This window comes from Gopherus flavomarginatus, chromosome 3, assembly GCF_025201925.1.
Source record: "Gopherus flavomarginatus isolate rGopFla2 chromosome 3, rGopFla2.mat.asm, whole genome shotgun sequence".
Classification (NCBI taxonomy): Eukaryota; Metazoa; Chordata; order Testudines; family Testudinidae; genus Gopherus; species Gopherus flavomarginatus.
The window spans coordinates 243,046,545-243,118,633 of NC_066619.1; positions in this window are offsets into that span (position 1 = coordinate 243,046,545).

Consider the following 72,089-nt stretch of genomic DNA (forward strand, 5'->3'; position numbering starts at 1 on the left):
TTGTTTATACTGTTGTACAGTACACTGAAATGTAAATACAATATTTAGATTTCAATTGATTTATAACTGTATGGTTAAAATGAAAGTAAGCAATTTTTCAGTTATAGTGTGCTGAGACACTTTTTTGTATTTTTCTTGCTCATTTTGTAAGCAAGTAGTTTAAGTGAGGTGTAAAAGACGGTTACTCACCTTTGTAACTGTTGTTCTTCGAGATGTGTTGCTCATATCCATTCCAGTTAGGTGTGCACGCGCCGCGTGCATGTTCGTCGGAGAAACTTTTACCCTAGCAACCCAGACGGGTCGGCTGGGCGCCCCCTGGAGTGGCGCCGCCATGGCGCCCAATATATACCCCAGCTGACCCGGCCACCCTTCAGTTCCTTCTTGCCGGCTACCCCGACAGTGGGGAAGGAGAGTGGGTTTGGAATGGATATGAACAACACATCTCGAAGAACAACAGTTACAAAGGTGAGTAACCATCTTTTCTTCTTCGAGTGATTGCTCATATCCATTCCAGTTAGGTGATTCCCAATCCTTACCTAGGCGGTGGGGTCGGAGTGAGATGTGGCGGTATTTAGAACTGCTACGCCAAAGGCCGCATCATCTCTTGATTGTCTGACTAGCGCATAGTGTGCGGTGAATGTGTGGACCGATGACCAGGTCGCTGCACGCCATATCTCCTGGATAGGCACGTGCGCCAGGAAGGCTGCCGACGACGCCTGAGCCCTCGTGGAATGTGCCGTGAGATGGCCAGAGGGGACACGAGCTAGGTCGTAGCATGCGTGAATGCATGCAGTCACCCAGGAGGAAATCCTCTGAGAGGAGATTGGTTGACCCCTCATCCGTTCTGCAACCGCCACAAACAGCTGAGGGGACTTCCGGAATGGCTTTGTTTGCTCCATGTAGAAAGCGAGCGCTCTGCATACATCTAAGGAGTATAGCTGCCGTTCTCTCCGAGAAGAGTGTGGCTTCGGGAAGAAGACCGGGAGGAAGATGTCCTGGTTGGTATGGAAGGCAGACACAACCTTAGGGAGGAACGCCGGGTGGGGTCGTAGGTGCACTTTGTCCTTATGGAAGACGGTGTAGGGTGGGTCCACTGTGAGAGCTCTCAGCTCGGAGACCCGTCTGGCCGATGTAATGGCCACCAAGAAGGCCTTCTTCCAAGACAGGTACGTGAGCGAGCAAGTCGCTAGTGGTTCAAATGGCGGGAGCGTGAGCCTGTTTAGGACCAAGTTAAGGTTCCAGGTAGGGGCAGGGCAGTGTGCGGGGGGTAGAGACGCTCCAGGCCCTTAACAAATCTGGCGATTAGGGGGTGGGAGAATACGGAGCGGCCACCTTCTCCTGGTCGAAAGGCGGATATGGCCACCAAGTGCACCTTTAAGGAGGATGATGCCAGGCCCTGCTGCTTAAGGTACCAGAGGTAGTCCAGGACCGTGGGAATCGGGGTCTGCGTGGGGTTCACCCCCTGAGTAGCACACTAGCAGGAGAAGCGCTTCCACTTGGCCCTGTACATTGAGTGAGTGGAAGGCTTCCTGCTGTTAAGGAGGATATGCTGGACCGGTGCGGAGCAGTTGAGCTCCGCCGCGTTCAGCCATGCAGGAGCCACGCCGTGAGGTGTAGGGCTCGTAGGTCCGGGTGACAGAGTCTGCCTTGATCCTGCATGATCAGGCCTGGGTGGAGAGGAAGGGGGATTGGAGGGTCCACAGACAGGTCCAGCAAGGTGGTGAACCAGTGCTGTCTGGGCCACGCGGGTGCGATCAGGATTAGATGTGCTTTGTCCCTGCGTAGTTTCAACAGGACCTTGTGCACCAAAGGGAATGGAGGGAAGGCATACAGTAGGTTGTGGGACCATGGCAGGAGGAATGCATCCGAGATCGACTCGGGAGAGAGGCCCTGAAAGGAGCAAAACTCCTGGCACTTCCTGTTGGACTTGGTCGCGAAGAGGTCTATGCGGGGAAATCCCCACCTCTGGAAGATGGAATGGATGACATCCGGTCTGATCGACCATTCGTGGCATAGGAAGGATTGGCTGAGTCTGTCCGCCAGTGTGTTCTTGACTGCTGGGAGGAAGGATGCCACCAGATCTATCGACTTGGCTATACAGAAGTCCCAGAGTCGAATGGCTTCCTGACATAGGGGAGACGAACGGGTTCCCCCCTGTTTGTTGATATAGTACATGGCCGTTGTGTTGTCCATGAGTACGGAAACACAACAGCCATGCAGATGTCGTTGAAACACTGGCAGGCGAGGCGGACTGCCCTCAACTCCCGGACATTTATGTGGAGTGACAGCTCTTGGGACGACCAGAGGCCCTGGGTACGCAGGCGCCCTAGGTGGGCCCCCCACCCCAGGGATGATGCATCGGTTGTTAGAGTCATCAACGGTGGCTGTGGATGGAATGGCATCCCGCGCATACTAGGGATGGGGTCATCCACCAGTCGAGCAGAGAGGGTCGGGGGGGACCGTCACCAATACATCTAGGTGGTCCCTGCCCAGGCAGAATACGGAATGAAGCCACTTTTGGAAGGGCCTCATTCGGAGCCTGGCATACTTCGTCACGTAAGTGCATGCGGCCATATGTTCTAGTAGTGTGAGGCACGTGCGAGCCGAGGTGATTGGGGAGGCCTGCAAGCTCCGTATGATTAAGACGATAGTCTGGAAGCGGGGCTGAGGTAAGTAAGCCCTGGCCTGAGTCGAGTCCAGGGTCGCGCCTATGAAGTCCAATCTCTGTGTGGGGACCAGGCTGGATTTTTCTGCATTGAGAAGCAGGCCTAGCTGGGAAAAGAGGTCCGTAACTACCTCGACATGTCGCCGTACCTGCGACTGGGAGGACCCCTTTAGCAGCCAGTCGTCGAGGTACGGGAACACGTGGATTTTCTGCCGACAGAGGTGGGCGGCCACAACGGCCATGCACTTGGTAAACACCCTCGGGGCCGTGGAGAGGCCGAAGGGTAGGACTGCGAACTGGAAGTGCTGATGTCTGACCGCGAAGCGAAGGTACTTCCTGTGCGGTGGAAAGATGGCGATATGGAAGTACGTGTCCTTTATGTTGAGGGCGGCATACCAGTCTCCAGGATCCAGGGATGGGATAATGGTTCCCAGGGAGATCATGCGGAACTTCAACTTGAGCATCCATCTGTTGAGGCCCCGCAGGTCTAGGATGGGCCTGAGACCTCCCTTGGACTTGGGGATCAGAAAATATCGGGAGTAGAACCCCTTGCCTCTCTCGCCTAGAGGTACCTCCTCTATCGCTCCTGCTGCGAGGAGAGAACAAACCTCCTGCAGAAGGGTTTGCTCGTGAGAGGGGTCCCTGAAGAGGGACCGGGAAGGGGGTGAGGAAGCAAATTGCAGATGGTATCCTTGCTTCACTGTACGCAGCACCCAACTGTCTGAAGTTAACCGGGACCATGCCGGGAGGAAGTTGGAGAGGCGGTTGGAGAAGGTAGGGGAAGGATCCTGTCTTGCGTCTGGTACGCTGTCCCCGGGCGCACCTTCAAAAGCCAGACTTGGAGCCCGGTGGTGCCTTGGAGGGCCCTTGGCTTTGCCCTCCCTGGGAGCCGGATTGGAGTCTGAGGCCCCCCCGACCATGCCGTCTACTGAGGTCCTGCCTCTGACGGGGTGGGAAGTATGGGCGTCGTGCTTGGGGCCTGAAGGGTCTACGCTGGGTGGAAGGTGTATGCATCCCCAGCGAGCGTATGATGACTCGATTGTCCTTCAGGTTTTGCAATTTGGAGTCTGTCTTGTCCGAGAACAACCCTTTCCCATCAAAGGGTAAGTCCTGGACGGTATATTGGAGTTCTGGAGGCAGGGTGGAGGCCTGAAGCCAGGAAATGCGCCTCATGGTTATTCCCGAGGCCAAGGTTCTGGCTGCCGAGTCAGCCACGTCGAGGGAGGCCTGGAGAGAGGTCCTGGCCACCTTCTTACCCTCCTCCAGGAACGCATTAAACTCCGGGCGGGAGTCCTGGGGTAGAAGCTCGGAGAACTACCCATCTCCGCCCAGATATTATAGTTATAACGGCCCAGTAGGGCCTGTTGGTTGGCCACACGGAGTTGCAATGCCCCAGCTGAATACACCTTGCGCCCCATGAGGTCCATTCGTCTAGCTTCCTTGGCCTTGGGGGCCGGAGCCTGTTGGCCGTGCCGTTCCCTGTCGTTAACAGATTGGACAACTAGGGAGGAAGGAGGAGGGTGAACGTATAGGTACTCGTACCCCCGAGAGGGTACCATGTACTTCCTCTCCACTCCCTTAGCTGTCGGTGGGATGGAGGCTGGTGACTGCCACAGGTTATCGGCGGTGGACTGGATAGTCTTTATGAATGGGAGGGCTACCCGGGTAGGTGCATCGGCAGAGAGGATGCTCACTACCGGGTCCTCAACCTCTGGGACCTCCTCTACCGGTAGGTTGATATTAAGGGCCACTCTACGGAGGAGGTCCTGGTGGGCCCTGAGGTCTATCGATGGGGGTCCTGATGCTGAAGACCCAGCCACAGCCTCATCTGGCGAGGAGGAGGAGGAGGATACTCCGGGAATGAGGGCATCCTGTGCAGCCTCCTGCTCCTGGACTGGTTCCTGCTCGAGTTGACCCGGGGAGTCTGGTGGCGGCTGTTTATCCGACTCAACCACGGAGGGGCGGGAAACAGTGGCCTCTGGCACTTGATGTTCTGAGGTGGTAGAACGTGTCCGGGGCACGGGGCCACCCTGGGTCTGATGATATGCCCAGGGTGTCCAAAAACCCCACTGTTGGGCACCTGGGTCCTGCGGGCAGGGGTCCTGGAATACTCCCAGCGGTACTTCGGGATCCTGGTCCCGTTCATAGTGGCTACCCGCCTGGGAGGATGCCGACGTGCCTCTAGACGGCCAAGGTGGAGCGGCAAAAGCTGGCACCGAGGTACTGACAGACCTTACACCTCTGGGTTGTGGTGACTGGTGTCTGTATTGGTGACAGTGTTGAGAGCGAGACCGGGACCTGCGACCGGCTCGGTGCCGGGAGGTCGACCGGGATCTCGAGTCCCTTTGTCTCGATCTGCTCCTGGAGGTGCGGCGCCCACCGCGGTGCCGTGAGCTGGAGCAGTACCGCGAGTACCGGGTTGACGCTCGAGACGTCGACCGGTGCCGGGATCCTGACCGGTGCCGGGATCTTGACCGGTACCAAGGTGATCGGTGCCGGGAGCCTGACCGGTGCCGGGAAGGTGATCGGTGCCGGGAGCCTGACCGGTGCCGAGACCGAGATCGACGTCGAGAGCCTGAGCGACGCCTCGATGCTGAACGTCCGCGGGACCGCGATGTGGAGCGGTGCCGGTCTGCTATGCTGACCGAAGCTGGTCTGGTCAGGGTCGGTTTGCCCATGGAGTGTAGTACCCACACCGGAGGTGCCGGGGGTAAGGGCAGCGGTGCCTCTGTGATCGCAATGAGATCCCTCGCTGCGGCAAATGTCTCCGGGGTAGAAGGCGAAGCAGGCTCTACCACGGTGTGCACCGGGGAGCCACCAGGTGCCGGACTCGACGGCCCTCGTGGGGTCGGAGTCAACGGTACCGGCTTAGACAGTGCCGCGGCAGGTATCGGTGCCGGGCGGTCCGTCTTTGGCGCAGGCTCTAACTGTGAGGCAGTTGATGTCGGGGTGATCTGCGCCTTCGCCGCCTTCGGCCTCGGGGAGAGGGAGCGGCTCGGAGTCGGTTTCGGTGCCGGCGGCGGTCGGTGCCGTGAGTCTTTGCTGGCAGCGCTCGGTGCGGTGGCGGTGCCCTTGCTTACCGGCTGACTTGTGCTCGGTGCTGAGGGCGAAGGTGTCAGGGCCCCTTCCATAAGGAGCTGCCTTAATCTAATGTCCCGCTCCTTCTTGGTTCTCGGTTTGAAGGACTTGCAAATCGAGCACTTAGCCGATAAGTGCGACTCCCCGAGGCACTTCAAGCAGGAGTCATGCGGGTCTCCAACTGGCATGGGCTTGTGACAAGCAGAGCACTGCTTGAAACCCGATGAGCCAGGCATGAGCTCCGGCTCCCGGTGCGGGGAAGGGTGGGGGTCCCCGACCCCCTCAAACTACAACTAATAACTACACTAATAACACTAGTTAACTAACTGACTAATAATATATATATATATATATATATATATATATATATATATATATATATATATATATATATATAAAATGTACAATAATAAACTATAACTAGTATATACAACGATAACGAAATGAGCTGCTAGGGAGTGTGGAGGTCAGCGAAGCCGTGCTCCAAAGTTCCAACGACCGACACGGGCGGTAAGAAGGAACTGAAGGGTGGCCGGGTCGGCTGGGGTATATATGGTGGCGCCACTCCAGGGGGCGCCCAGCCGACCCGTCTGGGTTGCTAGGGTAAAAATTTCTCCGACGAACGTGCACGCGGCGCGCGCACACCTAACTGGAATGGATATGAGCAATCACTTGAAGAAGAACTTGGGGGTATGCAAGACAAATCAGACTCCTGAAAGGAGTAGAGTAGTCTGGAAAGGTTGAGAATCACCGAGAGGGGGACACTGTTAAAAATGGAGCACAACACCATGAAAGGTATATTTTATTTTAAAACGTTTCCTTCAGACTATTAGTTCCAAAATGTTTATGAATTTGTGCAAGCTCTGAATCAGGAATGATCAGAAGGATGAGGGAGAACATCACCCTTTAATTCCTATTTGTGTGTTTTTATTTTTCTTTTAAATTTGTAGAGGAGGGAAGAGATACTAATTTCTCTTACAGAAATGTTTAGATTTTAGAATCTGAAAACTAGATTTGAAGTTGGAAAGTAAAACACTCTCAAAGTTCTCTGCCAACTGTCTTTTTACAGAAACATGCACCACAATCACCACAAACATCTATGGAATATTGAGAGCCAGAAACTCCTCTCCATGAAATGCCTAATAAAAGTGGAGACAGGATTATTTCCTATTTATGATAGCAGCTAGCTTCTGCAGCTTCTTTCAGTAGACCAGGGGAATTTCTAGTGGTTGCTGAGAATTACGGTTAGAAGTGCCATAGTTTGGAGTATACAAAAACAGATGTTGGCAATACTCAGCCAAGTCCCAATTTGTTATATTTTAAAAATCATGTTGGCAGTTCTTGTTCCTTCCTCAAGTCTCATCAAATTGCTTCATTTATTTCTCAGAGAATATTTTCATTGCTGCTGTTTCAGGCAAGGACTAAAACTGGGGAAAAATCTGACAGAGGACTGGCGACTTTAACTATTTAGCACATTTGTACTGTAAGGAAGGTCTATGTTAACTTGGAAATAAAGCCTTCAGTGCTTCACAGAATTGTGTTAATGATGGAGCTGAACAAAACAGATCCATTTATTGATACTGATATACTGCAGTAAAATACTACGCTGAAGATATAGTGAGTGAAAGCATGTCTTAACTTAAATCAGTGGGTCAAGATTTCATCTGGAGAACTGAAATTCAATCACATGCCCTTTAATGTTGTCATTTAATTCCAGTTCCCTATGTACTGATGTAAGAGCATGGAGTCAGGTTTATATGGCTCTGTTTGTTTCTGCCTCTACCTTCCTGTCAGATCTTGAGAACTCATTAACCTTTCTGTGTCCCAGTTTTCCCAAACTGTAAAACAGGTTTTATAATACATGCCTCGCTGGGGTTAGAAAGGAAGTATTTCAGTTGTTTTTCCAAAATATAACTAAACTTTATTTGCTACTGATACATCAGATGTTTCCATGCTAGGTTCCTTTATTAGTGTCAAATTAACAATCAAGCTTCCAGGCTATTTGTTCTTCAAAAACATACTTAAAATAAAACCTCAACTTTGTATCTTCTTCAGTCAACATGATTTAATAGGACATTTTGCCAGATTGTAGTCAAAATTCTTCTGAACTATTATCTCAGCTTGCATGAGGGCCTATTTCTGTTCCCATCATACCTCATGAGCAACCTAATCCAAGATCCATCTCAGCAGGAAATAGAACATGTGTATTATTAAGAACCTGTGCCAATGAAAAGGATCTGAAGATGAATTAGATAGGAATGTCTCTTCTATGGCAGTACTTATTTGTAATTAAACTAGAAAGCGAAAAGTAAATTGCACATGGTCAGATATTAGCTGCTTAGTATTTTTGTGAGATCATTGGCCTTTTGGGGAAAAATGTAGTATTGCCTCAGGGATGTTCTCTTGGCAAAATGAGAATTGATTTGCTTAGTTGTATTCATTTCTATGTGCAGTAATAGGTTAGCAGGGAAGCTTCAGGATGGTAAAATGGCTCTATTTTTTATTTTGCTATCCTATAATAGAAGCTTTGATGGAGAAAAGTAAGCTTATAGAAAAGGACACGCAGAGGGCAGTTGGCAACTGCCAGGGCAATTATCACTAGGTTCAAATTCATGAAATCACTAGGTTCAAATTCATGAAAAAGGCAAAGAGCTGCTGGGCAACATCCATTCTATGAATGACCACGTGTTTGGGTTTTGGCATGCTATGTACCTCCTGGGTTCATTAAGACAACTGCCTTTGAAACCATTTCTAAACTGCATGTAGAGACTTGGATACAAAATACATCCTGAAACAGATTTTCACCACCATTCCCCCTCACCCTCACATGCTAGAAGCATGGAAAATATGTATGCCCTTTTGTTTTCTTGTTTGCTCTGAGTATGTGAATGAAATCAGATTTGGTTTCATCCATCTAGGTTTCTTGTGATCCACTTATGAATGTGAACATTTGCAAGTAAATCCTATCATTCAAGGAGAAGTGATCAAGCTTTTTAGTCAGGCCAGAGGAACAGTTCTTAGCATACCATTTTCTGACTACTTCCACAAATCCCTGATTTATTCCACCCTGCTGACAGTTCTCTTCTTCCTAACTGCCGTGACATAGATCATTATGTCAGCCTGCCAGTTCCCAGAAGCTATTCCTTCTGTGAAACAATGGCAACTGAAAATGACAACATGCATTGGCCTGCAGCAATGCAATCATGTTATCTTGCAGTGAGTCAGAACATACCTTTCTACCTCCCAATGACACTTGTTTAATCTCTTAGAGCTTAAATTATAAAGGCTGGGATGTACGTAACCAGAGGAGTAAAAAACAAAAATGTCCATGACACAGTTCGATGCTTAATATACATTTAAGTGGGGAGGATTCCTTCTGTCACATCTGTCTCCTTTGGTTTAGCATCCTGGATCAATTTTAAGTTTTATCTTGATAAGAGGTATTAGGTCTCCTAGCTGGTAGATAAGAATAGACTTGATTAATTGCCCCCATACAGTGGTTGTCTTCACTGTGTGTGGCCATCCTATTCATGATGATAGCAGAAACTCAAATCAGAGCTTTTGTAGCCCATGTAGGCTAAAACTGAGCTTCTCTTAGCTGATTCAGTAAATGTCATGCTAAGGTTGCTTCATTGGGAGGCCACTTTTCATACCTTACAGCCCATTTATGATAAGTTTTCTGCATAGAAGTATTTGACCAAATGGTGGCTGATCCATGCTACCATAACAATCCCTGACTCTCTCAATTTTTTTTGTAGGACTCCAAAATTGACTTCTTAGATTGCCCATACACTTCTTTTAACAGCAGTATGTTTTGGTAACCCCAGAACCATCCTCTTAACTTCAATTTTCCCATTATGTGACTAGTTAGTCTTACCACTATGCATTGAGGTAACAGCCTTATTGAAGGTGTAGGAATAAAGAATCCTGATATGCAGAAAGAATAGCAAATATGACAGGTGACCAGGTTGGCTTAACAGAGAAATTTTCATTGAGCTTAAACACAAAAAGGAAGCTTACGAGAAGTGGAAACTTGGACAGCTATGTAGGGAGGAGTATAAAAATATTACTTGAGCATGCAGAGGTGTAATCAGGAAGGCCAAAGCACAATTGGAATTGCTGCTAGCAAGGGATGTGAAGGGGTAACAAGAAGGGTTTCTACAGGTATGTTAGCAACCAGAAGGTGGTCAGGGAAAGTGTGGTACCCTTACTGAATGGGGAAGGTGGCCTAGTGACAGATGTGGGAAAAATACTTTTTTTTTTTTTTTTTTTTTTTTTTTGCCTCTGTCTTCACAGACACGGTCAGCTCCCAGACTGCTGCACTGGGCAGCACAGTATGGGGAGGAGGTGAGCAGCCCTCAGTGGTGAAAGAACAGGTTAAGGACTATTTTGAAAAGCTGGACACGCACAAGTCCATGGGGCTGGATCTAAGGTGGTTGAGGGAGTTGGCTGTGATTGCAGAGCGATTGGCCATTATCTTTGAAAACTCATGGCAACTGGGGGAGATCCCAGATGATTGGAAAAAGACAAATATAGTGCCCATCTTTAAAAAAGGGAAGAAGGAGAATTCAGGGAACTACAGACCAGTCAGCCTCGCCTCTCTTCCTGGGAAAAATCATGGAGCAGGTCTTCAAGGAATCCATTCTGAAGCACTTGGGGGTGAGGGGTGGGGTAGGTAGGGGGGGAAAGGAAGGTGATCAGGAACAGTCAGCATGGATTCATCAAGGGCAAGTCATGCCTGACCAACCTGATTGCCTTCTATGATGACATAACTGGCTCTGTGGAATGGGGAAAGTGGTGGACATGATATACCTTTGGCAAAGCTTTTGATATGGTGTCCCACAGTATACTTGCCAGCAAGTTAAAGTATGGATTGGATGAATGGACTATAAGCTGGATAGATCGGGCTCAATGGGTAGTGATCAATGGCTTGATGTCTAGTTGGCAGCCGGTATCAAGCGGAGTGCCCCAAAGGTCTGTCCTGGGGCTGAATTTGTTCAACACCTTCATTAATGATCTGGATGATGGGATGGATTGAACCCTCAGCAAGTTCGTGGATGACATTAAGCTGAGGGGAGAGGAAGATATGCTGGAGGATAGGGATAGGGTCCACAGTGACCTAGACAAACTGGAGGATTGGGACAAAATAAATCTTAGGTTTAACAAGGACAAGTACAGAGTCGTACACTTAGGATGGCAGAATCCCATGCACTGCTACAGGCTGGGGACCGACTGGCTAAGTGGCAGTTCTGCAGAAGTGGACCTGGGGATTCTAGTGGATGAGAAGCTGGATATAAGTCAACAGTGTGCCCTTGTTGCCAAGAAGGCTAATATTGAGCCGTATTAGTAGGAGCATTGCCAGCAGATCGAGGGAAGTGATTATTCCCCTCTATTTGGCATGGGTGAGGCCACATCTGGAGCAGTGTGTCCAGTTTGGGCCCCCCACTACAGAAGGAATGTGGACAAATAGGAGAGAGTCCAGTGGAGAGCAACAAAAATGATTAGGGGTTTGGGGCACATGACTTATGAGAAGAGGCTGAGGGAACTGGGCTTGTTTAGTCTGCAGAAGAGAAGAGTGAGGAGGGATTTGAAAGCAGCCTTCAACTACCTGAAGGAGGGGGTTCCAAAGAGGATGGAGCTCAGCTGTTCTCAATGGGGGCAGGTAACAGAACAAGAAGCAATGGTCTCAAGTTGCAGTTGGGGAAGTCTAGGTTGGATATTAAGAAACTTTTTCACTAGGAGGGTGGAGAAGCACCTAGGGAGGTGGTGCAATCTTCATCCTTAGAGGTTTTTAAAGACAGGCTTGACAAAGCCCTCGCTGGGATGATTTAGTTGGGGTTGGTCCTGCTTTGAGCAGGGGGTTGGACTAGATGACCTCCTGCGGTCTCTTCCAACCCTAATCTTATATGATTCTATATACTCTGACAATGCTCCTTTTGACACCTTGAGACCCTTAGTTGTTAATTTAAGAGAGACACTTCATATAAATAGGGCCCTACCAAATTTATGGATATGGAAAACATGTCATGGACCATGAAATCTGGTCTCCTTCTCCATCCTCTCTACCCCCTCCTGAAATCTGGTCTTTGGTGTGCTTTTACCCTACACAATACCTATGGCTGTGCCAAATTCACAGTCCATTTTGGTCAATTTTAGTCATATGAATTAAATTGTAAATGTCATGATTTCAGCTATTTAATTCTGAAATTTCATGGTGGTGTAACTGTATGGTTCCTGACCCAAAAAGGAGAGGGGTATGTGTGTGTGTGTGGGAGGGGTTTACAAAAATTATTGTAAGGGGTGGGGGATTGTGGTACTACTACCCTTACTTCTGCACTGCTGCTGGTGTTGGCACTGCCTGCAGAGGTAGGTGGCCAGAGCAGTAAGGACGGCATGGTATGGTATTGCCACCCTTACTTCTGTGCCTGGAGATTGGGGCCCACAATCAGCAGCTGCCAATCTCCGGCTGACCAGCTCTGATTGATTAAGGTATAAGACCTCACTGAACAATGAGGAGAGAACAAAATAATAGTTAGTTTCTCATTAAGTGAGCATCATCTATCCTGTATGAGGCAGGAATCATTGTATCAGCATATTTGCACATGGGGATGAATAAAAGTTGCACAGACAACTTTAAATCTGGCATTTCCTAACTTCTGAGTGCTTTGTTTTGTAACCTTACTATCTTTTAACATACTTTTTTGTGTATAATATAAATAGTCAATATTAACTAATCTTATAGATAACATTTTATAATCTACTGATATTTATTTTTAAACATTTGTAAGGGACCTTTCTTAAATATCAGGATACCAAACATGTAGAATATTTGCTTTTGATTATATACAGTCATCAAATGATTATGCATGCATAATCTACTGAGGGTTGCTGCTCCAGACCAAGTGCCCATGGTTGATGGCAATGGCATCACAGCAGGCATTGTGTGGTGACGTTCCTGGATCTGGCTCCATCCTGCAAATGCACAAATCTCTGGGGCAGCCCCATGGGTGATGCCAGAGAAGGTCTAAGTGTGCATCCCTTCAAGTGTTGATGGAGAGTTCTAGAGCATGACATGCAGGATGTTTCTGTCCATTATGGTGACATGGCTGAAGAGCATGCGCTGCTGCTTTTGAATATAATGAATGACTGAAGAAAGGCTAAAACTATGTGGAAATTATGACCTTTTACACAAAGTCAAACCACTTTATGCTCAGGATTTGGAGTTGACAGTTTATATGGAACCCCTGTTGCCACCCCAAATCTGCCTCTAAGAGGATTCAGGCTTCTGACACATACAGTAATACAGGTAGGACACAGACACCATAGATCCTGAACTTTGTCGCAGCACAAATAAGTTTGAGTCCATAATCAACCACATCATCTTGCTGGAGATGGTGAGATGTATTCATCAAAGAATGTCCAGTCTGCTACAATTATTTGAATACTGCTTTTGCCCAAGGTAGGTGAAGTCAACGGTCTCCACGGTACTTGACTCCATCTGCACTATGGCTGCTGCTGCTGGCCCAGCTCTGAGGTTCTGGACCTTGGTCTTCTGCCATGAGATGTTCAACCCCATAGTGCAGGTAGCATGTTGGAGACTTTGGAGGATGGGGGTTGAAATTCTGACTTCTCCACAAGCAAGGCAGTATTGTCATTGTAGTCCTGACCAGTGAACATTTCTTGACCAGCCTTGATTGCGACGTGTGGAGCAGCCAGTCAATAACGTGACAGAATAGTGTCCGAGAATGCATCCCTGAGGTAGGGCAAAAATGACACTGAGATCTACAACAACTCCCTGTGTGACAAAGCATAGGAAGGCCTAAAGTGCAACAATTTGCATCCTTCCTACAGAGGCATCATGTTCCTGGCTGGCAGTCATAAATACCCATCACAAAACCAGATGGCTTTCCCTGCTCATTGGCAGATGAGGTCCTGGACAGATGGAAAACACATTATGAAAGCACACTGAATCACACACCAGCTGACCATAGTTCAGAGCTTATATAACCTGTATGGCAGCAGAACCTGATTTTCTGTTACTCAAGGAAGTATGAAAGGCCATCCAAAAGTTCTGGACATGATGTTGGGCCTGACGATATGATGCCTGAGCCTTGGAAACAACAGTGTGCATTGTCCTGTGTCAGTTGTTCTTTAAAGTGGGGACATCAGGCAAAAGTACCATCAGAATGGAAAGAAGGCATGACAGTGTCCACATACAAAGGCAAAGGATCCTGCATCAAATGTGACAACTTCAGGCCAGTCTCATTGGTATTAGTCCTTGAAAAGATCTTTGCTCATGTTTATGCTTAGTAGCATGCAGCTACCCTTTAACAGACTTTGTTGTCTACAGCAATAAGGCTTTACTGTTGGGCAGTTGACAATGGGCACTGACCTTTACCCTCTGGCTTGTGGCTGAGCTGCGCTGAGAATTTAATGCCTGCTTCATGCAGCATATATTGACATCAAAATGGCTCTTGACTCAGTCAACAGCTCAGCATTTTGGATTGTAGTGAAGGGAGTTGGCATTTCAGATGTCTTGCTAAATATATTGCTTGATCTTCAGACTAGTACCGAGTAACAGATTGGAAAGTGTGTGGGTTCATGGCTTCTTCCACATTCTAATGTACATGGAGTATAAAAATCACAATACTAGACAGCTCAGTACCAGAATAATTCTGCTTTGTGCTGGAGACCACAGTTTGCAACCTAGTCCCACTGTCTCAGTCCCTGGTCCATTTATATAAAAGCAGTGAAAAACTCCAAAGGGAATTATAGCCAACGTTCCTTGGCCAGATGTGAGCCCTACAGGGTGAGGGGAACCCCACATGTTCAACTCGTCATAAACCTTTTTGAGGATTCTCCAAATGGGGATGCTTATTGATAATAAGATAATATAATATGAGCAGCACTTTCTCCTTGCCACTGTTACAGACAGCCAAGTCAGGTAAAATAGCCAAAAGGATTTCCCAGTGAGACATTGGGATAGATATTAGGCTGGTTACAAAGTCCTTAGAGAGAATACAGGAGAGAGATTCAGAAATCTGAGGTTCATAAGTATATTGCTGAATTTAGGCATGTTTGGGGCATATTCCTTTGGTACCTAAGACATTTAAAAATCAGAAATTCTAATCTCATCCCTTTGGACTTTTTCATCCCTTCATTGGACTTTAGGCTAATACTTTAAAATGACTCTGACTCTGTTTAGACTGTGAATTGCTCATGGGAGTGTGTGTGTGGGGGGGTCATTGTGTTTAAAGCATACTGTTGGCACCTGACAAATAAAATTCTTAATAAATAAAAGTAATGGTAGTGTAAGTACAGGCTAGTGTCTTTTCAGTGGAGTCATTACAGCATAAGGGATTAAAGTAATAAGTACAGGAGTGAACTCAAGTTTTTTGTATGATATTATCACTTAGCATGATATAAAATCAACAGCCACTGATATTGCAAAGAGGAAGTTAAATCTGAGCACCAGACACACTCAGGTGATCCATTCAAGTATTAAATGAGTACAAGGTCACTTTTTAAAAATCACATGAGATCAGATACATTAAGCCTGGAATGGCCATCTTTTTTTTTTTTTTTTCCAAGAATCTAGCCACTGCCCCTTTATGTCTCTTACTGTAGCACTGATAAATTATTCATTCAAGGATGCCTACATCTGTCATGTCATTTAAGTTGCTCCATTATTTAATTGTAAATATCTATGAACTCTTGTACAGGTGACAAGTGGGAAAGTTAAGGGTATTGTGGCAGGAAAGGGACCTTTACTCCTCCAGAATAAAAGATCTAGAGTACTCAGAAAACACTTATGTTCAGCATATTTAAATAATAAAGCACAAATTAACCATTCAAGCCCTAAATACAGTGTCCAAGCGTCATGGGGACTGGCCCTTTCAAGGGAGTCAGGGAGCAGCCTACCTGTGACAGGCTCTGCCAAGGAGAATGAGCCAACTCAGATCCACTTGTGAGTCGTTAATTGCCTAGGTGGCTGGGCAGCAATTAATTAGGGCCCAATAAAGGCTTATGAAAGTTCAATCAGAAGGCCCAGAATGGAGGAAGCTCCTGAGGAGTGAGGCTCCCTGGAGAGCAGAGGCTTACAGACAGAAGGAATGGCCCAGAGAGTGCTCCCAGATAAGGACTCCTTCAGCCCAGGAGAATGAAGTGAGTACCCTGCTGAGCCAGTCCCTAGTGGCCCCCCCAAAGACTGACTCGCTGTCAGGGGAAGACAGGTGTATGGCTGAACGCCCAAGAATCAGACAGGGAATTCAGCCTAAAAATACTCTGGGAGTAGGGTTACCAGATAGAAACTGTGGAAAAAAATGGGATGGGAGTGGAGGGTAATAGGCACCTATATAAGAGAGAGTCCTCAAAAAGGACTATCCCTTTAAAAATGGAACACCTGGTCAACCTATCTGGGACTAGAGTTAAGACAGATTAGCAGAGGCAGAGACTTTCCAGTGGAGTAGCTGACTGAAGCTTTTGTTTGTCCTTTTTCTGTTAAATAAATGAGACCCTCCAATGGGCCACGGCTACAATAATACTGAGAATGACAATGGAAGATATTGAACTTTGCTATCTGAAATGGAAACTCCACAACATGAAGGAAGCAAAACTCAACAACTCAGCAACTACTTCCTGAGCAAATGCAAGAAACAACTTCCTCAGAGGACTCGCTATCTATAACCCTCTGACAACTACATACAACTCTAAATATGGTGAACAGGTCTGCAGAATGACTTCAGGAAAATTGAGAAACCATCTCATATACTCCAGAAAGGACCATCTCAAACAAATCGTCACATGCTCCCATACACCAGAAGAGAGAAATCAGGAACCCTACCTGGAGATTTTGCAAAAAACTCAAAACTACTATCAAAAAACTCTGATGGTAGCCATCCAACACAAAAACAAAAAGTGGAACCAACTAGAACAGCTCCACAATCAACAAGAAGTTGGCCCAATAAAAGATATTACCTCACCCACCTTGTCATCCTCCTTTTAATACTAAAAAGGCCTTCTTGGACTTGTTTATACCTCTGGGTGGGGGAAACAGAGGCAGGGCTGTGCCTGACCACAGGGGGTGCACTGTGGTCACTTACTGTCATTTCACCAAGTTCCCGCCCCCCATAAACCATTAACTGATGAACCATAAGAAATTTAGTGACAAATTTAGCTCTTGTGACTAACTCAGAAATATTTGTCCTGATGTTTTTTGAAGCTGTTTTATCACTTGAATCAGTATGTGCTAAACAACCTAGTTCTAGATGTGTTTTAGCCAGGGGGTGGGGGAGTCTAAGGTGAAGGTGTGAATCCTGGAGAATACGTGATACACAACCAATACCCTCATTACAAACATAAGAAATGGATCTTTATGGCTTTTTAGAGAGAATTCCTTTTTCATCTAATGGGTGTGTATCCTGCTGAGCCCATTAGGGCCAGTTCAAGCTCTGGATGTCTGGGGTCATTGAAAAGTGTCTCAGCTGCTTCCTCTCCTCTGCTTTCTCCCCTGCACTGATCCAGAAAGTGAGAGGGACTGGTGAACCCCTGAATTTAGATCCTCACACAGATACAGACATCTCCCTTTTCAAATGCAAACAGATGGACATCGTATTGAAAGGACTGAAGGTAAAAAAATCCATTTCAGTCTACATACCACACAGACTATGCTGAGAGATTGTGCCACACACTCTCAAACTGCGGCCATCCTGATTATCACTACAAAAGGTTTTTTCTCCTGCTAATAGCCCCCCTTAATTGATTAGTCTCATTAGAGTTGGTATGGCAACCCCCATCTTTTTTTTGTGTGTGTGTGTGTGTGTGTGTGTGTGTGTGTGTGTATATATATATATACATTATCTTCCTACTGTATTTTCCACTCCATGCATCTGATGAAGCGGATTTCAGCTCACGAAAGCTTATGCCCAAATAAATTTGTTAGTCTCTAAGGTGCCACAAGTACTTCTCGTTCTTTTTGCTGATACAGACTAACGCAGCTACCACTCTGAAACCTGTCACCAGTATAGCTGAGAGTATAATTTAGCCCTAAAACAGGAAAAACTCTGCTTCTTTTCACTTGAAAGAACTGTTACATTTTCCTTTGTAAGTGCTCAAACTTTTTGTGATGTTATTGAATATTTCTTCCTGAGGCCTCAATAAATCTGTCATTCCTTCCTAATGGTCCATCCCTTCCAAATGAGTCATGCCTGTTACATAGCAGCAGAAAGCCAGCAGGGGCCACGTTTCAAAAACCTATTTTATCTTTATTGCTTTGACACTTTTCCACAACAGTAAAACAGTCTGAAAGCATGCAAAGTTTTAGCAGAGGAAAAAATGTGTCCAGTACTGATTATCCTGAACTGATTGTAATTACTTTTTTTTATCAAGGGTTTGGTACCCTGAAGTTATGTGATTTCTGACTAGTTGCACATTATTTAGGTAGTGGGTTGGGCATGACTATCAGAAAGATGCCACTGTGGTTAGTGCTACTGATTGAATAATCATTGCTTCAGGTCAAGTATCTGCTTTAATGTGCAGTGATATATGGTTTATATACCGTGCATTGAAGATAGTGAATGTGAAGCCATAATGTGTAAAATGGAAATAGTGAATTACCAGTGAGAATGTACATGCTGTTAGAGAGATGATGGCATTATATGTACCTCTGAGGATTTTCTCCAGATGAAGGTGCTGTTGATTATTTCACAATGTCTCAGAAAGCAAACCCAGAGTAAATAGACGAGAAGGATACCACTGAATTAAATTCCCCTGCTGTGCTCAAGCACAAAAAAGCACATGCCAGTTGTAGCTCTGATTCCTTAATCCTGGTCACCTGGAAGTCTAGGGTCTCTCACTCTTGTCAATCACTAGAGCATTGAGTCAGCCTGAGACAGACAGACAACCTTAACAGGAAAACTTCTGTTACCCGGTCACTATTTAATAGCTCAGGCCTCGATCCTGCAAACACATGCTTAACTTTACACCAGTGGGTTCAGCGAGACCACTCTCACACATAATATAAGCGTTTTGCATGAGTGGAAACTAAGTGCAGTAAACTTGTTTCCCTTCCTCCCCCCCTTCTTAAATTACATTATATTTGAAATATGGAAACTGGAAGGTTTTCCTGGTTTGAGGAAATCCTCTTTCCTCTTCCCTTTTTCCCTCTTCCCCTCTCTCATTCTCATGGCACTGTCCCTTGCTATTGTACATTTTCTACCATTTCCCCCACATTTTCCATTCTACTTTATCTTCCTCCTGTGGTGTGTTTTGTCTAGTTTGTGTGAAGTTTTACTGTGCTGTACAAAGAGCTTACAATATATAGTTTGTTAAATTCATATTTCAAACTATGTATTGCAAGCTTTTTGGAGCACAGACTCCTTTTCTATTCTATGTATGTACTGTATAATATATAACAAAGTGGGCCCCTGATCTCCGACTGGGGTGAAATACAAACACATTAATAATAATTAATAGCAAACTATAAGATTTTACAATAACTTAATCTGTGGCTACAGTTTTAAATATAGTACATAGGATTCTAATTATATTGATCTGAAAAGTCTTAAAGGGATCAATAGGGTGAAACTATTTCCACATATTATTGGAAATTAATTTTAACCTCTGTTTCATGGAACTCAGAGATGGAAATACCAGAGATTGACCTAGTTTCCTCAATTAGAGGTGAAAGATCAAAAACAAGCCTAAAGTAAGTTAAGACTAGTGAAGAAAAACAGTTGCTGGGCCTTTAAACACTCTTCAGTCTCATAATCTTGGAAGATGTGGCATGTGAAACTACTTAGACACAGTTTCCTGTGATTATAGGTAGTATTTGGAGTGTGAAAAGGCTAATTTATGCTCCTTTAGTTTCCTGTGTGTACAAGCAGTAGGATTCACATTGGAGCTCAGAAATCACTGCTTTGTGCACGCATGCGCGCGCACACACACACACATCTTCCCTCCCCTGCCCCATGGAGAGTTACTGCTTTGAACCTTTCCATCCCCTTCCTGACTGGCTTCTTGCTACAAATGTGAAGAAACAACTTACATACTGTCACATCAGTTTTTTTCCAACTGCCAATTTTCAGGTTTTGATTTTTTTTTACCCCCTTGCTGTAGACCAGGTAATTTGCATTGGATAGTGTCCTTTTAAGGTTTGACCATAAATTACAGAAAACACTGTTTATTGACCTTGATAGATGAAAAGCTGAGATGAACCTATTCTGGATTTAAGGAACTAAATTCCCTCCTAGCATTTCTGGAATTATTCTTGTCTTATAACTTGCATATTGTCACTTAGTGAAAATAAAACAAGTGAATTTCAGCAGAAATACTAATTACCATGCTTAGAAGTTAACACTGAACTGAATCACTCAAACCTGTATCTGTTATAGACATACCTCTTGTTTTTCTTGAGCTATCAAAAGATCTAATTCATCTAAAATATGTCAGTAAAATGCTGCAATCTGCAGTTTCACATTTCCTGTGGTGGTACCAGGATATGAGAGACAAGGTTAGTGAGGTAATATCTTTCATTGGATCAACTGCTGTTGGTGAAAGACAAAGTTTTGAGATCCACTGGTCTCCAGACCTGAACAAGTTCTGTGGAACTCAAAACTTTCTCTTTTTCCAACAGAAGTTGATTCAGTAGAAGATATTACTTTGTCTTTCCATGTTTTACTTAACATACAAGGCTATTTTATCTCATGTATCTCACTCTTTCCAAATCCATAAATATTGCTTCTTAATATGTGGCTTTCACTTGTAAGAATTTGATGATTTTCTTGCTACTGTTTTTGGTTTGGCTGCCCTTCTCATGTCCTTTGTGATGATCACATGAAAAGTTAGTGATGGCAGATTATAGGCTAGATATGTCTCAGTGAAATGCTTTTTTTAATGCTTTAGTTCTGATTTTTCTGCTGATACTTATTGCTAAGGTTTGGCAAACCAAGCCTAAGCACTACCATTTGGGTGCTGCACAAAAGTGCAGTAATCTTGAAATTCCTTAATGTACCACTTGTCTCTAAGCACAAAAATGAGAACTAATTTTATTACAAATTATAAAAGCCCATTTTAACCATGTGACGGATGTGGGGCTGCTTTAATCTAATTTAGGACTACTGCCTGTTCTATGTTAGGTGGTGGAACGGGGTTTACTTTATGAAAATGGGATTAAATCAAGAAGAGACAGACAGACTCCTTGTAGACAGGGAAGAGTGTAATTTTTCAGCCTCTCATTTGCCAACACTTAAGAAAATGCAAGACCCATCTGCTGTGATGTCCTACCTTGGATCACCTGATTTGCTCATCAGACTAGCTTGTCAAGTGTGTGTGTGTGAGAGATACCTGTTTGTATATACAGGAGCCCCCCAAATCCCAGAACCGTGAGACAAAAGGCTTTTGAGAGTGATGCTCTTGAGGGAGAGAGAGTGAAGTTAGACCTACCTCAGCTCTCTGCCATGCCTTTAGGTCAAATAGACATGCATGTAGACCTTTTTGGTTTTTAAAATCCTTTTTCTCGGTTTGTTCCTACTGATAGGACTAAACAATACTTTGGTTCAAGGAGGTTCTCTGGTCACACTATTTCTGGTCACTAGCTCCTGAGGGGAAGAACCTCAGGTACTGAGTCTAGTCAGACCTGCTGGGGAAGCATAGTTGATAGACTGTGTCCTAGGCTACATTGTCCTGTATAAGGGTGGGAGAATCATGGGATTTCATCTTCAGATCACAAATTCAGTTAAAGTAATTGTATCCAGTCTTGTCTAAGGTATCTTATGCCACCGATATTTACTCTTTGAAGGATAAATATGCCCTCTGACAGTACATTAGGTATGTTAAAAGATGTGGGGGTGGTTATGGGTATAATCATAAATAATTCCCATACATATCATTTTCAATATTTCTTGTAAATTTCCTTTGTGCCTTGATATAATCTGACTTTTTTTTTGTTATACTGGATTATTTATTGAAAATCATCTAAATTTCCTAATCTTAGTCCTTTAGTTTGATTGTTACTATGAATTTTAGGTATGATGATTTCCATTTAGAAGACAACACTTACCAACAGCTATTGCACAGAGGTACTTCCTAGTCTAGTACTTCCAAGTATCTCCTAGTCCATTGAGTGGTGACTTTTGGCAAATTCTCTGTTCTATCTTAGTCAAGTTATTATACTGTCCTCATCACCATGCCATGTGAGCAGCTTCCAGAAGTGAAAACATTTAACATGCGAGTCTCTTTCTCACCTTTTAGGTTTCCCCTTGGATTTTTTAATACTTTTTGAAAATTTTAAGTCTGCTGTGCTGTGTGTATGTTCTTGAAGGCAATGCCAAATAAATGTGCCTTGCACTTGTAATGGAACATGGTTCTTCGATCTGTGACAGCTTGCTCTGCTGACTTGGACTGTCCCCAGAGAAAGCTGTCTCCTGCATAAAGGTGTTTTGTCCTTGCTGACCTTTTAATTGGGGACCACTCTGCTGTTAAACATATCAGGTACCTATATATCCTAACATTACGCTGATTACCTGGATTTCTGCTATGCTGCAGTGAAACAAGAAAAATCTATTAATAGTAAAAACATTAACTCTGATTCTGGTTTTGTGTATGTCCCCCCCCCCCGTTTCTTTTTTAAAAAAATATTCACGTTCAAGCAACCTATGTAATAGCTGATGTTAATGTAACATAATTGCTATAAAACTGGAAGGAAGCAGTATTTTTAAACTGAAGTTAAACTTGCAAACTTGAGAGAAACTTGTTTGTATGTGAATTCTTTTTCTAAAGATGGATGACTGTAGAAGACCAGTTCTTGTGATGCTGCCATATTAAACTTTATATCTTTCATTTTAGTTCTTAAGTATCTAACAGTCAAGAAGTTTGTCTATTTGACAATTAATTTAAAAATAACTGCTTTTGCACAAGATGTTCCTAAACTTCCTCGTGAGTTATGTGCCCAAACTTATTTGAAGAGCATTTGCAATGTTAATTTGATAAAGACACCCTAATGTATATTTACATGCAAAATGTGGGCAGCAGAAGGCGAAAAAGCAGCCTGTGTATGCAGTCTCCTAATTTTAACTACAGCAAAAATGTCAAATTAAATGTTTTTATTGTACTTGAAAATATAGCTTATAAAAGATTTCTAATTAACACTATCTATTTAAAGTTCATGGACAAATTAAACATTCATTGTTTTTTTCCCTCTTTTTAAATGGCAATATAATTCTGTTACCAAGAAAATTAGTTTGAGATTACAATATATGTATAGCCACATTGAGAGAATGCAAACAGTACTTATTGCTAGCCTTTGCTCTTTGTTTCTATAGTGCCTCGCTCAATGGATCCATGAATGGACTACCTAGGTGTTAACACAATATAAATAACTAAATGTATATTCAAAGACTTAGAGACTTTGAGAGCGTTAAGTGTCTGTTACTGTGGCAGAGGTACTAGTGGCCATTGGACAAAAATCAAATAGAGCTGCTTCCTTGTGGCTGAATACGTTTCCCTTTCATCCAGGGTCTCTTGTAGCTGCAACATTGGCAGTCTTTTTCTCAACTGACCTCACAAGGGAATGTTCCTGCTTCCTGGAGGCAGAACTCTCGTCCCCATTGGAAACACATGAACTGATATGCTACTTCTGAAGATACAGAATACTTCCTGCTCTGTAGATCAATATGGAAAAAGGGCATGGCTAAAGGTGAAGATGCTACAACAGGAGAAATAGTATGACGAGAGTGTCAAATAGTTACCCCCTTGAAATGGGAGAGAATGTTGCATTACAAAGTGGCAAGCAAGCTACCAAAGTACCAGGCATACTATTTATGTCATGGTCAGGTGTTGTAGACACCAAGGAGAGAGATACAAAAGGCATTTGTGCAAAAGCCAAATGACTGGCTCTCTGGGCCTTGAGGATGTTCAAAATACTACTGACAGAAATAACACTCGTCTCCTCCTTGTCTCTGACAATGGAACATGCCAGAAATCACAAACATGGGTTCCAGGTTGAGACTCAGTTTCAGTGGCTGAACAGAGTCTTGCAGAAGGAACTGTTTTTCTCCAGCTGAAGCTGTTCCACTGTGAATAAATCATTGGGCTAGAGAGAGTGAGCAGAAGTACGAGAAGGACTCTGTATCCTAGTGATTAGAGCACTCATTTGGGCTGAGGGAGACCTAATATCAAATTCTTCTTCGAGTGATTGCTCACATCCATTCCAGTTAGGTGTGCGCGCCGCGCGTGCACGCTCGTCTGAAACTTTTTTTACCCTAGCAACTCCAGTGGGCCGGCAGGTCGCCCCCTAGAGTGGCGCCGCCATGGCGCTCGATATATACCCCTGCCGGCCCACCCGCTCCTCAGTTCCTTCTTACCGCCGTGTCGGTTGTTGGAACTGTGGAGCGCAGCATTGCTGTCCTCCACGTCCCTAGCTCTCCTTGTTACTACCGTTGTTACTACAGTTGTTAGTTAGTCGTTAAATATAGTTAGTTAATTAGTTGTAGTGTAAATAGTATTTGTATATAGTTGTTCACCGGTCTGGGCTGTAGCCCTTCCCGGCACCCGGCACCGGGCTCATGCCTGGTTCGCCGGGCTTTAAGCAATGTGCGGCCTGTAAAAAGCCTATGCCAACCAGCGACCCTCACGACGCGTGTCTAAAGTGCCTGGGGGAATTGCACAGGTCAGACAAGTGCCGCATTTGCAAGGCTTTTAAGCCCAGAACAAAGAAGGAGAGAGACCAGAGACTCAGGACTCTCCCAATGGAAGCGGCACTTGACCCAGCAGCTTCGCAGGCCGTGATCTCGACGCCGGCACCGGATCGCACCGGCACCGGAAAGACTCCCCGGCACCGACCTTCCCCGGCACCGGGTGCAGAAACGAGACCATCAACGTCTGCTACTCCAGCCAGGCAGACTCGAATGGAGCGCCCGGCATCGACATCGGCCGCGGCACTACCGGCACCGTAGACTCCGGGCCCGGTGGGTCCGTCGAGTCCGGTACCGCCAAGCTCCCCCATAAGATCTGGGGTTGAGCTATTGGTCCCATCCACTCCGGAGACCTTCGCCTCAGCACGGGACCTTATCGCCCTGACTGAGTCGACTCAGCCGCCACCCCCGGTACCTCCAGTGCAGGTAGCATCTAGGGGCAAGCCCATGATGACGGCACCGTCTCGGGACTCACGCTCGCGATTGAGGTCCCGACGCCACGGTCGCTCGAGATCCCGCCGCCGCTCGCAGTCCCGGCACCGCTCCCCTCGGCGGTACCGGTCGCACTCGCGGCACCGATCGACCTCCAGACGGTCACGGTCTGACTCCAGCCGTCGATACCGGCACCGTGACTCTAGGAGCCAGTCTCGCCGTCATTCACCGCGCCGGTCGACCTCCCGGAACCGAGCTGGTGGCAGGTCCCGGTCCCGGTCGACCTCCCGGCACCACGTCGGTGGCAGGTCCCGGTCCCGATTCCGGCACCGAAGCAGCGGCCGGTACCGGTCCAGATCCCGGCACCGAGACAGAACCCGGTCCCGATCCCGGTGCCGCTATGACTCCCGGTACCGATCCCCGGCACCGAGAAGATCTTCGGTGCCGAACCGCGCAGACTCTTATCAGCCGCGGTCGGCCCCGCCATGGCCTTCTAGACAGCCGTCGGTGTCATCTCAAGCGGACAGCGTATATGCGCTGGGCACCGACAGACAGGCGGCATTATTCCAGGACCCTCCGCAACAGGACCAGGGTCCGCAGCAGTGGGGGTTTTGGACACCCTGGGCGTACCATCAAGCCCAGGGCCCCCAACAGCTTCCTGCTAGGCCTGCAACGGCGGAGCACAGGGTGCCAGAGGCTTCGTTGTCTCGCCCCCCTCCCTCCCCTGATGGAGAGGAAGGATCGAAGCAGCAAGACCCTGGTCTTGCTCCTGAGACAGAGGGGAGGGCTGAGGGGGACCCCCCACTGGACACTTTCTTGCCAGGGGTCTCCTCATCCTCCTCCCCCGACGAAGCGGTGGCTGGCACTTCCTCCAGTAGCCCTCCTCCACTAGATCTCAGGGCACACCAAGACCTCCTTAGGCGAGTAGCACAGAATCTGAGCTTGCAAGCCGAGGAGGTCTCTGAGATCGAGGACCCCATCGTCACCATCCTCTCATCCGATGCTCCCACCAGGGTCGCCCTACCCTTCATTAGGACGATCCAGGCCAACGCCAATACAATCTGGCAGTCACCAGCCTCCATCCCCCCTACGGCGAGGGGCGTCGAGAGGAAGTACATGGCCCCCTCCAAGGGCTACGAGTATCTCCACGTTCACCCGACACCGTGTTCCCTGGTGGTGCAGTCAGTGAACGAGAGGGAGCGCCACGGGCAGGAAGCCCCAGCCCCCAAATCCAAGGAGGCCAGGCGTATGGACCTCCTCGGCCACAATGTCTATTCGGCTGGGGCCCTTCAGCTCAGGGTTTCAAATCAGCAAGCCCTTCTTAGCAGATATGCTTTTAACTCATGGGTGGCAGCGGACAAGTTCAAAGAGCTGCTGCCACAGGAGGCCCGTCAAGAATTTGCGGCCATTCTGGACGAGGGCAAGAAGGTTGCACGAACCTCGTTACAGGCCTCTTTGGACGCTGCAGACTCGGCTCCCCGCACCCTCGCCTCGGGGGTAACGATGCGCCGCATCTCCTGGCTTCAGGTTTCTGGCCTTCCACCGGAGCTCCAATACACCATCCAGGACCTCCCGTTCGAAGGCCAGGGCCTGTTTTCAGAAAAGACAGACCCCAGACTGAAAAGTCTTAAAGACAATCGGGTCATTATGCGCTCCCTCGGGATGCACACGCCAGGAACGCAGCGCATACCCTTCCGGCCACAGCAGCAACAGCAGCGTAGGCCATACCCCCAGTTCCGCCAACGGCAGGACCTTAATAGGTGCCGCAGCAGGAATGGAAGGCGTAGACATTCGGGGAACCAAGGGGGGCAGAATCAAAGCTCCTCCAAGCCCCCGCCTGGGCCCAAGCCTTCGTTTTGAAGGTGCGCTTGAGGGCGCAATAACAGTTTCCCCCACGGATCCTTCCCCCCCCGTTTTCCAACCGCCTTTCGTTTTTCCTCCCGGCGTGGACCCAAATAACATCGGACCGCTGGGTCTTACGCACGGTGCAGACGGGATACCGCCTGCAGTTTATATCATTTCCTCCCTCCCGCCCCCCTTCCTCGTCCCTCTTCAGGGACCCCTCTCACGAGCAATTCCTTCGACAGGTGGTACAGACGCTCCTCAACAAAGGAGCTATAGAGGCAGTTCCGGAAAACGAGAAAGGCAAGGGGTTTTATTCCCGCTACTTTCTGATCCCCAAGGCCAAGGGAGGCCTCAGCCCTATCCTCGACCTGCGAGAGCTCAACAAGTACCTAGTGAAGTTGAAGTTCCGCATGGTATCCCTGGGGACCATTATCCCATCCCTGGATCCGGGAGACTGGTATGCCACCCTCGACATGCAGGACGCTTATTTTCACATTGCCATTTGGCCACACCACAGACGTTTCCTTCGATTCGTGGTGGGCCGCCTTCACTACCAATTTGCAGTTCTCCCATTTGGCCTTTCTACGGCTCCGAGGGTATTCACAAAATGCATGGCCGTCGTTGTGGCACATCTTCGGCGCAGACGTATCCACGTGTTCCCTTACCTAGACGATTGGTTAATTCGGGGCACGTCGGAGCTACAGGTTTGCAGCCACGTCCGCAGGGTCACCGGCCTGTTTGCTACCTTGGGCCTCATGATCAATGTAGACAAGTCCACCCTGCTCCCCACGCAGAGGGTGGAGTTCATCGGGGCCGTCCTGGACTCCACCGTGGCCAAGGCTCTTCAGCCGTTACCAAGGTTCCAGGCGTTGTCGGCGATCGTTCAGCGATTGCGGGCAGCCCCCTTAACTTCAATACGGACATGTCTAACCCTGTTAGGCCACATGGCAGCATGCACATTTGTGACCGGTTACGCTCGGCTCCGCATGAGGCCCCTCCAGTCGTTGCTCATCGCACATTACCGGCCGGCATGGCAACCACTAGACATGCTGATCACAATTCCCCAGGGGGTGTTGGATTCTCTCAGCTGGTGGCTAGACCAGTCCGTAGTGTGTGCGGGGCTCCCATTCCACCCACCCCAGCCCTCGGTGTCCCTAACGACGGATGCCTCAGATCTTGGCTGGGGGGCCCACCTGGGATCCCTGAGAACACAGGGCCTGTGGTCCCCGCAGGAGGTGAAGCTGCACATCAACATGCGGGAGTTGAGAGCGGTCCGCCTTGCTTGTCAAACGTTCTGTCACCAGCTTCGGGGTCGTTGTGTCGCGATGTTTACCGACAACACGACGACCATGTACTATATCAACAAGCAGGGCGGCACCAGATCCTCTCCCCTATGTCACGAGGCGATGCAACTCTGGGACATTTGTGTAGCCCACTCCATTCACCTCACGGCTTCCTTTCTCCCCGGAGTACGGAACACGCTGGCGGACCGCCTGAGCAGATCCTTCCTCTCACATGAGTGGTCCCTTCGCCCGGACGTCGCCCTCTCGATCTTCCAGAGGTGGGGTTATCCCCGTGTGGACCTCTTCGCGTCCGGGGGGAACAGGAAATGCCAGGCGTTCTGCTCTTTTCAGGGCAGGGAACCCGGGTCTATAGCGGATGCCTACCTTATTCCGTGGACGACCCACTTGTACTACGCGTTTCCCCCGTTCCTGCTGGTCCACAGGGTCCTTCTGAAGGTGCGCAGGGACAGGGCCAGCGTGATCATGGTAGCCCCGGCGTGGCCCAGGCAACATTGGTACCCCATGTTGCTGGACCTGGCCATAGCCGACCCAGTTCCCCTGCCCCTTCACCCGGACCTGATCACCCAGGAACACGGGACTCTCTGTCACCCGGACCTGCAGTCGCTGCACCTAGCGGCGTGGCTCCTGCGTGGCTGACCAGTTCTGAACTGGGCTGCTCCACCCCGGTACGGGAGGTACTCTTGGGCAGCAGGAAGCCTTCCACTAGAGCGACATACTCGGCCAAGTGGAAGCGTTTCTCCTGTTGGTGCGTGGAGAAAGGTTTCCGCCCTATGGAAGTTTCGGTGGCCAATATTTTAGACTATATTTGGTCCCTCAAACAACAGGACCTGGCGATATCGTCCTTGCGGGTCCACCTGGCGGCTATCTCCACCTTTCACCCGGGTGGGGATGGCCGCTCCGTTTTTTCTCACCCGACAGTGACTAGATTCCTGAAGAGGCTGGAACGTTTGTACCCTAACGTCCGACTCCCTGCTCCAACCTGGGATCTTAACCTGGTGTTGTCTCGGCTCATGGGGCCCCCCTTCGAGCCGTTAGCTACTTGCTCCCTACTCTATCTCTCTTGGAAGACTGCCTTTTTAGTAGCTGTCACCTCAGCTAGACGGGTGTCGGAACTCCGGGCTCTCACGGTAGACCCCCCGTATACAGTCTTCCATAAAGATAAGGTGCAGCTGAGGCCACACCCTGCCTTTCTCCCCAAGGTGGTCTCAGCCTTCCACATCAACCAAGAGATATTCCTCCCGGTTTTTTTCCCGAAACCTCACTCTTCAGGCAGGGAGCAACAGCTCCACTCGCTTGATGTCAGAACGCGAGAGCCCTACGATGTGGAGAGGACCAAACCGTTCCGCAAATCCCCCCAGCTTTTCGTGGCAGTAGCGGACCGCATGAAGGGGCTTCCCATTTCTTCGCAGAGGTTATCCTCGTGGGTAACGTCCTGTATCAGGACCTGCTATGACTTGGCCCACGTCCCTACGGGCCGTGTGACTGCGCATTCTACCAGGGCGCAGGCGTCGTCGCTGGCTTTCCTCGCCCGTGTGCCCATCCAGGAAATCTGTCGGGCAGCGACCTGGTCATCGGTCCACACCTTTGCTTCCCACTACGCCCTGGTCCAGCAGTCAAGAGAGGATGCGGCCTTCGGATCTGCAGTGCTCCGTGCCGCTACTTCTCACTCCGACCCCACCGCCTAGGTATGGCTTGGGATTCACCTAACTGGAATGGATGTGAGCAATCACTCGAAGAAGAAAAGACGGTTACTCACCTTTGTAACTGTTGTTCTTCGAGATGTGTTGCTCACATCCATTCCACACCCGCCCTCCTTCCCCACTGTCGGAGTAGCCGGCAAGAAGGAACTGAGGAGCGGGTGGGCCGGCAGGGGTATATATCGAGCGCCATGGCGGCGCCACTCTAGGGGGCGACCTGCCGGCCCACTGGAGTTGCTAGGGTAAAAAAAGTTTCCGACGAGTGTGCACGCGCAGCCCGCACACCTAACTGGAATGGATGTGAGCAACACATCTCGAAGAACAACAGTTACAAAGGTGAGTAACCGTCTTTTCTCCCTCCTCCCATGATGACTTAAAACTATTTACCCACAGTGAAACAGCTTTCACAGGAGACAGTGAGGAGCCCCACACCAGAATGTTCCATTTCCCAGTGGTTAGGGCACTCATCTGCGAGGTGGCAGGTCCCTGTTCAGATTTCAGGTTACAAAGCTCTCCCAATTCTTTCCACAGCCAGTTACGCATATGTGGACATGTCTGTCGCATACAGGATGTGGAATAGGGCCACAGAGTTGGATTTGTCCTAAATTTTGGGAGAAGATACCATGTAAAATTTTCAAAACCACCTCAGCAAGTTGAGTCTGTCCTATTTTCAAAAGTGACTTAGGCACTTAGCCTATGTCTCATGGGATGTGGGTTCCCAAGTCACTTAGGCTTAGTCTATGCTTAAAGTTAGGTCGAGCCAGTTACGTCACTCAGGGGTATGAAAAATCCACATAACCCCTAAAGTAGACAGTTTTACCGCCGTTCTGGGAAGTAGATTACCTACGATGACAGGAGAAACATAGATGGTAGCTACACTGAAGCAGTACAGCTGCAGCATGGTAGCTGTGCTGCTGTGGCATTTGAACTGTAGACAAGCCCTTAGACACTTTGAAAATTTTACCCATTATTGTTTCCCTGGGTAGGAAAATAAAAATATCTTCATTACAAGCAAGTTTTTGTTGGGAGTTTCTAAATAGTCCACTTTTTAAAGTATTCACTCCAATGTGGTTCCGATGGGGGAGCATTTTAACTGTCAAACCACCTGCATTGTTCTGTAAGAACAGACTAGTATTTGCACAGTTCAGTGATTCCAGAGTAGTTATACCATGCTTAAAAATGCTCTGTGTTGGTATGGTTTATCTTATTTGATTTCATTAAAACCTGATGTTGGGCCAGCAAATCTTCTCTTAAAATTTATTCCATGCTCTTGTATTTCTTTTCCCTTGATGAATTTTGCTGTAGCATACTCTTTCTACTGCAACTGCCAGCTTCTGTAGAAGTCAATGACATAGCATATGGCAGTAAGCCATTCAGTGACTATTTCTCTGCACTAGTTTTCTAGCTCTTTGTTAATAGATTCTCCATCAACTGTCTTATTTGATGTAAGGTGACCATGTTTTTTACTGCAGGTATTTTCTGAATATTTGCAGCTGTTTTAAAAATAATACTTTTCTGTCATTTATAGCTGCTCATTAAAACTTTCCCTGTAAAGGACACGTTTCACTCGTCTATCTTATCTGGCACTGGTTCAGTGAATGCTTAGTGGAAGAAACAGAGGACAACATTCTGCTCTTAGTTACAACTGCATCCAGAGCATATTCTCTGAAATCAGTAGGTTTCACTTAATTGGATTTGCATGGGGTGTAAGTGAGATCAGAATAGCCTTGGTTGGCTCAGTAAAACTGATTCTGTGAAACTCCATCACAGATACAAATTACTATGTGATCTCAATAGAGTATCTCCATTGAATTCACTGATATTACTTTAGATTTAAACTTGTATAAACGACAGTGAAATTTGACCATTTCTGAAAGAAATTGACCATGTTGACATTTGCCGTGTCACCTGTTTTTCTCTCTCTCTCTCAAACATTCACCTTAAATTAAAACATACAGAAGTAACATGGCCTAGTAATTGTTGCTGTAGAAAAGCAAGTTGAAAACTTATTGACTCCTTTTGGCTTAAATATGCAATTCTAGAGTTTCATTTACATATTTTAATGATTAACTACTGCTATTTGCAGGTCCATTGACTCCCATGAAGTTCATTGTGAACTGTGGGAGCCCAGGGAATGCAGGAGCAGGCCGTAAGGTCTCCATTCTGCAAAGACTTGCACGTGCTTCAGTTTACACACTGACTATTCCTATTCAAACCGGTGAGGGACTTACAGTGAAGAAAGTTAGCTACATGTGTAAGTCTTTGAAGGGTTGGGGACTTAATCTGTAATTGTATCTACTTCTGTGGAAGTATATGGAACTGTGAAATAATGTTTGTGTGTTATTACAGACTATAACACACAATTGCATGCAGCTCTATAAACTCAGCTGCTACCATATAAACTTATTTATTAATACAAGAGCAGATGTCCCTGCCACTGCCCACCATTAACACTTTGACAAGGACAGCTCATGGGGCAAGAATGAAATTAAAACGCTCTGAATAATTGATTGGAAGGTCAAATCATTCTTCAAACTTGTCAGTGAACAACAATATAAAATAATTAATGTCAGAAGGTGGCCATTTTCTAGAAAGTTGTTAATCCTAGACTGTTGCTTTGAAGATTTTAAAAGTTCTACTCTAGGAGTTAGGAAATGGTTTAGGCATTTTTTCCAGTCTAGTTGAGAACACATACTGGATAGGTTTGAATCTGGTAAACCAAGGTCAGCATAATAAAAAATGCTTTAGTCCTAGCAAATTATCCTTGCATGGCTCAACAGACCCTGATAACTAATCACAGTTGCAATCTTTTATGGTTGTTTTGAGCAAAACTTCTCATAGAATGATTGATTTTTTTTTAAACGTCTGCTTTTGATGAGCAAGCCAGGTTAGCAATTATTCCTTGTGGAAACTCTCATGTCAATCCGTTACCAAGCAATTAATATAATTAGAAGTAGAATGAATTGACCGAATGAGTCTAGGCAATTTCTAGAAGAACCATAACAGAAGCACTGTGAACAATAAATTGCTATATATTGTTTGTTGGATTATGATTATAGACGTGGTGCCAGCGTCTTACAAGCTGGGCTGATGGATTTTTCACAAATTCAGTTACAATAAATATGACAGCTTGAACTTAAGAGTTGAAATTCCAACTTTGTTCCTTTTTTTTACTCCACTGTTTGCTTCCTTCCCTGTATTTGCTTAATTTATATTAAGACTTTCCCCTTCACTAGTAATGACTCTTTTCTTGTATTTCCTCTGTAAATGACGCATGCCTCTTGAGGTACCAAACAGGATTTTGAGGACCTGGGTTGCTCATCAATTGCAGGTTTATGCCAAATTACTGGGCTTTATTATGTCAAACTGAGCTTTATTAGTAGATTGTAATGGGATATAGCTTCACACCAGCCACAGTGGTTGTTTTTTTGCAGTGGCTGTGAATTGTTTGTTTTTAATTCTATTCTTGCCACTACTGCCTGTGGGCATCCTGAGCAAAGTGAAGAAACTGACAATGCTCCTCCATTCATCAGTTACTTAGGCTGCTCATGCAGCAGTGTAACCAGCCTTCCCTGATTCCCTGAGGATACCAAACCTTTGGGTTAACAATATAAATATGCCGCTGCTGAGGTCTGACCTGTGCACTTAGTCTGAAGTTCTCTGAATGGTATCTACAGCTCTAATCTTATAAAAAATGCTGGGCTGCAGAATGCTTGATCATGCCAGTCTGAAACAAGCGCTCTGCAGATTCAAGTACAATATTTCATAGTGTATCCTAATTAACAATATATCTATATTATACTAATGAACAGCCTCATCCAAAGAAGGTGTATTTCTCTACTCACTTGTTTCTCTATGGCTGTAAGAGAGGCATCTTATATTGCTAGTTTAATTTAGCACTTTGTATACAGAGGCAGCTTTAAAGATTAAGCTTTAAGTGGACAAATCCATTGGAAGAAGGAGGCAATGGTAGGCCCGAATGTGGAGTTTAGAAGGATCATTTTTGTTTTGTATTACATTTAATTAATTAATATCTAGAGGTTCCCCTGTGGTAGGCTCTACACTATCACATAGGAAGAGACAGTCCTTGCCCTCCAGACCTTTATAATCTAACTAGATGACAAAGGGTGGGTAGAAAGAAGAAAATATTATTCTATTTGGAGATGCTAATGCACAACTTAATCAACTTGCTCAGGATCTCACAGGAAGTGTGTGGCACAGCTAGCCTGCGAACTGAACCTACATCACCCAAATGTTAGACTAGTGGCCTAACCATAACACCAGCCTTCCCACCCCCAGGGCACTGTTTGAGGAGAAGAGGTGTAGAGAGAAGTTAAAAATCATCATGAGTCAAAGACTGGTAAGAGTGTGTTTGGTGTAGTGGTGTTGGTTCAGGGGTACAAACTGGGTAACTGGTTTCTTGAACTACCATACTCAATCTGTCCTCTTTTTATATACTAGGATGTGTTGTGTATATATATAATCTAATATATTTTGACATTAGGCTTTCTATTAAAAAAATAAAAAAACTTACTATGTCTCCCTTAACAATGAGGAGTCCTTGTGTCACCTTAAAGTGCCATTACCCTCTGATCCAACTGAGGGTTACCAAAAGAAACTATACCATCTGCTCAAGAAACTCCCTGAAGAAGCACAGACACACCCTAGAGTGCTGACCAGGGGTATTCATCTTCTACCCAAGATCCATAAACCTGGGAATCCTGGATGCCCCATCATCTCAGGCATTGGCACCCTGACAACAGGATTGTCTGGCTATGTAGACTCTCTCCTCAGGCCCTATGCTACCAGCACTCCCAGCTTTCTTCGAGACACCACTGACTTCCTGAGGAAACTACAATCCATTGGTGATATTCCAAAAACACCATCCTAGCCACTATGGATGTAGAAGCTCTCTACACCAACATTCCACACAAAGATGGACTAGAAGCCATCAGGAACAGAAACCCCAATAATGTCACGGCAAACCTGATGGCTGAACTTTGACTTTGTCTTCTCCCACAACTATTTCATATTTGGGGACAATGTATACCTTCAAATCAGCAGGACTGCTATGGGTACCTGCATGGTTCCACAGTGTGCCAACATTTTTATGGCTGACTTAGGACAAGAGCTGAGGAAGTGTTGTTCTGACACCCCTACTCTACTTGCACTACATTGATGACATTTTCATCATCTGAACACATGGGAAGGAGGCCCTTGGAGAATTCCACCAGGATTTCAACAATTTCCACCCCACCATCAATCTCAGCCTGGACCAGTCCACACAAGAGATCCACTTCCTGGACACTACAGTGCAAATAAGCATTGGTCACAACCACCCTATACCAGAAACCTACTGACCACTATATTTGCCTCCAGCTTTCATCCAGACCACATCACACAATCCATTGTCTACCACCAAGCTCTAAGATACAACAGCGTTTGCACCAGTCCCTCAGACTGAGACAAACTCCTATAGGATCTCTATCAAGCGTTCTTAAAACTACAGTACCCACCTGGTGAAGTGAAGAAACAGACTGATAGAACCAGAAGGGTACCAAGAAGTCACCTACTACAGGACAGGCCCAGCAAAGAGTAACAGAATGCTACTAGCCGTCACCTACAGTCCCCAACTAAAACCTCTCTAGCGCATCATCAAGGATCTACGTAGGTGTGCTGGGTGTGCCCAGGCACACCCTAATGCCTATGGGCCGAATCCAGCTCCTCAGGGTTTTGGATCTGGCCTGCGGGATTTGCCCCTGGTGGTGCTGCAGGCCCCGCGCAGCTCTCAGTATCAGCTGGCACGGCACCACGTTCCTGGGGCCCCGGGGGGCGTGGGGGCAGAGGGCTCTGTGTATTGCTCGAGGCACTGCCCCCAGCAGCTCCCATTGGTTGGGAACAGGGAAACAATGGGAGATTCGGGGGAGGTACCTGGAGGCGTTGCAAGGGCAGGGTGCGGAGCCCTGTCTGTCTTCCCACACCACCACCCTCCAGGGCCGTGCAGGGACATGGTGAGTGGTGTGGCATGGGACCAGGGCGGGCAGGCAGGCAGGGAGCATGCTGCTGCAGGTAAGCGGCACTGGGCTGGAGCCCGAACCCCTCTTGTACCCCACCCCCCAACTCACTGTCCTGAGCCTCCTGTCGCATGCCTCCTGCATCCCAACCCCCTGCTCTGAGCCCCTTCCTGCACATTGTACTCCACTGTACACCCTCCACACTCCCTCCCATACGCCAACCTTTATGATGTTCACCTTTTTTAAAAAAAAAATCCCTGGGTGCACACCCTAATGAAATGTGCTGCGCACGCCTATGATCTACAACCTATCCTGAAGGATGATCCCTCACACTCACAGACTTTGGGAGACAGGCCAGTCTTCACTTACGACAAATACTCGCCAGCAGCTACATACCACACAACAAAAACCCTAACCCAGGAACCAACCCCTGTAACAAACCCCGTTGCCAACTCTGTCTGCATATCTATTCAAGGGACACCATCATAGGACCTAACCACATCATCCATGCCATCAGGGGCTTGTTCACCTGCACATCTACTAATGTGATATGCCATCATGTGCCAGCAACACCCCTCTGCCATATACATTGGCTAAACAGGACAGTCTTTATGCAAAAGAATAAATGGACACAAATCTGACATCAAGAATTGTAACATTCAGAAACCAGTAGAAGAGCACGTCAATCTCCCTGGACACTCAATAACAGATTTAAGTAGCAATTCTTCAATAATAAAAAAAACCTTCAAAAACAGACTCCAATGAGAAACTGCAGAACTGGAATTAATTTGCAAACTGGACACCATCAATTTAGGCCTGAATAAAGACTGGGAGTGGATGGGTCACTACAAAAACTAATTTTCCCTTGGCTGATACTCTCACCTTCTTGTCAACTGTTTGAAATGGGCCACCTTGATTGCATTGGCCTCATTAGCAGGAGAAGTGATTTTTTCCCTCCTTTAGTATTCACCCCTTCTCAGCTGTTGAGTATAGGCCACTTCCACCTTAATTGTATTGGCTCATTAGCACTGACCCCCCCCACACACTTGGTAAAGCAACACCCATCTTCTCCTGTGCTGTGTATTTTTATCTACCTACTGTATTTTCCACTCCATGCATCTGATGAAGTGGGTTTTAGCCTACAAAAACTTATGCTTTGAACTTTAGGGTACAAAAAGTGGGGACCTGCCTGAACACTTTTAAGCTTAATTACTAGCTTAAATCTGGTACGCTGCCACTAGCCAGAAGTCTGTGTCTGGCACACTTCTGTTCCCCCAAAACCTTCCCTGGGGAACCCAAGACCCAAACTCCTTGGATCTTAAAACAAAGAGGAATTAACCATCCCCCTTTCTTCCCCCCACCAATCCCTGGTGAGTTTAGACGCAATCCCTTGGATTCTAAAACAAGGAAAAATCAATCAGGTTCTTAAAAAGAGAGCTTTTAATTAATTTTTACCTTTTCTTTCTTTATCTTTGTAAAATCAGGATGGAAAATGCTTTACAGGGTACTCAAATTCATATAGACTAGAGGGACCCCCCCATCTTAGCTTGAGATTCAAAGTTACAGCAAACAGAGGTAAAAATCCTTCCAGCAAAAAGACACATTTACAAGTTAAGAAAACAAACATAAGACTGATCTGCCTTGCCTGGCTATTACTTACTGTTTTGAAACATGAGAGACTGATTCAGAAAGATTGGAGAACCTGGAATAATGTCCTGTTCCTCTCAGTCCCAAGAGCGAACAACGAACCAAACAAACAGCACAAACAAAGACTTCCCTCCACCAAGATTTGAAAGTATCTTGTCCCCCTATTGGTCCTCTGGTCAGGTGTCAGCCAGGTTTACTGAGCTTCTTAACTCTTTACAGGTAAATGAGACATTAACCCTTAACGGTCTGTTTATGACAATGCCCAAATAAATTTGTTAGTCTCTAAGGTGCCACAAGGACTCCTCATTTTTGCTGATACAGACTAACACGGCTACCACTCTGAAATGTCTCCCTTGTTCAGTCTCTGCTTTTAAAATTTTACTTTTTCACTTACCTCATATTTTTAGAATCTTTTCCTCTTCTGTTTTATGTAGTTTACATATGCTGACTTAATGCTCAATTATAGTGACTTATGTTTTTGTATAACCATTTTATTGTTCCAGTAGTTTTTAATATTTTTAAAAAGCTTGCAATAAAAACAAATTTTGTAACCAGCATTAGTTTCAGCAAAGCTGCAGGTGGTTTCCAGATGGCACTGTTCTTTCCTATACGTAATTTGGTTTCATCTGAATACCGCATTGTAATAAGATGGTCTGTCCTTTTGAGGCCCTGGGGCCAGCCTGTTCTGGTCTGGAAGGGAGGCAGGTTATGCCTATAAAGGGCTGAAAAATGTCACTTGGAAGGAGAGCTGCAGATGGAGGGTTGGGGGTGTAAAGCAAGAGATGCAAAGGGGAAGGACTCTGCAGTCTCTGTTGGTCAGGAGAATAGTTTTTCTTTCAATTAATAAACCATGCCCTGATGAAAGGGTTAGGAAAAACTTGGGCATGATGTTAATCCTTCCTGGGCTAGGGGAGACAGTAGCCCTACAAGCATATAGAGATATTGCAGGAGTGGCAGTTTCAAGATAGCACAGATTTTATTCTTGTATTGTCTGTTTTATTTGTATTGTGGAACACCTTTCCTAATTTATTTCTAATATCTTATTAGCACAGATTTTATTCTTGTATTGTCTGTTTTATTTGTATTGTGGAACACCTTTCCTAATTTATTTCTAATATCTTATTAGCACAGATTTTATTCTTGTATTGTCTGTTTTATTTGTATTGTGGAACACCTTTCCTAATTTATTTCTAATATCTTATTAGCACAGATTTTATTCTTGTATTGTCTGTTTTATTTGTATAGTGGAACACCTTTCCTAATTTATTTCTAATATCTTATTAGACAAAGTAACTTGTTAACAATATAAGGTATAGATTGTACTTTCTATATTTGTAAACTGTTTCCAAACCCTTATGCTTGCATTCATCTGAATCTGTCTCAAGCTCTGTTAAACTTTAATTTGATGCTCTTCACTGTAATGCCAAATCTGTCTGTCTATCTGGGCCTTACCCTCTGTCTCCCTTCCCCATCAGTAAAATGGAGCATTATGCCTCATGGGGTGTTGAGGACAAATAAAAACATTATTGTGAGGCACTCGGATACTACGGTGATGGGGGGGCCTTAAGAGATAAATCTAGCCAGCAGTACTGCACATGACCCAAAAGACTTCCTATTATGATTGATATCAGTAAATTTAATTTAGATTACATACCTGAGGTACGTAGGGAAACTAAATTTCTTCTCTGTATGATCATTCTCCTTCTATTTGTCAATCAGATGAGATTCATAAAGAGGAAACTTAGAGCAAGTAATGATAGGAATCTAATTAAGCGCAATTACCACAACACCCTACAAGAGCCCTGTCATTTGAAGCTGAAGAGGCTTTGACAGAATTAAATGCCAATATTTGCTATTTGTCCTTATAACTGGCTTTCAAAACTAATTCGATCAATTGGGCAAAGATTTTATACTGTACTCCTTTTTGTTAAGAGGATGTTTAATGTCATCATTCATCACCAAGCTAAAAAGCAGTACTAGAAGAGGCTGCCTTGTGTATGCCTCACGCTTTTTTTGACCATTTTTTTCTGCTCTCCTGTCAAGCTTACAAATAAATAGCAGCCTTTGAATGATTCGTGCACTGAGAGCCACCAAATGGGGGGTGGGGAGGGGTGAGAGGGGGACCGTGTGCAAGCTAGTATGGACTGAGACTTCCTGACTGTCTTTTAATCATTAGATACATTACATTCAGCTCCTTCTCTCCTGGACTTGATTGAAGAATTGTGAAAAAATTTTACAGACCAGATAAAGTGGAGAAAATCTAATCTGTTTTCAACTAATTATCACACTCACTGTTAGTGGTATAATTGCTCACTCAGAAGGCTAATTACAAGCTACCTATAGTAGGATTTGTTAGCTCTAATATGACCTGTCTTGTACAAATTATGAGTTTACACCATGTCACTGGTAAAAAGTAGATTATAAAGGTATACATTGGCCAAAGAATAACATCATTTTTAGCACACTTCCACAGAAGATTGCAGGTGAGCTTTTATAAAGTGTAAACAAAATTAAAGTGAATTTCTTGCGGGATAGGAGGGAGTCAATGGATCTCTTGGAGGATAATCACCAGTATTTTCAAAAGTTAACTGCCTAAACAAAAATTGCCTGATTTTTTTTTTTAAAGAGGTGTCAAGTACCATAACTTCCAGTGAAGTCAATGGGAAATCTGAGTCTTAGACTTTATAGCTGTTTTCACTTATGCTTCTCCTTACATCTGTTGGTAACCTATTTCTGCCCTTTTCAGGAAGAATCTCGTGGTCAAAAGTTAAACTGATGTTTTACTGCAGCATGTTAAGAGTGCCTTGCTGCAGTAGTACACGTGCTAAATATTGGAAGTGCTCTGGTACTTTTTAAGCAGACCCACCATATGCCACCTCTTAGTTTACAAGAGAAAATTGAGGTGGCACTTCCCGTTTTCTTATATTTAAAACTTCTTCTATAATTTTTTTCTATAGAGGTAACCCATACTTAATACTGTTTTGACCATGAAATAGCTGCAGTTTCCACCAAATGGATATAAAACTAAAATTTGCCTGGAGGGGAGAAAAAAAAGGTTGCTAATGTTACCCTTTTTGATCCAGCAATTGGTCAATATTTGGGGACTTTTGTGGGTAGTTTCCACTGGGAGAAATTGATAATAGTCAGGTATTTCTTTGATGCATTCCTGTTTATTTTACAAAGAATGTACATAAAGTCCTGTTTCCCTGAAAACTGAAAGGAATCAAACTGCTGATAGTTTCCTTCACTCAATATTCCAAGCTTCTTTTTAAATAAACTGGATGTTGATGATAATGAATACATATCAGAAGCTAGGAATTGTAGAAAATGGATTACGGAAGCAAAAGGACAAAAGGAGATAACCCTGCTGGCCATAGATGAGGACAATAAGGAGGTTTATTTTAGCTTAACAACAACAAAGAGTCTTGACAATGGTACTGGTCCATTAGTAAATGGAAATAGTAGTAATATCAATAAGCATGCAAAAATGTTCAATAAATATTTTTGTTCTGCATTTGAGATAAAAAAAAAAGATAAAAAAAAAAAAGATGAAGTCTCATCCAATGATAACCCTTTTCTTTCCACTAGTATCTTAGGTGCATATCGAACAGAAGCTCCTAAAGTTAGACATTTGAAAATCAACAAGTCCAGGTAACTTGCATCAAGTGTATAATGAGCTATCTGAGGAGTTCTCTGGATTGTTAATACTGATTTTCAGTGAGTCTTGGAACAGTGGGGATGTTCTAGAAGACTGGAAAAAAGCTAGTATTGTGCCAATATTTAAACAGTATAAGTGGAATGATCCAGGTAATTACAGGCCTGTCTGCCTGGCATCAAACTGAGGCAAGATGGAGTGGCTGATATGGGACTCGATTAACAGAGAATTAAAGAAAGGTAATAAAATTAATGACGATCAAAGTGGGTTTAGGGAAAATAGATCCTGTCTAACTTGTAATCTTTTGTTATAAGACTCCATGTTTGGTTGATACGGGCAACAGTGCTGATGTAATAAAGTCTCTGTAAGGTGTTTGACTTGGTATGCATGATATTTTGGTTTTAAAAAAAAAAACCTAAGATGATATAAAATTAACATGCCACAGGTGAAATGGATTAAAAATTGGCTAATAGGTCTCAAAAGACAACTGTAAATGGGGAATCCTCACTGAATGGGTGTGGTGTCAGTGGGGTCCCACAAGAATCAGTTCTTGGCCCTATGTTGTTTAACATTTTTATTAATTACCTGAAAGGAAACCATTAAATCATCATTGACAAAGTTTGCAAATGACATAGATTTGAGGAAGTGGTAAGTAATGAAGTAGACAGGTCACTGATAGAGAATGATCTGGATCGCTTGGTAAACTGGGCACAAGCAAACAATATGCAATTTAATACAGCTACATGTACATCCATATGTACCAATAAGGGGAACAAATACTTAATAGGCTCTTCAATCTAGCAAAGGAAGTTGCAGCATGATTCAATGGCTGGAAGTTGAAGCTAGACAAATTCAGACTGGAAATAAAGTGGACATTTTTAACAGTGAGTAATTAACCATTGGAACAATTTACCAAGGGTCATGGTGGATTCTCCATCACTAGCAATTTTAAAATCACCATTGGCTATATTTTTCCTAAAAGATCTGCTCTAGGAATTATTTTGTGACATTCTGTGGTCTATATTATACAGAGGTCCAGACTAAATGATTACGGCGGTCCCTTCTGGACTTGGAATCTATGAAAATGCCTAGCACACTATGGATGCTACAGCAATAATTTATATTGATATTTCTGGACATGCTTAGAAAATGCATAAGGCTTTTTCCTCTGTGGATATAAAATTCTGGAGATGTCAGTCCCTAACAAAACCTACACATTTCTCTCACTCTATTCTTTGTGCCTGCAGATATGGACTGTCTCAACTGACATTTGGAAAGATATCAAGAAATATAGCAGAGATTGGCAACCTTTGGCATGCGCACCTCAGGGAAATCCACTGGCAGGCCGGGACAGTTTGTTTACCTGCAGCGTCTGCAGGTTCGGCCAATTGCAGCTCCCACTGGCCGCGGTTCGCCATTCCAGGCCAATGGGAGATGCAGAAAGCGATACGGGCTGAGGGATGTGCTGGCTGCTGCTTCCCACAGCTCCCATTGGCCTGGAATGGTGAACCGCGGGCAGTGGGAGCTGCGATTGGCCGAACCTGCAGACGCTGCAGGTAAACAAACTGTCCCGATTTCCCTGATGGGCTGTGTGCCAAAGGTTGCTGATCCCTGAAATAGTGTTATTTCTCCCATAGTTAAATTATTGTCCCTTGGAGTTATAGATACATAAACTACTTTGTTTTGACTGTTCTGCTTTTAAGTGGATTACTACAGCTTTAGCCATTACCAGAAGGGTGAGTTTTTAAGAACTTGGAAAAACCCTGTGTATGTCCAACATGTATGGAAGGGCAGCTGAAGTGACTGGCTGATATCATGGTGATTTGAGAAATTCCTTTGCTGGCAGAAACAATAGAAAGCTGCACAATATCTTCTAGACTCATTAAGTTAATCAAAGGACTTTCTTATATTTGTCTGCTTTTTTGCCTCTCTTTTATAAGCTATTCAATATTCTAATATTGCAATGTGTTTTCTTTCCTTTTTTGTAAGAAGCTAAATCCTAGATGATATATTTAAAGTGCACTCTCCCAGCTATGGTCTATTGCTTTCTTTCCTTTCTTTGCAAGAAGATGTGTAGAGGAATAAATTAACTGAGCCCTACATATCTTTAAGGGCAATGGAGTTGGTACATTCTCCCTTTGCCATGTGACCAGTGGGATGCAGGGATGGAAGGTCTAGGGCTTGCAAAAACAGCAGAGGTATATGTGTGGGGGTGTGTCCGTGGTCTAAAGCCATTTTGTTGGGGGGACTTCCCCCCACTCCCCTTCCCTCAGTCATGACAGTTTGGTCAACTGCCGCTCTAAAAAACAAGACTATATAGCTCCTCGGGGAGAGTCACTCAGCATGCACAGGAGTTAGTGGTACATGTAAATTGATTCCTCTGGCAGTTCTTGGAGAGAACAAATTACTTCATTGTTGCCAGGGCACTCACCCACACTTCTGGGTGATCAGAGAAGGTGTAGCAGAGAGAGCTTCTCACTTAGCCACAGTTACTCATCACATTGTTCTCTGCACTTTCTGTCCCCTCTGTGCTGCACAGCAGTGAGGGAATGTTCAAGTATGTATGTTTATATGCTTCTCCCTTCTAAACAGGTGCTTGTTTAGCATATAATTTTAAAAAATCACATTTAACAGGTGTCAAAAGGAGGAGCTAACAAAAAATAGAAGCACAACATTTTAATAAATGTAAGTGAAAAGTAAGCCAATATACAGGATGCTGTGCTAATATATAGTAATAAAAGGCCTACTTGCTACCTACTATCAGAAAATCCATGAGAGGGTGGAAAGGTGAGAATCTTGATATGGCTTTCCTTGTGGAGTCTGTCCCTATGCAGAACAGGCTGTGGGATTAGCTCCCAAGCCTATGGAGCCCCCAGAAGTTCTAGGGGAACAGAATGAGGCGACCTATGCTCCCAACTTTTCACAGGCTCTGGAGCTTCAGTGCCTGTCCTCTCCAGCCCTTGACAGGGCTCCCAAAACTGGCAGTTGCCCCTAAACTTCCCCTTTTTTAGGGGAACCCACTGTGGAGGGGCTGTGCAGAAAGTTTACAACCCAGAGCTGTATTATTGCTTCTTCCAGTTCTTCGCGGGTGTAGCTGGGGGTTGATATCTTCAGCCTGATCACTCCTCCTCTTGGCTCACTCCTTTCCCATGATGTGGATCCCAGGAACCAAGCAGCACCTCAGTCAGGCTTCAGAGAAGGGAGGTGGTGAACACTGCTCTGGAGGCAGATGATGTCCCCTTCTATGTGGAAGATCCTACATGGTTTGAAATATATGTAGTGTATGTTGGTACTTCTGAACTTTGTAATCTGACCTTTTTCCTGGGAAATAGCAGGAGGGTTTGAGGAAAAGGGAGAGCATATTGTAATAGCTTTGGTGTGGCCTCCATTATTTGTTTTTCTCCCCATGGCTTTTGCAGTCAGGTATTTAGCTACAAACACCAAATAGAGGTTCCTTTCCACATGCAGGTGTAGGGGGTGCAATCAAGACCAAAGTTACTAGACTTCATCTGAATACTGTCATGCAATGACTTGTTTTTGTGTTGGAATTATCTACATATTATGATGGAGGACTTGTAAAGTCTCTGTTGAAAAATCACGTTGTCTTGTAGATCCACCTTGATTGCTGATTATGATTAAAATTGAGGTACTAGAGTATAGAAACATTTTATCTAATTAATTTTTCTCCTTACTCTTCTCTAGAGGTTTGCCCTTCATGCATATTCAGAAATCTTAATATATTTTTATTTCCTGCTGTGAAAGATATGAGACACAGTATTCAAAGTGGCTGGTTTTTTAAAACTTATTTCTCTAGAGGTCATGCTCCCACAGAACTGAAAGTCTAAAGATTTCTCCTGTTTCATATTGTTTATGTAAGGCTATGTCTATACCCTGAGATAGTGGTGTGAGGTTGTGTATACATTCTCATGGTAGCTCTCCTTAAGATAGTGTGAGGATAAATAACAATATAGCTGGAGTAGCACAGGTGTAGGAAGTTTCCCTATATAAATGCTCAGTTATGTTCATGTTGATGTCTATACTGAAGTTATAAGGAACTGTTAATTAAGGTGATGTGGCTAATGGACCCTGTGATTCAAAATGAAGTCCAGACAATTAACAACACTGATTCCATATTTGTCGCCACCCCTTCTTGTCACTTGTGGCAGGAAGGAGCAACGGCCACCAGAAGTCCAGTTCAAACCTGGAATGTTCACGCTATAGAATATATATAAAAGGACTGCATGCCCTAACTGGTGGGCTGCTCATCTCAGAGGCAGCCGGTATCAGGCTTGTTTGTGCGGGCTTCGAGGATCACCTCTACGGATCATGGTCTACCCCATCAATCTGGACAACACCTGAGTAAACGTCACCTAACACCTGAGACAACCTACCTGATTCTGGATCCAGCATTGCTGTTTCCTGGTTCCTATATGTGGTTCCTACTGCCCTCAGCCATAACCGGTCATAGGTCCAGGATCTGACAAACCCGAGCTGCAAGGACGGATATCACATCAGCTACCTAATCCAGTCGAAGGTCATTCATCATGATAGTATAGTTTTGGAGTGTGACTTGTTTAGGGTTTATTCTGTTGAAAATTATTGCCAAAGGGGTTGTGAGGGGCTGGGCTTAACACCTACCTTTCTGGGGAAACCACAATTGAAGATTATCACATTTTTATTTAGATTACTATTTCTCTTTTCCCTCTCTTAATAAATCTTTTTTGTGTTTTTGAAGAATCTGTCTTTTTCTTTACGAAAGTTAAGAAGGAGGTGGGAGGAACTGACGTCTGTACTCCACAGGTGATAGATTAGGCCAGCTCAAGTACCTGATCTCTGTCTATTAGTTTGAACATAACAGGAGCAGCGAGAAGAAGCATGGTTTAACCAGGCTGAGTACATACCCACCAATTTCAGGCTAGACTGCTGTTTATACCCATGCTAGCTCGATGAGAGTTAGCATGAGTACATGCACACCAGCTGGGGACTCTCGCTCTTAGATTGTAGTGTAGACATAGCATTTGATACTTCTGTACATTTTGTTTTCCTAAAGTACCCTTGAATAATTGCTTAACGGCTCTTCAAGAATTGTTGGTGCTCAGGAGAAAATTGCTTCAGTAAATCATAATGAACTTTGAGTTTTTTAAATATATTTTTTCCTAACAATTTTCCTTGAGAAACTAGGCGTAACGAGCACTTAATTTGATGTGATTGCTACAGCTAAACTGCTTCTACCTAAAATTAATATATTTTGTCATTAATTTGGCCACTGGCCCAAAACTTTGTATGACCTAAACTTTTCCCACATTAAGTCACATAAAATGAATAATAGAGTGAAAACATTCTGAAGTCTCTGAGGTGAGAGTGAATAACTCCCTGTGGCAGGGCAGTTACCCTGCTCCTCGGGAAAAAGGTAGGCTGAGTGGGGAAGTGGCCACAGCTGGCCCTGATATCAGGGTTAAGGGAGGTATTGAGTCAATCTCACTCCAGCCTTGGAGTGGGAAGGACCTAGCTGCCTGAGAGCACAGGGTACCTGAAGCAGAGCAGTGCTGGGGAAGGGCAAAAGGAGCTGGGGAGCTCCAGCCTGGCAACTCCCCAAGCTGAGGCCTTGTTAAAGGCCTAAGGAGGCACTGGGGCTGCAGAGGTGCAGCCCAGGGATAGGCAGAGGAAGCTGGTCCAACCCTGTTGCCAGTGATGAGTGGCCATCACAGACTGCAGTTTGCCCAGTGAGAGGGGGCTAGATGATGATGGGCAGTAACCACTGAGGCAAGGTGGGCATAAAGGATTGGAGTTCCCCTGGGATGGGAGACCCCGAGTGTGGGGGTACTGTTGTGGGTAGCACCCCAAGGTAAGAGGCACCGGAGTCCAGGAGGACACGGGGGCCTGAGGCAGGGGAGACACCGTTCAGCAGAGGTTGGAATCGAGCTAATTCCCAGATGACCAGCAGGAGGCACTGCGGCAGTCAGTGCTCGATCTGCTACACTCCCTTTCAAAGTTGTTTGACCTCCCTGGATACTACTGTGGCACATGAAAGACTTGTTTTTAACCTCCCAGTAATCATGCGCTGACAGTAGCCCATGTGGCTGATATAACTATGGACAGAACTGAGTATGTACTTCGTACTTTGTGAGGATTCTAGGAATCTGACTGGTAATAGTAGCCTGGCCAGTCATCTGTAAAAGGGAAATCATCCTGTCTTAGCGCTCCTCATAGGCACTTCCAAACAAATGGATGAAGCTCAGTGGATGAAATCCTGGTCCCACTGAAGTCAGTCCATTTAGTTTCAGTTTGCAAAGTATCATAAAAGTAGCATTTTTTGAGTAACATGATTTTTACTTAGCTTTATGGGGTTTTGTTTTATGTTTTAGGTATGAAATGTGGTAATTTACAAAATAAATGATCTGCAGTAACAGCCAATTATGTCCGGGAAGACTGCTCTTCGTCATATTAACTTAGTCATGAACTCCAGCAGGTTCCACAGAACATCTAGCTCTTAGCATAGCATCTTCATGAGCACCAATGATGCATTTCAGATTTGGTTTCTGAAATGGTGAAGCCAGTCTTAGACTGTAATCCCCAAAGAGTGGAGGTAAATCATCAAGGCTTCATAATCTACGGCTAAGCACTACTTTGAGATAAATTGGGTGTCTAGGATAATAGGTTAAGGAGGACTAGGGATAAAAGACCCATTTGTCTTAATGCAGAGGGATAAAAAAGTTTGCATCCTTTTATGTCATCTAGGGCCATCACCTTGTTACAAGTCACCCAGGTGCCAAATATAATAATTAGAGAATAATCACTTCTGTCCTGGGACTGGATTATTTTCTCCTGTGAATTATTTTCTCAGCTCCTTGGATAAAATGAATTTCTAAAGATTATCCTGGAAAAGAGTATCTTTGGGAAGGAAATATCTCTCTGGTCATGTTATAGCCTTCATTAATCCATTAAAATTTTGTTGCATTCAGTGTCATAAGAATGTGTGGTGCTCCAGGGGAAAAACAATTAAAAACAAACCAAAAAAACACCTTACTGTCTCAAAGCGTTCTCAATATGAGGGTCTGTTTCTGCATCCCTTACCTGAAGTAGCACATACTCATATGTTAATCACATACCCAAATGCCTTCCAGTAGTGCATTAAGCAGTGGCATAAGAACCTATAAGGAACAAAATAGAATACTCATATGACAAGTCCCATGGAGGTCAGTGTCATCCCTTTTTGTATTGAGCCTAATTTAAGGCCTGATTCTGCAATTTTACTTGTGCGTTTAGTCCCATCTGCTAATCATTGAGTGATATGCTAATCATATGATTGAAAGGGATGTTGAGAGGTCTTCTAGTCCAGTCCCCTGCACTCAGGGAACTAAATCTTCTGTAGAGCATCCTTGATAGGTGAATGTCTGACCTGCTCTCAAAAATCCCCAATGATGGAGATTCCACAACCTCGATAGGCAATTTAGTCAGTGCTTAACTACTATGACAGTTGAAGTTTTTCCTAGTTTCCAACCTAAACTGCCCTTGCTGCAATTTAAGCTCATTGCTTCTTGTCTTATCCTCAAAGGTTAAAGAGAACAATGTATCTCCCTCCTCCTTGTAACAAACTTTTATGTACTTGAAAACTGTTATGTCATCTCTGTCTTCTCTCCTCCAGACTAAAACAAACCCAATTTTTAAAATTTTCCCTCATGGGTAATATATTCTAGATCTGTAATCATTTTTGTTGTTCTTCTCTGGACTGTCTCCAATTTGCACACATCTTTTCTGAAATGTGGTGCCCAGAACTGGATGCAATATTCCAGCGGAGGCCTAATCAGCCCAGAGTAGAGTGGAAGAATTACTTCTCGTGTCTTGCTTACAACACTCCTGCTAATACGTCCCAGAATCATGTTTGCTTTTTTTTATGGGAACAGTGTTACACTGATTCATATTTAGCTTGTGATCCACTATAACTCCCAGATCCCTTTATGAAGTACTCCATCCTATGCAATCATTTCCCATTTTGTGTGTGTGCAACTGATTGTTTTGTCCTAAGTGGTATACTTTGCATTTGTCCTCTTTGAATTTCATCCTGTTTTCTTCGGACCATTTCTCCAGTTTGTCCAGATCATTTTGAATTTTAATCTTATCCTCCAAAGCACTCGCAATCCCTCCCAACTTGGTATCTTCCGCAAAGTGTACTTTCTGTGCCATTGACGAAAATATTGAACAGAACCAGACCTAGAACTGATCCCCATTTTATATTCCCTTCCAGCTTGATGTGAAGCACTGATAACTACTCTTGGGGAACGGTTTTCCAACCAGTTATGCACCCATCTTATGGTAACTCCATTTAGGTTGTATTTCCCTAGTTTGTTTATGTTAAGGTCATGCGAGACGGTATCAAAAGTTTTCCCCACCTATCCATAAGGCTTGTTACCCTGTCAAAGAATGTTAGGTTTCTTTGACACAATTGGTTTGACATGATTTGTTCTTGACAAATCCACGCTGACTGTTACTTATCACTTTATTATCTTCCAGATGTTTGCAAACTGCTTAGTTATTTGTTCCATTATCTTTCCGGCTACTTCATTTTCACTGGCATTCATGAGGTTAGATGTCCGTTTGCTACTAACCTTTTGGTGAAAACTGAAACACAAAAATCATTTAGGACTTCGCGTCATTTCCACATTTTCTGTTTCTCCTTCAACCCCCTCATTGCATAACGGGCCTACCCTGCCCTTGTTCTTTCTCTTGCTTCTAATGTACTTGTAGGATGTTTTCTTGTTACCTTTTATGTCTCTACCTAGTTTAATCTCATTTTGTACCTTGGCCTTTCTAATTTTGTCTCTATGTGCTTGAATTTATTTATTTTAATCCTTTGTAATTTGACCTAGTTTCCACTTTTTGTACAACTCTTTTGTGAGTTTTAGATCACTGAAGATCTCCTGGTTAAGCCAGCGTGCTCTCTTGCTATACTTCCTATCTTTCCTATACAGTGGGATAGTTTGTGGAGTCAGGTTCTAAATTAAACTCAGCATAGTGAAGGGGTGACAATGACTAAAGGGAGTGAGGGGTGTGTGCTGGGATGAGTACATTAGGTAACAAGTACATGGAGAGCTAGATTCTGATCTGCTTACTTGTACTGTGTAGCACCTTACTCCATGAGTGGTCCTGACTATGGATTAAGATACTATTAAATATGAGTAAGAGGATGAAAATCTGACCTGAAGATTTTTTCATCTTTTTAAAAATAAAGTTTTAGGATTTTTAACTTAAGTATAATATCAGAAGAGAACCTTCTAATAGGAATTTCAGTTTCTGCATGCATAATTCCTTTAGCAACTCCTGCACTCCAACAACCTATGACCATATTCTTTAAAACCCCAATTCTCTGAGGTGGTTAAGCACATGTTTAACTTTAGGCATGGGAATAGTTCCATTGACTTCACTGGGACCAGTCGTACTTAAACTTAGATTAAGATGCCAAGCGTGTGCCTATTGAGGCATCAGGTAATAGAATCTAATGACGTCCCTTTTTCTTCTTGCTGTGATTTTTAGCAATGATAATTTTAGAATTCAATGACTTGAAAAATATGGTCATTTCCCTACAAAATGTTAACATTGCAACTGATTTTCAGTCCACAGCACTTAGTCTTCCTATTTCAGGACTTTGTCCTTTAATGTGTTTGAACACAGTTGCAGGAAGATTTTGTTACACCGACAGTAATACTAAAAAGAATAATCTCCTTTATTCAACCTGTGTTGCTCATCATTAGTTGGTCCTTTTTTCTGCATAATTTATCTGAGCTAGATTACAAAATATTCCTTTCCCAGTGCACTATAGTCCCAGACTTCTAAAATAAGTTATGTTTGCAAGTTTTCACTTCCTTAAGTTCTGTTACAAGCAGCAGTAGTATTAGAACAATTTTGATAGTGGAGATGCTGAAAGCCATTGATGAAAACTGTAAACCCTGTAGATGATGGAACCATTTAAAGCCAGAGGGTGCTACCTCACCCCTAGTTCCAGCACCGCTGATGAGCAGATACAATCATAATAGTACATGTCGTTTAATATATGGACCATCTAATATTTATTTTAAGAATCCTCCAATCCTTTGGTCATATTAAGACACTAAATAAGTTCCTTTCTTTTGTGTAGTTCTTGGAAAACTTAACCTAGAAAAATCTTGATCCTTTGCATTTTGAAAGAGAGAGAAGGTGGAAACAGTATTTTTAATGTTTTTCTTGCAAGTCTGATTGTTGAATAAACCTTCGTATTCAGGGAAACGTTGAGAACCAGAGCTTCAGCGAGTTGAAATTGTCATAGCTCCACAGCCTGCTTTTGAGCTATGCGGATTTAAGCCTGCTGAGGCTCTGGCCCTAAAAGAGCCTAACACAACCCTGTTTTGCATTTGTTTATTATCATAACTGTTTCATATTTTGGTGCATTATAACAAAGCGAAGAACTGTGCAAATGAAAACAGGAGCCATTTTTGAATTGTGAAAAAATCATCAGGACAACTTTGATAACAGAGAAAGGGGCACTGAATAAATGTGGTCCCTTTGCTATATGATGGAACATGCTGTGGAAAAATAGGCATTAATGAATACCGAGAAAATGACAACAGCAACTACGTTAAAATATGACAGTAAAGGAGGCTGTAATTGCCAATGTAATCCATGAGAGTCCAGTTCTTTCAGTTAAATCCCCACAAAAACATGCCAGTCAAACTCCAGTCACATTTTAAGCTGTGTGTTTTGTGGTATTTCATCACACAGCTAGCACTGTCTGAGAACACTGCTTACAGTGACGATGTCACAGTTTAATTCTTCCTGAGTATTTCAAGTGGAAGAATTAATTGTCAGTAACTTTTGTTAGACTGAAGTTTTGGTTCCACTTTTCCAATGGAACGCTTATGACACCAACAAATCTCTCTAACCATTCTCTCTTTCTGTGCACTGTTACAATCTGACATTTTTACCCAGTTTATATTCAGTCAAACTTATGCTTTAAACTGGATTTCTACTTTGTTTCCTTTGTAAGGCCCAGGGATTGCTTTTTAGTCATATGACAAGGCATGGGTGTAATTATAGGGGAGGATAATGGTGGTAAAGGACAACAGTATTTCTGCTCTGCAGCCTGAAGTTGGTTCTTTATGTGGCAATGCTCAGCCAACTCCCTTCCCTCTGCTGGCCTCCTAAGGACTGTTGGGATGGAAGAAGTATCAGATGCAGCCTTCCCCCCATAGGTGCCCACATATCCCCCTGGCTAAGGAAGATGCTGCAATGAAAATCCTTTCTGTAACCAGCTGATCTCCTTCCTTGCCCTACGTAGGCTTTCTTCTGCTGGCTTGGAGGATTGGTGGGGGAGAAGACAAGCAGAGTTGGCGAGGAGCAAAGTCAGAGCCTATAGATACAAAATCCACCAAGGAACACTAAGTTCATAGGTCAAAACATGTACCTTTGGGCTAGTGCTCTCTTCACAAGAATGAGAAAATAAAAATCACAGTAAAACTTGCTGATCATCCTAACTGTAGTAGGTCTCGTTTGGGAGCAATTTCTGCTGTGCCCAAAGCTGTGTAAGGCATATTCCAACAGGGGGCTCTAGTGTAGCAGAAGGACTTCAGGGAGTCATTCCAGTCAATGCATAATGCAACAGAACAGTGGCACATTGAGGGACCCCCCCCCATGCAGCTGAGGTGGGTACAGTGCTGTAGCTAGAAGTTTGAGCTCAACCTACCACTGTTTCTAATGCTAATGCCCCTGATGCTTGTGTGTGTGTGTGCACGCACGTGTGTGATATGAGCCTGCTTGGACTAATAAATCCTTATCCTGCACCACTGCAGAAGTGGGAGTTTTGCCTTGTGTCCATGGGTACAGGATCAACACCATAATGTGTTCCTCTTTATTCTTGCTTCTCCCATTTGTATGCATGTGCCCCCTTGCTATACACTATCAGCTTCTTAAAACATTTAAGAATCCTGCTTAGCCATAAAGGAATATACTTTGTGCACTGGTTTACTGTGGAAAAGTAGCTACTAGCAAAAAGTAGCTGATTTTTCCCCCCCATCCCCCCCCCAGAACGCACTTTTTTTTAAAATTAAACACAATTCAAAAATAGCAATAAATGGAAAACTGGGAACAAATGACTTTTACTGTCAATGTAGATTTTGCTAAGGGTTTTAAGTACCAGCTTTGATGTGTTTGTATCAAGATCTCAAAAAAGTAGTTGTCATTCAGCATGAAGAATTCTAATGTTAAAATGTTCAATGATTCTAACATTACCTAACACAGAAAACTGCTTCCCCATGCACAGGAAAAAAAAAAAGCAAGAAATACACTAATTTGAATTTGGTTCTGAATATTCTGGAATAATGGACACAAGGCAAAGAATAGCTGTGAAAGTAAAAGAGGAAGAGTTAGTTCTTGTCAGACCTTTGTCAACAGGAAAGAATAAATAATGGCCAAGAATTTTTCTAAGTTAGACCTGGAAAAATATAAATAAGATGAAGCCTTGAAAGAAGATCCTTGAATCTGAATTGTAAATTACTCCTAACTTGCTGTGTCTGGGCTTTATAAGAAAATTGTGTGCAATATTAAATGAGAAATTAATTAAATAGATGAGTCAAAGGCCACGGTGAGTCATTACTGTATAATAGGCACATTTTGACACAGAAGACACAGCTCAGTGAATCTGTCTGTATCATAACATATAGTATGATAAAAAGATGGCCAAGGCACATTTTACATTATTAAAAAGGTATTGGTCACAATAACTTTGCTGAATAATTGGGATAAATAGTAATATTTAAGATAGCAGACATCTTAGTTTGCTACAAACTAGCATGTAATACTTTTGTCCTCTAAAAACAATTCTGATTCTGCAAAGCAACAAAAAACAAACAAAACCAATAATTATAATAATAAAAATAAAATAAAAATCCGGAAATATACCAACAACTTACTATGTTTTCAGCTATATTTTTGTGTGGTGATAGATAGTCCATAGAATTGTAGGACTGGAGTGGACCTCAAGTGGTGGTGCCGAGTCTTCATTTATTCACTCTAATTTAAGGTCTCGTGTGCCTGTAATACATTTTAATATTTTTAGAAGGTATCTCTCTATAAGTCTATAGATTATATAACTAAACTAGTGTTGTATTATAAAATAAACTAGGTTTTCAAAATGTTTAAGAAGCTTCATTTAAAATTAAATTAAAATGTTGATCTTACGCTGCCGACCCTCTCAGCCCACTGCTGGTCTGGGGTTCTGTTCACCTAGGTTGGCAGCGGGCTGAGCAGGGTCTGCAGCCGGGACCCTGGCTATCAAGGGTTTGGCAGCCAGAACCCCAGACTGGTAGCAGGCTGTGCGGAGCTGACTGCTGGGACCCCACTGCCGTTCAGGGGTTCCATCCGCCAGCTCCTGCCATCCAGGATCCTGATTGCCAGAACCACTCAGCTTGCTGCCAGTCTGGGGTCCCGGCCCTGCCCACATGCAGTGGGGACTTATCTTCTCCCTGGTTCTGGTCCATTCTCTTCCTCTCTCTGCACTGAGCTGAGGGTGGGAGTGCACTGAGCACAGGGCTGGGGGTGAAGGGTGTGGCCAGGAGCTAGAATGAGGGAGGGGGCTCAGGGTTGGGGCAGGAGGTTTGGGTGTGGGGCACTTACCTGGGCAGCTCCCATATGATGCAAGGGGTGCAGGTGGGAATGTGGAGGGGTGGGTGCAGGAGTTCCTGTTTGGTGCTCAGGGCGAGGGTGGGGATGTGGGGGGTGCATAGGGTGTGGGGGAGCTGGGGATGTGCAGGGGTGCAAGAGTTAGGGCAGAGGGCTGGGGGCATGTGAGGGGGGTGCAGGTGTCGGGGCAGAGGGAGGGCTGGGTATGCGTGGGGGTGCCAGAGTCAGGGCTGGGATCGTGGGAGGTGTGTGAAGAAGTCAAGCAGAGGTCTGGGTGTGTATGAGGGAGGTACAGGGCCCAGGGCAGGGGCCTGGGGTGTGTGTGGGGATGCAGGGCTCAGGGCAGAGGGCTGTGTGTGTGTGTGTGGGGTCAGTGGTCAGGGCTCAGGGCAGAAGGCTGGGTGACTGCCCCCTTCAAAACCCCTAACCCCTCACTCCTTGTTCCCTGACTACCTCCTCCTGGGACCCCTGCCCATAACTGCCCCCCCAGGACCCCATCCCCTATCTAAGTCTCCCTGCTCCTTGTCCCGACTGCCCCCCCAGGACCCTACCCCCATCTGTCCCCTGACTGCCCCAAACCTTATCCACCACCTCCACCCCCAGATAGACTCCCGGGAGTCCCATGCCCCATCCAACCGCTCCCCGCCCCCTGACAGGATCCTCAGAACTCCCAACCCATACAACCCTCTCCCTGCTCCCTGCGTGCTGCAACCCCTCTCCACACCCCTGCCTCCTGACAGCCCCTCAACCCCAAACTTCCGACTCATGCAACTCCCCCGGGTCCTTGTCCCCTGACCACCCCCTCCAGAGATCCCCCCACCCTAACTGTCTCCCAGGACCCTCCTTGCTCCCTGTCCCCTGACTGCCCTGCCCCCTATCCGTCCCCTTCCCCCTAACAGACCCCAGAACTCCCATGCCTCATCCACTGCCCCCCCAGAGACCCCCGCCTCTAGCCATCCTCTATCCAACCTACCCTGCTCCCTGTCCCCTGACTGCCCCCACCCTTTTATCCACCCCCCCCAGCCCTGGACACCTTACCTTGAGGCTCCAAGCAGAGCCAGATACACTATCCCGCACAGCCCCGCCCCTCAGAGCACTGCACGCACGGCGGCAGGGCTCCAGGTGAGCGGGGAGCATTTTTTCCTCCCCACGGAGTCAAACGGTGCCCCGTGGGAGCACGCAGCCCCGGCCCCAAGAGCACTGCATGCGCCGCGGCAGGGCTCCAGGGGAGGGGTGGGCGGCTTGGTACACTGGGCCCGGTGCTCCAGCCCGGGACTGTGGACCCCGCGGCAAGCGGGCAGGATTTTTAATGGCACACGGAGTCCCAGCAGGCAGCTGCGTGCCATTAAATATTGGCTCGCGTGCCATTAAAAATTGGCTCGCATGCCATCTCTGGCACACGTTCCATTGGTTGCCGACCCGATCTAGACCATCTCTGGCAGGTGTTTGATCTGCTCTTAAAAATGTCCAGTGATGAAGATTCCACAGCCTCCCTGGGTGATTTATTCAATGTTTAACTACTATGACAGTTGGGAAGTTTTTCCTAATATCCAACCTAAACTGCCCTTGCTGTCCTTTCCTCAGATGTTAAAGAGAACACATTTTCTCCCCCCTCTTTGTAACAATCTTTTATGTACTTGAAAACTCTTATATCTCCCTTCAGTCTTCTCTTCTCCAGACTAAACAAACCCAATTTTTTCAATCTTCCCTCATAGGTCAGGTTTTCTAAACCTTTCATCATTTTTGTTGACCTTTTCTGGACTTTCTCCAAATTGCCCAGATCTTTCTTGAAACGTGGCGGCCAGAACTGGACACACTACTCCAATTGAGGCCTAATCAGTAATAGACCGGAAAAATTAATTCTTGTGTTTTGCTTACTATACTCCTGCTACTAAATCCAGAGTGTATGCTTTTTTTGTGACAGTGTTATATTGCTGACTCTCATTTAGCTTGTGATCCACTATTACACCAGATCCCTTTCTGAGTATTTTTTCTTAGCAGTCATTTCTCATTTTGTATATGTGCAACGGATTGTGCCTTCTTAAGTGGAGTACTTTGCATTTGTCCTTATTAATTAATTAATGTCCAAACTCTCTTCAGGCCTGATGTTTTCTTTAGCTTCAATTTGTACCAACTTTTATTTGAACCTGCAATCTTGATAACTATTATATAGTTCAAATTGTATATTAAATAGTTCAAGATTGCAGGTTCAAATAAAATTATATATATATAGTTTCTACCTTTTTATATAGCTATTACAAAAGGTATATATTTCAATGATATCCCTTTTTCTCTAACATAACCATGGCTACAGCCAACCTGGTGAAGCCATGAAGGTTGTGAGGAGGCTAAATATGAAATCCTAAAAGAACTCAGTATTAATTGAAAAAGGCTTAGATACATGAACCATATGAATATTTGCAGTAACACTATTTAAGAGAAAAATTTGTAAAGGACTTCAGCCCTCTTTTTTGAGAACAATATTCAATCGCTCATTATATGTAGTTAGGAGGAAACTTCCCCTGTGGGCATGGTATTGCCTAATTATACTTTGTGTTACTGGCCGCTGTTGGAGACAGATGAGATCTGTGTGCAGATCAGGACATGGAATTTGCCCTTTCAAAATAGTGAAAACTCCTTAACTGTGCTCACTCTATAATACATTTCAGTAGGATAACTTCAGTCATTGTGCCCAGATCCTCACCTCTTACTCCCTCCATTCCGCTTCCCCTCTTACTCCTTCCATCCTTGTGCTCCCTCTCCATGCTGAATTCTTTACATCCTCCCCAGGAAGATAGCAAGATGGTCTGATTCAGGGGAAAATATAAGACCCTCCATCCTGCAAAAGATTGTTGCAAAGAGATGGGGAGTAGTTGGCAATATTATTTGATGACTACTGCTTGAGCATCAACCAAACTATTATATGTTTAATAAGTTCACCTATTCATGCCAGAAGAATATTCTTTTTGAAGGAAATTCTAATAAGCACTAATACTTTTACTCACCATTGAGCTGCAGCATTCCCTACTACCTTTCAATAGCCAAAAGGGTACGGGCTTTATTTGGTGCTTTCTCCAAATAACTTAATTCTGTTATTTAAACATATTAAACCTTCTTTAAGGACAGCTGGTTTAATTTTAATCATTCTAGTACAGTCCACATGTCACAGTTAAAACAGTTTCTCATTTAGAATCTTTGGCTTAGTTTGGAAAATGGCTGAAGCTGGTGAGAAATCGGATTGGGCAAGAAACAGTGTACATAGCTTTATCTGCATTAATAACCAGACCAAAATCCTTGGCCATTACCATCTGACAGCCTCCAGATTACAACAAGTTCAATATTAACCTGTCTGGACGGCATATTGAGGAGATGGCAACTGTCAAATATTTGGGCAGCATCATTGACATTGCTGGACAATGATTGAAAGATTCGGATGAACATATAGCAGCAGCTTCTGCCATGCTTTGGGCCCTTCAGCAGCCTCTGTGGAGGATGTAACACTGATCTTCGTACAAAGCTGTGGAACTACAGAAACACAGTTATACAAACTCTGTTGTACTGAAGTGAAATGTGGACACCAAGGAAGGCTGAAGATCACTGGATTAATGTTCGCAATTCTCATCATCTGTCAGCTGCTCCATATCAAGTGTCAGGACAAGATCAGAAATGAGGATACTCAAAGCTGAACCAAGCAACTGCCTCCATTGCCACTGGTCTGGTATTGGCAGCTTTTTTATTACAGACATGGTATTAGAATAGAAGACCAATGAATTCTGAAGTGTGCGTATCAAGGAATGCTGCTACATGACCAATGATCTTGTGGGGACCAAAAGCTTCAGTGGCGCAACAAGATTGTATAATCAGTTTATGTCTGTCACTGGCAAACAGATCACCTGAAACATCTTGTCAGAGATCAGTCTGGATGGTTCTCAATTTGCAATTAGGATTATAATCTAGAATCTTTCCTCCATCATCATCATCATCATGGCAAATCCCAGAGGGATGTGGCCTCCTTGCAGATTGAGAGCTACCTGGATCATTCTCTGGCTAGGCTGTTAAGGTGCCCTGACATCACAATGGCATAGTGACCCCGGGAGACTGTTTACCCTCAAGCTGTAGAAAAAAATAACAGTAATAGTACAAAAACAGTTGACACATGGCTCAGAATACACAGTTTATGTGGCTAAAATCTCTCTCTCTTGCTAATGTTCACTTTCACATATAACTTTGATTAATATCCACCAATTTTTTGGCATTTATGATTTATTTTAAAAGTAGTGTTTTGTTAACGTGAGACTAGACCTGGAATTTCTGCATTCATTATTTTTGGGGAGACTCTCTCATATGTGCCAAAGAACACCGCAAAACAATACATTTTGCTGGAATTGATAAATATGGATATTTCATCAGCATTACCATTAACATTGTCATATAACTTAGATCATCTTATGCTAGTTGAGTCCTAGTTGTTAATGCATATGTAAAACATCAAAAGCTAAATCCTGAGTTCTGCAGATGGGAGATAGGAAATCGCTTTCCCTGGGATTTCAATGAAAATTTAAGGAGTGTTTTTGTGGATAAGGACTCAAACCAACAAAGCATTTAAGCATACATGTAAGTCCTATTGAAGTTGATGTTAAACACTTAAAGTTAAGCCCATAAAATGCTTTTGTGCATTGGGGCCAAAATACCCCCAAAAATGCAGAGTAAGTTTTAACATTTGGGTTTTTTTCTTTAGACACTGTAAAATAATATGATTATTTAACTACATTGTGTTTGAATTATATACACGCACCCTCTGTTTAGCCTTTGCTCTGAAGTTTCATTCTGCTCAGATTAGTGATTCATAGCAGGCATTCCATTGCTAGTTTGGTCATAACAATACATTTGCAGTGGGGCATTCAACAGTATGAAAACATTCCATCATGTTCAGCTTGCTAGAGCATACAATTTGTAGGCTAAAAACTTCTTATCTGCTCCTGGGGACTGCTCCATTTATGTTTGCCATATCATCTCTCACTCAAACTGTAAATATACTATTGAATTTCCTGGGTGTGGGATCTGTACCACATTTATGTGATTTACAGAATAATTTATTCTACTTCATATTACCCTGTGTTTCTTATAGCCTTGTATAGTACTTCATTCTCTTGAAGTATCTTTTGTTTAACCTGAGAGTCTTGAGACTGTAACATTCAGATAGCCCAGAAGCATTCATAAATACAGTGGCAGATTAAAAAAAAAAAAACAAGCACCTGCTTCTATTGCCAGCGGTAAATTATGTGCGAATTAGACACCTAAATACCTTTTGAGGATCTGGGCCTTTATTAATGACTTTGTTCACTGATGGCCCCTTTGCTTTCCTCAGCTGTGCTGTAAGGAAGAGAGTAACATCAATAAAGAGAGCATGGAGCAGGATCAGCCAGGAGCTAATAACATCAGCTAACAATTACTAATTGTAGTGTAATAACAAGAGTGCAATTACAATAATTGAAACCCAGTTAGAAAAAGTAATCCAAATTGCTAATTTGGTATGCAAGGTGACAAGCATGCAGATAGTTTTGGTGAGTGTTGAGTGAGTTATAAATGTCAGTTAAAAAGACTAAGGCCAAATCTTGGCAGGTGCTGAACACCTGACACCCGCACTGATCTCAGCTGAATCTGCAGAGGCTCAATATATCTGTCCCATTTTCACTGCAGGTCCTGATCCTGCAAACACGTAAGCATTGACTTCGGTGAATAGAATTATGTAACTGCTTCAGTGCAAGATTCATGAAGTTGAGATGCCACAGTGATTGGAATTAGACTGGAATTAGAAATACCTAGATAGTTATAGTTAGCAGTGATTACACAGGCAAGTGCATAATTACTTTGCCAGAGAACATGATTAATTTGATGAGTGCCATTGTCATGGCCTAAATCCCCACTCTGAACCTTAGCGTCCAAAAGATGGGGTACCAGCATGAATTCCTCTAAGCTCAATTACCAGCTTAGAACCTGTAGCGCTGCCACCAACCAGGAATTCCAGTGCCTGGTACACTCTCGTCCCCCCAAAAACCTTGCCCGGGGACCCACAAGACCCAGTCCCTCTGGATCTTAACACAAGGAAAGTAAACCCTTTCCTTCACTGTTGCCTCTCCCAGCCTTCCCCTCCCTGGGTTACCCTGGAAGATCACTGTGATTCAAACTCCTTGAATCTTGAAACAGAGAGGAAGATGCACCTTTCCCCCTCCTTCTCTCTTCCCCTCCCAGATTCTCCCTGAGAGAGACAGTAATCCTAACACAGAGAGAATTTAGCCTCTCTCTCCCCCTTCCCTCCTTTCTCCCCCCCCCAATTCCCTGGTGAATCCAGACCCAGTCCCCTGGGGTCTCACCAGAATAAAAAAACAATTAGGTTCTTAAACAAGAAAAGCTTTTAATTAAAGAAAGAAGAAACAGTAAAAATTATCTTTGTAAATTTAAGATGGAATATGTACAAGGTCTTTCAGCTATAGACACTGGGAATACCCTCCCAGCCTAAGTATTCAAGTACAAATTAAAATCCTTTCAGCAAAATATAAATTTGAACTCCTTCCAGCCAAATACACATTTGCAAATAAAGAAAAACAACCATAAGCCTAACTCGCTTTATCTACCTAGTACTTACTATTCTGGATCTATAAGAACCTGTATCAGGGAGATTGGGGAGAAACCTGGTTGCACGTCTGGTCCCTCTGAGCCCCCAGAGTGAACAACAACCAAAAAACTAACAGCACACACGCAAAACTTCCCTCCCTCAAGATTTGAAAGTATCCTGTCCTCCGATTGGTCCCCTGGCCAGGTGACAGCCAGGCTCACTGTTCTTGTTAACCCTTTCCAGGCAAAAGAGATAGGAAGCACTTTTGTTCTATTAACTCTTACTTATCTGTTCATGACAGCCATGAATAGTTGTATGTTACTTGGAAAACTGCTGGACCATTAATGCATGTTTTAATGTATGACTTATGATTTCTGGGTTAATCAGCGGACTGAAAATTTTTGTGACTTTTTTTTTAAAAGATGCTGACTGAGAAAGGGGAAAATACTGTGAATGATTTATAACTTAGTCAACTGACTACACACTTGTAAAGAGGTTTTTCAGATTAATGTACAAGACCATTAAAGAAAAATGAATTGTGCTATTTGGAGGAAGTAGGTGGGGGGGGGAGCGCTGTGGTATTTACTGTTAGTTTCTAAAGAAATAGAGGGATTACATTTGGTGCACCATACTCTCTTCTGCTTCTGTGAGTGGAGGTTGACCAAAACCCATGGATCTAGCTATGGTTAAGAGATATGAGGAGTGGAAGTGGAGAGAACTGATACCTCAGTATGCTTCTTGCTTTCCCCAGACCTCTATTCAGCCCTCCACACCCAAAGATCCCTGGGGATATGATGGAAGCAAGTAACTTCTAAAAGAGAATATTCAAACTGATCTATGAAATAATTAGTTTTTTTAAGTGTTTGTTGGCTGTCAGTTATGTCAAGTTTTAGCATAGCATACATTTTAACAATTAAATTCTGAAAATAAATTCTAAAATAGGATTTAACATAAGAGCAGTTGAAATGTTAATGCTTCAATGTTTGGTCCATCAATCCAGCAAGGGCTATTAACCAGGATGGACAGGGATGGTGTTCCTATCCTCCATTTGCCAGAAGCTGTGAATGTACAACAGGGAATGGATCACTTGATGATTACCTGTTCTGTTCATTCCCTTTGGGGCACTTGGCATTGGCCACTGTCGGAAAACAGGATACTGGGCTAGATGGATCTTTGGTCTGACCCAGTATGGCTGTTCTTATGTAAAACTAGTTAAGACATTTTTTATTGATTTTCTTTAAACTTTTCTCATTTTACTTTACTTGAACTGAACAAAATGATTGTCTTCCATTTAATGAAATTCTCATGTTGATCCTCCCCCATCACATTGTAACTACAGATTTTATACATACATCATTTTTCTGACAATCCATTTTAGTCACATTTAAAATCAGGTTTTCACTAGAATAACTACTTTTTTAATTAAGGCACCTTTTAAATTATGGTGATTAAATTCAGATGATACTGTATGCATGAAATGCTGTTCCCCCCCATGCTACATCGTGAGTCATGTCTCAATACACATCCCATAATTTGTTTAAATGCTACCTTTTCTGTATTTAGCTTGTTAGTAATCAAATGTTTCTGCTGTGTGATTTATAAAATAATGCACACCTCAAAGAGAGCTAATGATGATAGGCTATAGAAAAACTAGAATCTTAATATTAGAAATATTTTTTTCTGAATTTGGTTTGATATAATCTATTAGAAAACAACAGGTTTTAACTTGTCTTTTTGGCACTTTATTTTATGAGGTGAAACCTAAGTCTGATTACATACATAGTTTCCTAGAGTTCCAACTGTTGCAAAATTGACTTTTGTGAAAACATATTAAATATAATCTTCACTTTGGCTCTTATTTACTTGATATTGCCTGTTATTATAACATGAAACACACACACTTAGAAGACTGTGCTCCCACTGTGCACATGGCTCTTCAGAAACATTTGGAATTTCAGCTTATTAGCTGTTTAGTTAGTTTCCTTTGTTCATTATTTCCTTCCTTCCAGTAGTTATAATTGTAGCATATACAGTGCAACTTCATTACCTAGTAGAATTCAGGGCTTTATTAATGTGAAAATCCCCATCACCCCATGATTCCCACCCTGGGGTGTCCTATAGGAACTGCTGGAGAACCTCCTGGTTGTCGTATTGAGCATAAGTATCTGTACCCATTTCTATGCAATGAAAGAACCATCACTCTGGACACTCTTGAAAATCCCCTGAAATATTTGTTTATACAAATAAACAGCTTTCTAAATCACTTCCCACTGAGCAATAATCCTACAATAGAAAAAAAACAACCATTTAAACCACCTGACCATGGTCCCACCAATATATATTACCTACCCTCACAATTCTCTCTGAATCCCATAAAAGAGAGAGAAAGGATGGGCTTCAGCAGCATAACCTAGTGGTCAGCAAAATTTGACTGTGGGCTTGTCTACAACTCAACCAAAATTATTCTACTCCAGCTACGTGAATAACATATCTGTAGTCAGCGTAGCTTGGTCAACTTACTGGGGTGTCATCACTGCACTGCATCAATGGGAGATGCTCTCTGGTCGACTTCCCTTACTCTTCTCTAGTGTTATCTTAATTATAATATTAATTTGTAATTTAATTTGTCTATTTGTAATTTAACTGTGTTTAAGACTTTGAGTGAGATTTGTCTAAGAAGTAAATCCAAAAATCTGGTTTAATCCATGGTGAATACACCTGTTCAGAGCCATATGAAATGATATTGGAGAGCTAAGCAAAATATTTGAAATCATCTGTGAACTCTTTCTACTAAATTTTTTTAATAATTATGTAATTCTAATCATAACTTAATTTGAAAGCCAAATGTTAAGGAGCTAATCAAACCAAAATGATAGTCACCCAATTCCTAAGAAGAACCCTGAAGTCATTGGAGTGAAATGTCTAATGAGCATATTTTTTATTCCTACAGTAATAAAGTTTAAAATATTGTTCTTCTGCCATCTTGATAAAGCAGCATGTGGATGTTGGAGTAGTGAATTCAAGTGCATTGCTTTTTATACTCTGCCATTGCTGAAATACCACCCAGCACCTGTTCAGAAGACAGAATTGATACATCGTAGTTAATGCTGCAATTCTTTCATGGAGGTCGCAGAAGTCACGGATTCCATAACTTTCTGTGTCCTCAGTGGCTGGTGTGGCTGACTTCAGAGTCAGCTGCTTGGGCCCCCAATGGCCAGCTGTACTGGCCACCGCTGGAGCGACCTGGGGGCAACTGCTCTGATGGTCCCCAGGGCCAGCCACGCCAGCCGCTACTCAGGAGGCCCTGGGCAGCTGGTCCCAGAGACTGCGTGAGCAGCGGCCGGTGGTACTGGCTCCGGGGTGCGCCCGAACAACGGCCAGTGGTACTGGCTCCGGGGAGCGCCCGAGCAGCGGCCGGTGGTGCTGGCTCCAGGGAGCGCCCAAGCAGCAGCTGGTGGGGTTGGCTCCAGGGAGCATCTGAGCAACGGTCCTGAGGGTGCCCTGGGGACTGGCCAACCAGAAGTGGTCCTGGGGCAGCTAGATCAGTGGCCCCAGAGGCACCCAGAGGCCTTCTGGAGAGCAGTCCCTAGGAGAAGTGGCTGGGGGACAGTCAACTCCCAGAACTGAAGAGAGGCCCCGCAGAGCAGTGGGGCCCCAGAAGTAGATTTAGTCATGGGTATTTTTGGTAAAAGTCATGGACGGATCACGGGCTGTGAATTTTTATTTATTGCCCGTGACCTGTCTATGATTTTGACCAAAAATACCTGTGACTAAATGTTAGTCTTAATTATAGTTAAACTGATGTGAAGTTGTTAGTCAATAACTACAGCATCTTTGGGCACCCAGTCTACTTTTGTACCATCTATGGTAAGGGGACTAGAGGTGGATGAAATTTTTTGATCATTTAGCAAATTGGTGTTGAGTTGAATTTCTTGTGTGAAAATGCCTTCTTTCCCCTGCCTCCACCCCCCAAAAAAGTCCCCTCCAAATTTAAACATTTCACTGACATTTTTTAAATGAAACATTTTGAAATTTTATTTAAAATTACTTTGTTTTTGAAACTTTAGTTTTATTTAAAAAAAAAAACAAAACTCTAAAACATCCTGACATCAAAACAAAAGAAGTTTTCAGGTTGAACAATACAGTTACACTGTAGTATGGTCTGAAACTTCCACTTTTTAATTCACTGAAAATTTTGGTTTTTTTGGTCAACTCAAACTGATTTTTACTTTTCTTTTTTGGAATTGCCTGCAAACTGAGGAATCAGTTATTTTTACAGTCCCAAATGGGAGTTCTCACTTGGAATAATGACACCTTGAGGATGGAGATTATATATAGACACACCCACACCCACACCACTTCATAGGCAACTGAAAAATGACAGTGCCCTGCCTTTAGAAGGTTACATTCTAAATTAAACATGGCACAGAAGTGGCTGACAATTATAAATATGGAGCACTGGAAGTCGTTAGACACTAGTGGTGAGCACTATAAAAAAAAAACAACAACCCCCAAGAATAGAATATGGAAGACTACTATAGAGATGAGATATGACACATGCTTATTATTATGTCTACATCTTGTTAGTTCCATTTTCTTTCCTAAGAATAGATTTTAAGATGGTGGGCTGAAGACTAGGGTGAAGGTCAGTGGCCAATATTGTACCCTAAGTTCAGTTTTTTCTTACAGTACTTTCTGGACCAACGTCAGCTCAGGTGAATTTGTTTTATCGCTATGTTCAGACAAAAGCAGTGAGCGCCCTCTCTCTTTATAAAATTAAAATCTAATTAAAAAAAAAACCTTGTAATACACTAGTGAATGCTTCTTGGCTATTCCCTCTACATCTTTCCAGTTCTACCAATTCTTGCAAGTTTATTGAAAGTCTTGTGATATTTGGTATTTTTTGTAATGTCCCAGTTCCAGAAGTCAAGACCCAGATCCACAATGAGACTTGGACACTTAAATCCCAGATTTAGGCACTTAAATCCTGGATTCAGATATCACAAACCCCTCATTTCACATCTGCTTAAACCTATAGGCACCTAAATTCACTTAGAGCAGTGGTTCTTAACCTGGGGTGCACGCACCCCCTATGGGTGCTAGACATGCCAGATTGTTTTAGAAGGTAAATTATCAAACACAAATTAAACACAGGCACATAAGTTCAACTACTTTGTTTCATCAAAACTATGTGTATATTAACATTATACATTTTTTTAACAATTACTGTAATATACAAACAAAAAATATATCTAGGTTTAAAGAACTGCCCTATTTCAAGGATATTTGATAAGGGGTGTGAGAACATATTTTGAGAACCAAAGGGGTGCAGGCTGCAATAAAGGTTAAGAACCACTGACTTAGAGTATTAATTGTTGCTGTAAAAGTTCCCCAGGTGCCTAGGCTTGTGCTGCTCGGCGTGCACACTGCTGCCTCAGGAAGATGTCTGGATGCTTATCTTACCCCTAAGCCCAAGCATGCTCCTCAAACCAAGTGAGGGCATCCCCACAACTACCTATCTTGTCTGTGGGGCCCAATCTTGGAGCATACCAAACCCCAAACAAAATAGATGAGGAGCAAGAAGACTCCCTTATAAACTTTAGCCCAGAATTTAGGGTACTCAGGTGGCATGTGGAAGATTCTAGTTCAACTACCCTTACTGCTGACTGAAAAGGCAAAGGGATTTAACAGGGGTCTCCCACTTCTCAGGAGACTGATCTAACCACTACTATAGGTTGTTTCTCCTGTTGAAGCTGTTCCACTGTATATAACTAATTAAATATGCAGTGGGTCAGTGACAGAGTGACAAGGACTCTGTATAGTCCTGTGATAAGGGATGTTGCCGCCTCCTCCTCTGCTGGTGGTTGTGTGTGCAATTAGCCATGTGCTGTCGTTATTCTTGTAAGAAATATCCTTAGCGCCTGCTGTTCCTCCAAGACAGAGTTCTTGGCTGTGGATTGCAAGCAGAGATAGGTGCCTCTCTGAAATCCAGACTTGGGTGCCTATATCTTCGGCAGGGGCGGAGATTACAACACATACTTCTTGTCAGCACCTCCCATGGGCTCCCTGCCTAACACACTCTCTCGTGGATCCTCATTCTGAGGTGTCAGTCTCTCCGTATGCATTGTATATGGAACCCAGGTGACTAATCCAGGGTTTGTGGATTCCAATGAATTTTTTTAGGTGCCTAAATCCCTTTGTGGATCTGGGCCCAAGTGATTTACATGAGAATCTCAGATTTCATTAAAAAAAATTAAGTGTGTACCCTAATGGTTGTGTAGAAAAACTTGAAAACATGAACCCAGAAGTAAATTTAGTCACGGATATTTTTGGTAAAATAATCACATCATTTTCTGGGTGGCTGACTCATGGCTCACTATTGACTGAGTTTGGCAATACTGCTTTTTATTAGCTTTTCTTAACTAACGGGGTAACTTAAGTTCTGTCAGTAAGGTTTGCACTTCAGGAAGTAGCACTCATGCAAATAGTCCCTTGGAGGTCAACAGAACTACACCTTGAGCAACTACCATACAATCAATAAGGGTGTCAGAATCAGGCCTCAGTTTATAAATACTTACTACTTCATAATAAAAATCAGATTTATGCAGCCATAATACAGCTGAAAGTTCTCTAGTCACGATAAAATATTCAGTTACTCAATCCACTTGGGAACTGGATTAGTGTCATATAAAATGAAAGCTGTATTCTGTGGCACAACACACCAAAGTCATCTTTCCATTTCACCAGTCTGAAAAACTACTTGAAGGAGCTGCCAGATGGAGCAAAATGACACTCTACATACTGATGGACAATTATTCATAGATTAGAAGGTCAGAAGGGACCGTTAGATCATTTAGTTTGATCTCATAGAACTTATAAGATTTGGGCCATAGCCACGAATATGTGCCTACTACCTTTAAGCACATGAAGAATGACATCAATGAGACAACTTGTGCTTGAAGTTAAGCTCATTCCTAAATGTACCTAGACTCAGGCCTATCTTTGATTCGTTTTTTGCTAAAATATGCAGATTTCTAAAAAAAAAAATAAAGCTCTTGTATTTTCATTAATTGCTTCATGTAATTTTGAACACTGAGACATTTTGGTAATGATCTGAAGTAATTAATAATCAGTTCTGAATTAGCTGTATATCAGTAGGACACTCCATGAACAGAATGTAACATTGGTTTTCATAGCTTAATTTTTCAGAAGTACTGGGCTTTCTCTAATACTCCATGTCACTTCCCGTTAACCTGAAATCATCATTTCCATTAGAAACCATGGAAAATGGCCCTGTTACACTAAAACCAATTAATTAAATAACTATTTTATTAATCATGAATAAAATATTTAGGAATTGAGGTCATTCAGCATTTTGCTGGGTCAGGTTCTAAGTCCCTAATCCTGTTATACAGTTTGTCTGTGATAACTGCAACTATTTAATTAATAATTATTATACTATGGAAGAGAATTAAAATTCCCTCATTATTTAGTGAAATATTGTAGTGCCTCTGTAATTCTGAGGGTAAAATCTATTTTTGATTAGCCAAGTATCTATTCTCAAATCCTCAAAGTGCAAGAAATTACCTTTCAAATTACAATAGTGTCACCTATGAATGCACTTAATATCTCTTTGGGTATTTTTCACCTTCTGTGAAGATGACAAAATCTACCAGTTAAACATTGTGCAGCTCAACTCACAATGCAAAGTGATTTCATGTGAATTCACATGCAAGAAGGGATATGTGTGAGAATATTTGACAGAGTGGATCCAGGGTGAGATGGCGATATGATACTTACTTATTGGCATCCTCCCACTGCTGCTGCAAGTTGTCTCTTTATACTCCTCCCATGGCAGTCCATGCATCTGCTGTTGTGAGGGAGAGGACATAGAATGTAGGACTGGAAGGGACCTCAAGAGGTCTTCTAGTCCAGTCCCCTGCACTCATTGCAGGACTAAGTATTATCTAGATCATCCATGACAGGTGTTTGTCTCTCAAAAATCCCCAGTGATGCAGATTCCACAACATCCCTGGGCAATTTATTCCAGTGCTGAACCACCCTGATAATCAGGAAGTTTTTCCTAATGTCCAACCTAAACTGCCCTTGCTGCATTTTAATCCCATTGAGTCTTGTCCTATCCTCAGAGGTTAAGAAGAATAATTTTTTTCCTCCTCCTTGTAACAACCTTTTATGTACTTGAAAACTGTTATCATGTCCCCTCTGTCTTCTCCAGACTAAACAAACCCATTTTTTTCAATCTTCCCTCTAGGTCAGGTTTTCTAAACCTTTAATCATTTTTGTTCTTCTCTGGACTTTCTCCAATTTGTCCACATCTTTCCTAAAATGTGGCACAATAGTCCAGTTGAGGCCTAATCAGTGCAGAGTAGAGTAGAATAATTACTTCTCCTGTCTTGCTTACAATACTCCTGCTAATACATCCCAGAATTATGTTTACTTTTTTTTGCAACAGTGTTACACTGTTGACTCATATTTAGCTTATGATCCACCATGACCTCCACATCCTTTTCTGCACTACCCCTTCCCAGGCAGTCATTTCTCATTTTGTGTATGTGCAACTGATTGTTCCTTCCTTAGGAATACTTTGCATTTGTCCTTGTTAAATTTCATCCTATTTACTTCAGACCATTTCTCTAGTTTGTCCAGTTCATTTTTAATTTTAATCCTATCCTCCAAAACCTTTGCAACCCCTCCCAGCTTGGTATCATTTGCAAACTTTATAAGCGTAGTCTCTAAACCGTTATTTAAATCATTGATGAAGATATTGAACAGAACTAGACCCAGAACTGATCCGTATGGAACCCCACTCGATATGCCGTTCCAGTTTGACTGTGAACCACTGATAACTACTCTCCGGGAAGAATTTTCCAACCAGTTATTCACCCACCTTTATAGTAGTTCCATCTAGATTGTATTTCTCTAGTTTGTTTATGAGAAGGTCATGCAAAACCATATCAAAAGCCTTACTAAAGTCAAGATATACCACACCTACTGCTTCCCCTCTATTCACAAGGCATATTGACCTGTCAATGAAAGCTATTAGGTTGGTCTTACACAATTTGTTCTTGACAAATCCATGCTGACTGTTACTTATCACTGTATTATCTTCTAAGTGTTCACAAATTAATTGCTTAATTATTTGCTCCATTATCTTATCCATTACTGAAGTTAAGTTGACTGGTCTGTAATTCCCTAGGTTGTCCTTATTTCCCTTTTTATAGATTGGCACTATATTTGCCCCTTTCCAGTCTTCCGGTATCTCTCCTGTCTTCCATGACTTTTTGAAGCTAATTGCTAATGGTTCAGATATCTCCTCAGTCACATCCTTGTGTATTCTAGGATGTATTTCATCAGGCCCTGGTGACTTGAAGACATCTAATTTGTCTAAGTAATTTTTTCACTTGTTCTTTCCCTAGTTTTCTCTGATCCTACCTCATTTTCATTGACATTCGCTATGTCAGGTGTCCACAGATAGGATGTGTTCCCTCATATTCTATACTGCCAGTCTCTCCCTGCAGATTGGGGTGAACTAATCCCTCACTGAGAGACGCTGGTGGTGTGAGAGAAACCAACAATTATTTCCATTAGAGCAGTGTCTCTTTTTAGCAGAAATTAGGGTTCTTCTCATTTTGCTTCTGGCAGAAGCTATTGCATTGTGAATTCTAAGCTCTGCTTTAGAATGTTAATTCTGTTTAGGTTCTTATGCCAAACAATGGGTGACACATCAGTCGTGATTGTTCTAAATGTAGAATTGACTTTTATTTAGAAATTATAGAATTGAAATAGAATTTGTATTGGTGTATTATATTATGTTCTGAATGTAGTACATTGTTTGTTCAGCAGGGGGTGGAGATATCTGGCTGTTCGAAGGGAGATAGTTGAATCTGAGAAGATGATGTGATGAATGGAGTGAAGATGGGTGGTTAATGGCTTACCTACTTACTTCTTTGGATTCTGTGGTTTGCGTTGGGTGCAACCTTAGCTCTACGTTAATGAAGGTCTCTATGCTATATTGTGTCATTTGGTCTGGTTTATTAAACTGTGAATGGCTTTACAATTCTGTTAATTTTTCTGCAGGCAAATTCTCATTCAAGGTCAATATTCATGCTTCTCTAGTTATATAACTAAGTAGGTACAGAATACTGACCGAGATGAATCAGGTTCAATTAAGTGTTTACTTTGGTGAGGAACAACTGAATGCAACCGAGTAAAGTTCAAAACCAAACAGCTGTTTATTAACCGAACAAGCAATGGGGATAAATTGCAACTTGGATCAAAAAAGGGGCAATTCAGCAACTACAGATACTATCAGAATAAAACATACACAACTTTATACCAGGCGACAAGAACAACGACAAGGAAATAATCACAATTCAAACTGAACAAGGCAATTTACTAACCAAAAACAATATCAGCAATTATATACACAGCTCTATACACACTCTATACACAACTTTATACAAAGCAGGGAAGAAAACAGAGAAAGGTAACTAGGCAAAAATGGATTATATACAAAAAATTGCAATGTCCTTACCACACTCCAGATGCAGCTGACCAGCAGTACAGACACTGAGTACATGGCAAATTGATGGGATGTAATCCTAACACGAGACGACACGAGCCAGCAAAAACAGAGAAGACCCTGGCTGGGAGGGTGATCAGGCCTCTCAGCTAACACGCGGGCACTTCTAATGGTTTTTGGCACGAGACACAGTTTTATCTGAAGACTCTTACTCGTGTCGGCGTTGGATTGGTTCCCAGCTCCTGCACCTATTGGGT